General features: G+C 48.3%; 3 protein-coding genes across 21 annotated transcripts; 1 reads left to right on the top strand and 2 right to left on the bottom strand.

The window, feature by feature from the left end:
• Positions 1 to 20340: 20340 nt before the first annotated feature.
• NHP2 (NHP2 ribonucleoprotein) lies at positions 20341 to 24600 on the top strand. The gene is made up of 4 exons (XM_069589614.1): positions 20341 to 20876; positions 20955 to 21024; positions 23504 to 23609; positions 24224 to 24600. Exons 1-4 carry the CDS (start codon positions 20717 to 20719, stop codon positions 24347 to 24349), a joined length of 462 nt encoding a protein of 153 aa, XP_069445715.1. The 5' UTR covers positions 20341 to 20716; the 3' UTR covers positions 24350 to 24600.
• Positions 24601 to 25487: 887 nt separating this feature from the next.
• On the bottom strand, positions 25488 to 43681 carry RMND5B (required for meiotic nuclear division 5 homolog B). Of its 16 annotated transcripts, XM_069589605.1 has the most exons (14): positions 42765 to 43336; positions 42489 to 42609; positions 38291 to 38454; positions 37584 to 37673; positions 36503 to 36606; positions 34647 to 34698; positions 31387 to 31532; positions 31146 to 31286; positions 28861 to 28961; positions 28515 to 28681; positions 27903 to 28068; positions 26380 to 26482; positions 26130 to 26284; positions 25488 to 26042 (listed from the first exon to the last, which is right to left on the bottom strand). In XM_069589605.1, the coding sequence occupies exons 5-14, from the start codon at positions 36512 to 36514 to the stop codon at positions 25979 to 25981; spliced, it is 1107 nt and encodes a 368-aa protein (XP_069445706.1). In that variant the 5' UTR covers positions 36515 to 36606; positions 37584 to 37673; positions 38291 to 38454; positions 42489 to 42609; positions 42765 to 43336; the 3' UTR covers positions 25488 to 25978. The 16 variants fall into 16 exon arrangements, 15 of the variants coding, with proteins under 15 accessions (XP_069445706.1, XP_069445700.1, XP_069445711.1 ...); XR_011256990.1 differs by lacking the exon at positions 36503 to 36606 and having other exon boundaries at positions 26731 to 28068; XM_069589599.1 differs by lacking the exon at positions 36503 to 36606 and having other exon boundaries at positions 42765 to 43574.
• Positions 43682 to 46055: 2374 nt separating this feature from the next.
• Positions 46056 to 59166, bottom strand: N4BP3 (NEDD4 binding protein 3). 4 transcript variants are annotated; one of them, XM_069589593.1, is made up of 5 exons: positions 58338 to 59166; positions 52182 to 52532; positions 51440 to 51967; positions 50739 to 50993; positions 46056 to 50613 (listed from the first exon to the last, which is right to left on the bottom strand). In XM_069589593.1, the coding sequence occupies exons 2-5, from the start codon at positions 52500 to 52502 to the stop codon at positions 50086 to 50088; spliced, it is 1632 nt and encodes a 543-aa protein (XP_069445694.1). In that variant the 5' UTR covers positions 52503 to 52532; positions 58338 to 59166; the 3' UTR covers positions 46056 to 50085. The 4 variants fall into 4 exon arrangements, with proteins under 4 accessions (XP_069445694.1, XP_069445695.1, XP_069445697.1 ...); XM_069589594.1 differs by having other exon boundaries at positions 52182 to 52529; positions 58338 to 58599; XM_069589596.1 differs by lacking the exon at positions 58338 to 59166 and adding an exon at positions 57930 to 57947 and having other exon boundaries at positions 52182 to 52529.
• Positions 59167 to 62993: the final 3827 nt, after the last annotated feature.

Here is a 62993-nt window from a genome sequence, read left to right as displayed (position 1 = left end):
ATCCGGCTGGCTTACTGTCTGACTTTGTATGACCTTTGAACAAAAAGTGATTTTTGGAGGGTGGTGGGGGCACACCTTGAATCTTGTGGAATCTTAGTTCCCTGACCAGGGACAGAACCTAGGTCCCCTGCAATGGAAGCACGGAGTTCTAAGCACTGGGCCACCAGAGAATTCTCAGGAGTGATTTTTTAATATTTTTAAATGAATGAAAAAAATCAGAAGAATAATACTTCATGACACAAACTCTATGAAACCCAAAGTTAGTATTTATAAGTAATGTTTTAAATTATGTCAATAAAAATGTACAGAAATATGCTTCATCTCTTCTTATATTTTTACTTATCTACATAATACCCTCTAAATTTTCCTCTTGGCCCACACAGCAGAAAATATTTACTATCTGATCCTATACAGGGAAATGCTTCCCCAGTTCTATCCTAGGCCATTCCCCTACTCCCTAGACTCTAATACAGGAGCTACAGATCTGGCTTTGAAATCAAAAGGCCCAGCTCAAATCCCAGCTCCCCTGCATCCCAACTCTGGGATTTAGAACAATTCATTTCCCCTTTGGGGGCCTCCATTTTCTTCATTTGAAAATCAAGTCAGCACTCAAGTGGGTGTAAAGAGGGTGAAAACAAACCCATTGCCAGCCACAGAGCAGGTCGCTCATTCACTTGTTTCCGGCCCTCCAGTCTCTTCCAGTCCAGTCTTCACATCTCCAGGCACAACACCTGTGTACCAAACCCCTCCTCACCTCACTCAGTACATCACCCAGATGACAACTGCACCCGTCCCCTTCTCCCAGCATCCTCAGCAGTCTCTACCTCCACTGGCAAAAGCCCCATTTTGCTGGCTTTTGAATCACTCTGGTGGCACAAACCTCTGTCTACCTAGAAGAGCCTCCTTCTCCCTCACCAAATTCTGTTTCCTCCAAGATAACACCCCTGAAGCCCCAGCAGTGCCCTTTGGCTCACAGCTCTGCCCCTCTGCAGGCCTGACTTCCGCCATGCCTGAGAGGTGAGCTGGCTTGCGCACAGCTGTGGTTCTTCCAGGCGAGGACCAATTCCGGGCCCAATCCAAGCCAGCCCTCGGCACACACAAGGGTCTCAACAAATACTTTAGACTGGCCTAGTGAGACATGGGCCGGATTTCCAGGGCCATGTCCTTCCTTTCCCCTCTAGCTCCATGACAAAAATCTCATCAATTCTGACATGACAGTCCTGGCTGCTCCTTGTCTCAGCAGAGCCTCGTCCTCCCGGGGACACCCGTACCAATCTTGCCCAGTCCTAACGGCGTCTGCTCTTCTAGAACCAGCTCCAGTCATGCTGTCTCCCCAGCCAGTGCCAGTCTGGCCACCAGCTCATGTTAGGCCAGTCTAGGCTCTAGCTCAGGGCCCGCCAGTCTTCCTTTGTCACTTCCTGCCAGTAAATCTTTTCCTGCTAGGGAAGTGTTTCTTCTAAAATTCACCTTCCCTTTAACTGGTAGGTCAGAACTCCTTCTAGCAATGAAGAACGATGGCCTAGAATTGAACTTATTGCCAACAAGTGTCTTAGCCCCAATTAATGTTCCTCCATTTAGCCAAAAAGGTGAGAACTAGCCTCCCACTGGTGGGGCTTTGAGCCTTGACCCATGATGGGGTTGGCATCCTCATGCCAAACACCAGATTTTCCTTCTACCTGCTAGCCACCTCTCAGTTTCATTTTTTCCCCTACATTTTTTATTGAGATATAATTACATATCATAAAGTCCACCCACTTACGGTGGACAAGTCAATGGTTTTAGCATATTCACAGAGTGGGGCAATGGTCACTATACTCTCAGGTTAGCACGCTTTCATCACCTAGAAAAGAACCCTTTACGGTCCTCACCCTTTACCCTTTACCCTTACCCTTTAACCCTTTACCTTTACCATCCTCACTCTCCCCTAGCCCCCACAACCACTAACCTACTTTCTGTCTCTATAGATTCGCATATTCTGGACATTTTATATAAATGGAATCATATAACAAGTGGCTTTTTGCATCCGGCCTCTCTCATTTAGCATTATCTTTTCAGTGTTCATCCATAGGATAGTGTGTGTCAGTACCTCATTCCTCTTTATTGCCAAACAATTTTCCATTTCTTTTGCTGGTTCCCTGGCAGAGGCTGAATCTCAAAATGCTGAAGCACCCCAAGGCTCAATCCTCTTCCCCTCTTTGTCCCTCTCTACTCAGTTCCTGAATCTCAGAGATTCATTCGATCTCTTGACACAAAATAACACCTATATGCAAATGACTCACAAATCTCTCTATCCAGCCCTTTTCCATGAATTCCAGACACACAGGTCCCCCAGCCTCTTCCATGTCTCCGCTTGGTCATCTCAAGCATCAGGTTTGACACAACCAACTCAAGAGAACCACAGTATGAGGTCAGTTATGAGTAGTGATAGAAGAATGCTATTAAGGCTTAGACAATAAAGAATTCGCCTGCAGTGCAGAAGACTTGGGTTTGATCCCTGGGTCGGGAAAGTCCCCTGAAGAAGGGAATGTCTACCCACTCCAGTACTCTTGCCAGGAGAGTTCCATGGACAGGGGAGGCTGGAGGGCTACAGTCCATGGGATCGCAAAGAATCAGACATGACTGAAAGACTAACGCTTTTATTTCCACATTTCACTTCATAAGCAAACATGCTCTGACAGTACATTAACAATATACAAGGAATGCTTACTCCAAAAAGACAAGGATGATTTAATACTAGGAACTCTGTTAATACATAGTACCATGTTAATAGACAAAATAAGAAAGAAGTCTTATCAATACATGTTAACAAGGCAATTGATAAAGTTCAACGTATATTTTTAGTAAACACTCTTGATAAAAATATCAATAGAATAAGGTAAATATTTATAAAAAAACACCCCAAACAATCATCTTCCAGAAGCACTTTCATTAAAGTAAGAAGAAACACAAGTTGTCTTCTTCTGTTCATTATTTAACCTTTTTTGGAGGCACAACAAAAGCAGTTGGACAAGAGAAAGAAACTAGAGGTATAAAAACAGGAAAAGAGTAGATAAAACCATCATCATCTGCAGATAAAATGAAAACATAGAAAACCCAAAACCCAGGACACTATTCCAAACTATAAAAGAAGTCAATATGGTGGCTTTTGTATATGCCAACAACACTCAGATATAAAAGAAGGATCTAAAACACCTAGGAATACACTTAACAAGATAAAGATGAAGAAAATTTGAAATACTGAACACACAAAAGATCTGAGCAAATAGGATGATTCAACATTAGGAAGATGTCAACCTCTTGTAAACATTTGATGAAATAATCTGCTAATGCTATTTTGAAAAAAATACCAAAATGTAATAGAAAAAATCTCCTACTAAAAAAAGCAAGATGCAAAATGCTATGCATAGCATGCTATCATTTCTATAAAAAGGGGACAAGCATTTGTATATAGATAAGATATGGACTATCTATAGGAGGTGAAGTAGGAAATGGGCCTCATTGCTGTTGGTTAGTAAAACGGGTAACTGAAATAGGGCTGGAAGGGACACTTTTCACTGTATACCTTTTGGGTAAAATTTTGAACCATGTGAATACATTACTTACTCAAATTTTTTAAAAACTGAAAAAAACAATATTTCTATTTTTTAAAAAATATTTTAATGGCTTTGTGTTGCCAGCAAGTGATTTAGGTATCTAAAACCTTCCATTACTGGGCTCCAAGTCATGGAGTTATGGATGGTAACGAGGAGGTGAGGACACCAGCCACCACCATCGTCATCATCCAAATCAAGGAACTACAGTGAGCTACAGCCCATATACCAAATGTAGCCCACTGTCCTTTTTTCCATAAATAAAGTTTTATTCTAAACTCTACATCCATTTGTTTACATACTCTCTGTGCTGCTTTCATCCTCTAACAGCAGAGCTGAACACTTGCAACAGAGACTGTGTAGCCTGCAGAGCTTCTACAGAAACATTTGCTGACTCCTCATCTAAATCAAAAGGACTCTGACACCCAAAGTCTTCCTATCAAGCCCCAAACACTCTTAACCCAGTTTCTTCCCCAGTCTGCTCCACTTCAGCCTGTCTTCCCTCCTCTCGTGAAGAAAGAAAAAAAATAGATTTCTCCATCCACGCATAGAAAAGGAAAGCCTGGACAGAAACTGAGTATGGTTGGGTTTCTGCTCCTCCTCAGTGATACTGGGGGCTGAGGAAAAGGAGCACAGGGCTAGGAAGGGGACCACCTGCTGCTCCCTGAATCCCACCTCTCTCCAAGCCCAGCTAAAGACTGACCGAGGGAGGAAGGGAAGCCTGGCCCCTGGTTTGCTTTGTGGTCTGGGGAAAGTTCCTTCCTCCTCAAGCCTTATCAAGCCTCTGTTACTGAAGGAGAGGGAATAGATAAGTCCCAAAGATGCTTCCAGTTTTCACGTTCTAGCAATAAGACCATGACCTCCATGCCCCCCTCCAAAGGCAAAGTAAGAAACCAGCTGTCAGCAGAGCACTGCAATAAAAAGCTCATAAACCAGAGACAGCCATAGCCAATCTCAGTAATTCCTCACTGCTCTAGAGGGTGGGTGTGAACTCAAAGGAGAGGAGGTGTGAGCCCGGGCAGAGAGGACTGGGACCAGCCCACTCGACAGACCCCAAGCACAGGGGATACAGCAGAGCTTGGGCAGTGACCATGTCAGCTGCTCTCTCCATCCTGTCTCATGCAATCAACGGCTGAGAGAGGCTTGGTGTCTGGAGGCAGCAGCCCTTCTGCAGCTCCCAGATCTCCCCCTGCATCCAGGACCCAGGTCTCTCTGCAGTTCCAGCCACACCTCCCCTGGCCAACGTTTATCCACTTACTTTCTGTGCCTTCGATCCTTTCCACAATCTGATGAGGTAGGGGTGATTATCGTCGACTCCAAGTCCTCCTGGGCCTCTTTTCTCTGCTGGCCTGTCCCGACCTGCCCCTTCACACGTGTGAATGTATCCAGCAGTTGGTGTGTTCATTTTCTATTGTTGTTGTAACATATGACCACTTGGGCTTCCCTTGTGGCTCACCTGGTAAAGAATCCACCTACAATGCAGGAGACCTGGGTTTGATCCCTGGTTTGAGAAGACACTCTGAGGAAGGGAAAGGCTACCCACTCCAGTATTCTGGCCTGGAGAATTCCATGGACTGTATAGTCCACGCGGCCACAAAGAGTTGGACACGACTGAGTGACCTTCACTTCATGACCACTTAGTGCCTTATCCTTTTATTATCTCCCAGGCCTGCAGGTTTGAAGTCCAGGATGGCATGATCGGGTTCTTTGAGCAGTGCTTACAAGGGTGAAATCAGAGTTTCCAACTGTCGTGATCTGGTGTTTGGGATCCTCTTCCTAGTTCGTTACTGCTGTTGGCAGGTTTCAGTTCCTTGTGGTTGTAGGACTGGGATCCTCACTTGCTGTTGGCCAGGGATCCTTCTCAGCCCCTTGCAGCTGCTCTTTGTTCCTTCCAGGTGGCCTCCTCCATCTACAGGTACCAGGTTTTAATCTGATTCCCCTTCAGTCACGAGCAGCGGAAGCTCCTCAGACATACTGTCCGTTCTCCTGTTTTCCCACAGTTGCCTAAATGATCTTCCAAAATCATAAAACTAACCAGGTTAGCCCCCACTTAAACTCTAGTCCCCAGTAGCATCAAGATCTAAACATAATTCTGTAAAGTTCATTCATTCAAATGTTTTCTAAGCACTGACTCCCTGCCACATGCCAGATCCACAGACAGTCTCTGCCCTCCTGGAGCTTTAAGTGCTGTGAGACAGAGGGACCCCAAAAATGAACATAGCTGTGTTAAGAGTTAGTGGGCCCACCAGGCTGTCTTCATCCCTGCCCTCCCCTTTCCATACCCCCAGGCTTTGCCAGCACCACCCCCACCCATTCCACAAATCTCAGTAGGAAGGAGCTTTTTCCCAGATCCCTTCCTATGTTCCAGTTCAACACTCTTAGAGTTCCTGATGCTTCCCCATCATGGAACACAGTAGTGGAGTTCATATGGAACCTCTGGGAAGGTAAGGACTTTCTCCAGCTCTCTGGCGCTTCCTCCAATGCCTAGTACAGCATTTGACACATACCAAATGTTCAGTACATTTTTTGGAATGAATGGAGAGTCTGATAGGCAAATGGTGGAGATGCAAACCTCTTCAGCATCCTCTACTCCTGATGGTTTGTTAACTCCACAGAAAATGCTGGCAGCAAAAACTCCAGCCACTCAGCTCTAGCCCATGGGTGCCTAAGCTGGCCTCCTGAGTCCTACCTGTAAATTGCAGCTGGAATCCCAGTTGGGATCAGCTATTTAAGGACCAGAGCTCATTCCATGGCACGAAGTCTGGCAGGCATGCCAGTGTTGATTCCAAAGAGGCCAAGGGGAGAGGATGAGATTTTCTGGGCCCATCAAGCTTAAGGATCTTGTTAAGCAGTGGAAGGCAGGATGGCACTGTGAAGACAGGGCAGGTTTTACATGCAGGGACTTGCACACAGAAACACACACACACACATCAACACACCACCAGCTTCTATCAAAACTGCAAAGAAAACAGCAGAGTCTTCAACAGAGGAGAAATTTCTCTGATTTTTGAGAACATGCAAAGCCAATGGAAGAGGATAACAGATGAAGCAGGCGGTGAGAGCTGCAGCCTAGGGGAGTCTTTGTGGGGGTGGCAGGGACACTGCAGAGGAAACTTGCCTCAAGTGGCACCCACAGGCTTCAGGTTGGTGCGAATGGGAGTCAGACATTAATAGTGGCAGCAATGGCACCCACCGCCTCCTCCTCCTTCCCAGCAACCCCAGAAGAAATTTCATCTGGGAAAAGCATGGGCTTTCAGCAGGTGTTAGTAGTCCTTAGTAGCATTTGCCTCAGGCTGCAACTGGGGATCCAGGGCTGACAATGGACCCAGCGGCCACACTCTCCCTCTCTCCACCACCAGCTGGAGCCGCAGTCCATGGCCCATGGCAGCTGCATCAGCACAAAGAGCCCGACCAGAACACCAAGCATCTTGCTGGACTGTCTCAGCTCCCGTCTGTTGAATGTCCAGATGAGGTGGTCCCTAGGGCCCCTTGGATTTCTAAAAATATCATCCTCCCCACTGCTTTTATCTCTGTTAGAAATCAAAGCCACATGCTACTGCCCACCCCAGGTCACTGGCTGGAAAAGCAGAGAGAGAGGGAGAGAAGTGCTGATGCCTTCCATTAGCCCTAACCCTAACCCTACTAAAAGGCAGTGTTACCAGTGTTACGGGTTAAACTGTGTCCCCCAAAATGATATGTTCAAGTGCTAGCCCTGGTACCTGTGCACATAACCTTATTTGGAAAGAGGGTTTTACAGAGGTAATCAAGTAAAGATGAGCTCTTTAGGGTGGGCCCTAATACAATAGAGCTGGTGTTATTATGAAAGAGGAAAATGCCATGTGACGACAGAGGCAGAGATTAGAACAATGTGTCTCCAAGCCGAGGAACACCAGGGAAGGCAGCGACACCAAAAGCTAAGAGAAAGGCACAGACGGGGTTCTTCCCAGAACCTGAAGAAAAAGCACAGCCCTGTGGGTATCTTGATTTTGGATTTCTAGCCTCCAGGATTGTGAGACAATAAATTTTGTGTTGTTTTTAAGCCCCCCAGTTTGCAGTACTTGATTAGTGCACCCCTTGGAAACTAATACACCCAGCCAGTCCCCAGGATCTGCTTACTGAACATGTGAATAGAGCTCCTCCCCACCCCACCCCAGTCTATCATCATGAGGAAAAGGAGAGGAAGCAGGCCCAACCTTCATATGGGAAGGATTCAGGGCGAGAGTATAGATGGAGTTCCGGTCCCTCCTTTTCTATTTCCACCCATCCCACTCTGTTCTGTATAGTGAGGGACCCATATGCAGATACATGGACACCCCAAGGCAAACGCCCGTGCTCTGTCCACACGCCACCCACACACGTCTTGGCCACCCTCCAGGGACAGTTCTCTCTCTGAAGAACAGATCAAGGGAGAGAGCTGGGCAGTCTGTAGTAACGGACTCAGGGCCGACTGGGCAGGGAGTTACCGCACTCGGAGGACTTGGCCAGGGGTGGGGTGGGGTGGCACACACTCCCTTGACCTTGTACATCTCTCACCCCCGCTCAGGCCCTGGCAGTGCCTGGTGGCCCAGAAGGCGACAGCCTGATGTCCAGCACATGCCGAAGAGCACCAGGCAGTACTTTCCCGGCAGCATCTCATCTTCACCCTCATTCTATTTTAAAGGTGAACATAACTGAAGCATAGTAAAGTTGAAGAATTTGTTCAGGGCTAAACAGCTGACAAAGTACATTTCTGGGATCAAATCGTGATCTGTTTGACTCCCACTTATTTTTTTTCACATAACCTGCTTTTCCCTAGACCTGACTTAATTGGTAAACTGCCAAAACTGTATAAAATAGATGAATAACAAACAGATTTCTAAAAAGCAAGCAGTACAGCCATCAAAGTAACTTAATACTAGAGAAGAATAGAAAGGCTGGAAATAGACTCGAACACATATTAGAATCTGGTATATCACAAAGGCATTTCAAATGAATGGATAGAAAGAGAAAGAATTCAATAAATGGCATCAGGACAATGGCAAGTCAACTGGAAGAAAGCAAAGCTGGAGTTCCGCCTTGTTCCTCACACAGTAAAACCGATGATCAAAAATTTTCCTATAAACAGTAAAACCACAAAAGCACTAGAAAATTTCCTTAAAATACAAAAAGCTTTTCTAAAGCACTAAAAGACGATTCTATAGAAAAACTGGACCAGAAAAGAACAGAAAGTTCACAGAAAAGAAACAGAAATGACCTGTAAAAATATATCAGTCTCTTTCTGAACTAAAGAAATGTAAATGAAAATAGACACTATTTCTCCATATTAGATCAACACCAGTGCTCTTCCCTCTGAAAAAAAAAAAGTTTGCAAAAACCCAGTCTTCCAAAAGAGACACTATTAGGACAACTTTAAACCACACCTCTTTAGAAGACAATTGAACCACACTGCATCCATCAAAACATAAAAGTTATGGATTTATCCTTGAAGAGACTTACAAAAGTACCAAAGATAGAACACAAGATTCATTGCAAACTTATTCAAAATTGTAAAAACACTAACAACAAACTAAAGTCTTTCAGTAAAGGTTGGTTAAATATACAACATGAAATGGCAATGTGTTAAAAGAATGACTTATCTTTATCTATGATGAAAATAGAAAAATTTTCCAATATATATTGAGAAGTGGAAACAAATTGTCAAAACAATGTATTATATTATTTAATGTATGTAAACAAATACATGATATATATTTGCATATATACATACACAAATTTAATAGTGAATATCTCTGGAGAACATTTAAATGAGAGGATAGGTGTTAGGGGAGAAGGATGTTTAACTTTTGCTTTATACTCTTCTGTACGATCTGAAAATGTTTTTAACATAAATATCATCACAATGCTACATTTTAAATTCCAAAGCCAAAATCCCGACCTTAAAGAAACCTAGCGTTCTGAAGTGTCAACCTGATTTTTCTAAGCTCTCAGCTTTACACTGAGTCAGGTGTATCCTAAGCAGTTATGTATGAGGAAGGCTCCATCCTCTGGAATCCCACTTGATGGTCCCTCTCTCCTTAGCCTCTGTTCCAAAATCTCAGGCTTCACTTCTGGGGAGACACTAATTGCCATTAAGGCAACTGAACTTCTAATTGAACTTCAGCTCCTAGAGTAAGCATCTAGACTGACAAATAAAAAGTCAATTAAAAACTCATCCTTAATTTTAAATGTAAAAAGAGTTCATATTTCATGTTAAATGGAAAAGAGTTCATATTTCAGGCCAGAAGCTGTGCACCCCAAGTTTCGGGGCTGAAAGATGGAGGACAAGATGTGCTCATTTCCGGCGGGAAGCTCTATGCCCCACGTTTCCAGGCTGATATATGGACAAGTTCATATTTCGGGCCAGAAACACTGTGGGCTGAAAGCTGGAAAAAAATCCATTTGACATTACACTATTCCTGAAAGTTATACTCTTTTTAGGAAAATGTATTTACATATTCTCATAAGGCAAGGTTGTCAGAAACACAGAGAAAACTTCCATAGGAAATCACATTTAATTTCCATCTAAAATAAAACTCAAATGCACCTCTCTATCAGAGAAGGCAATGGCACCCCACTCCAGTACTCTTGCCTAGAAAATCCCACGGACGGAGGAGCCTGGTAGGCTGCCATCTGTGGCATCGCACAGAGTCAGACACGACTGAAGCGACTTAGCAGCAGCAGCACCTATCTATGAAGCAGAAAGAGACTCACAAATCCAGAAACTAATGGATGCCTGTGGGGATTTTGTTGCGGGTGTTGCCAGATTGAAGTAGAAATTAAGAGATAAAAGTCACTATGTATAACATAAGTAAAATAATAGGATGTATTAAAATAATAGGTTGTATAGTATGCAACAGAGAAATATAACCATGATTTTGAAATATCTTTAAATGGTATATATTCCATTAAAATATTGAATCATTATGTTGTTTCCCAAAGCAAATAGAGTAATGTGAATCAACTATACCTCAACTGAAAAAGAAAGAGTAGACGGATAGCTACAAACACAAGAAATAATCAATAATGAAGGTTAGCAAAATAAAAATGGGAAAAGTTTAGGAATAGAAACTCTCATCAAGAAACTAATTTGGATAGGATTACTAAAAAATCTCCATTGGTTCATCCACTAGAGAGAACAGTATAGAGGATCATTAGAAAACGAAACGTGGAAGTGACTGAGGAAACAGCAATCATGCGCCTGGGCATACAGTCAGGGAGAAGAAACATTTTCGAAGACAAGGGTACCCATGCCTTCCCTGCCAGACCATTTTCCAAAAGAAGGACACTGCTGCAACCTAAGTTTAAAAGGACACAGAAATGAATAAAGGAAATGGATTCTATGTACAAAACGGTATATGAATCAGCCATAAGGAACAGGGGAAAATGCCATGTTCAGGCACGGGCCAGAAGGTAGAGATGATCGTAGCAAGTGATAGAATACGATGTCACTTCTAGGTGGAATCTAAAAATGGATACATAGGAGCTCTTTGAGCCAAGATAAACAGTTCACAGACTTAAAAGAAACTCTTCTCACTTACTATTAGCAGAGAAGAAAGGTGTTGCGCACAGAAATGAGCTACTTGACTAACGTGTGCACACTATTTAGAAAATAAGCCGCAAGGACCCCCTGAGTAACACTAGGAATGATACTCCACTTTCTGTAATAATCTATACAGGGACAGTCCCTGAAATATAACATATACACATCTATGTGTGAGTAAATCAAGTGACTGAATTAAAAAAAAAAAAACCCACTGCCTTGTAATTCAAAGTTCAAACAAGTGAATAAACACAATAAATATAGAAACATAGAAACATAACCTGACTCTATTCCCCTCATCCCATGGTTGCCTTGGCTGGTATCAATAGCTGGAGAATGGGCAGGCTAGGGCCCAAGGCTGGGTTGTTCTGGGGCTCAGGGTCCTGGGAGGATGTGACAGGCAGCGTGACCCTATGATATTCCTGGAATGCCCCTTGCCCTCTGCAGGACCCCTCAATCTCTAGGTACAGGTGAAGTGAATTAAGAGATTTGAATCAATGTAGACACACATATATGTATCCAATAGATGATCCAAAACGACCTACTGAATAGCAGGTGGAAGTTTACTGATCCCACTGTAACCACCTAGATGAGAACAAGAACCTGAAAGGAAATAGGTAAGTGGTCATACATTAATGCATCAATCTCTGTACACCTGGAACACACATAAAATCAGAAATCACCTCTATTCCAATATGAAACCACACAGAAACGATGGGGAGGCTGGGGGTAGGGAATGTGTGGGGCTGAATAATGCTGCTGTCTTGTGGCCATTTTCTGTAACAACAGCTTGAAAAGCTGTGTTGATGGGCACTGAGCATTCTCAAGACCAAACGGTCTCTAAGTCAAAAACAGCTGATCTCAACAAACGTCCTAGGAGTGGTCATCAGAAAAGAATTTAAAGCAGGGCCAAGTTATAGGAAGCTGAATCGAGAGGTAACAGGAACTCACCTTTGAAAAGAAATCACATGGAAAGAGGTCAATTTCACTAAATATTGGAAATACAAATCAAAGCCACAGGAAGGAATCGTCTCAGCATTCAGAATGGCCATTGTCAGAAACGTGACAAACACTACCTGATGGAGATGTGGAGAAAAGGGGATATTCCTCCCCTGATGCTGGGCATATACGCCGGTAGAGACACTATGAAGGATCATGCGAGGCTTATTAAAACAAAGAAAATGAGAATGAGGTTAGAACACTTTCTAACCCCATACATGAACTTAACTCCAAATCATTAATATCTAAAGGTCAGGAGGGATTTTATGAAAGTCTTGAGGAAAACATAGGAAGGAGAGGTGATAATATAAACTACAATATGTTTTGGGATTTGGATGACATCATTGCAAGGTCTTTTGGAATCCATCTCCTAGAGCAATGGGAAATAAACCAAAACCAGGAAAATGTGATCTACTTCAATTTCAAAGCAGGTGCCCAAAAGAGGAAATCTTAAGGAATGAAGAAGGCAACCCAGAATGCAAAGAAATATTTGCAAACCAAGATACCCACAAGCAATTCATCTCCAAAACTAATGAACAGCTCACACTTTGGTAATATATAAATAAAGTCGATTCCATAAAAATATTGCATTACTATGTTGTATCGCAACACAAATATAGTTATGTTAATCAAATGTACTTCAATTGCAAAAAAATGGGATATATAGCTACAAACACAAAAGAAAACAAGAAAAAAGGAACAAAATGAAAATGGGAAATTTTATACAATAGAAAAACCAATTGAGAAATTACTTTGGATAGATTATTAAAAATCACACAAACTAGATTTACCATTTTAATCTTTGCTTCAAAAACAACTGATTAGTCAAATGAGGCCAATGAACCTATGAGCAAAATAAATACAAACAAGAAAGCCACGCAAAAGTCACATTTCACCAGGCCCATGTTCTGATAATAAGTACCATCAAATGATACATAAAAGTTCCAACGATTTTTTCAAAAACTATTCAAAAGGTGTTAACTCTGAAGATGTGTTTCCCATATTTTTATCTGTGCCCCAAGTTTCTGTGCTGAAATATGAAGTTCAGATTTTAGGCCAGAAGCTGTGCACCCCAAATTTCCAGGCTGAAATATGGAAAAGAGTCAACATTTTTCCAAAGGTATGCAAACAGCCATTAAGCACATGAAAAATTGTTCAGCATCATTATTCATCAGGAAAACACAAATCAAAACCACAATGAGATACTGCTTCATACACACTTGGATCACTGTAATGAAAAAGTCAGATAACAGCAAGTATTGATGAGAATGAGGAGAAATTGGAACACTTACACACTGCTGATAGAAATGTGAAATGGTATAGCCACTTTGGAAAACAGCCAGGCAGTTACCCCAAAAGTTAGAGTTATCACTGACGCAGCAATTCTATTTCCAGGTGCATACCCAAGAGAAGAATCAAAAACATATGCCCACATGAAAACTTGTACATATATGTCCACAGTAGCACAACAGCTAAAAGGTGGTAACAACCCTGTCCATCAACTTATAAATGGATAAAATGCAGTATATCCATACAATGGAATGTTGTATTTAATATTTAATAAAGGAACAGTGACACATGCTACAACATAGGCAAACCTTGAAAACATGCTAAGTGAAAGGAGCCAGACACAAGAGGCCACACATTTTATGATTCCATGTCTATGTAATGTCTGGAAGAGGGACATCTATAGAGACAAAGCGTGGATTAGTGGTTACTTAGGTCCAGGGAGGATAAGGGGGCGAGACGTGATAGCTAAAGTGTGCAGGGCTCTCTTTGAAGTTAATGAAAATGTCCTAATTAATTTTGATGACAGCTGCACAACTCAGTGAATACACTCAGTTCAGTCACTCAGTCGTGTCCGACTCTTTGCCACCCCATGAATTGCAGCATGCCAGGCCTCCCTGTCCATCTCCCAGAGTTCACCCAAACTCACGTCCATCGAGTCGGTGATGCCATCCAGCCATCTCATCCTCGGTCGTCCCCTTCTCCTCCTGCCCCCAATCCCTCCCAGCATCAGAGTCTTTTCCAATGAGTCAACTCTTCGCATGAGGTGGCCAAAGTACTGGAGTTTCAGCTTTAGCAAATCCTTCCAAAGAACACCCAGGACTGATCTCCTTTAGAATGGACTGGTTGGATCTCCTTGCAGTCCAAGGGACTCTCAAGAGTCTTCTCCAACACCACAGTTCAAAAGCATCAATTCTTCGGTGCTCAGCTTTCTTCACAGTCCAACTCTCACATCCATACATGACCACTGGAAAAACCATAGCCTTGACTAGACGGACCTTTGTTGGCAAAGTAATGTCTCTGCTTTTAAAAGCCACTGAATTGCACACTGTAAATGGGTGAATTATATGATATGGGAATTATGTCTCAATTTATTTATTTAAAAAAATACTTTATTTATCTGGCTGCACCGGGTTGTAGCTGCAGCACGCAGGATGTTTTTCATTTGTTTTAGCTGCAGCATGTGGGATCTTACTTCCCAAACCAGGAGTCGAACCCAGGCCCCAAATGCAGGCCCCCTGCATTGGGAACGCAGCATTTTAGCCACTGGACCACCAGGGAAGTCCCACGTCTCCAGTTGAAAAAAATCATCCTCCTGAGTTTTTTAAAAGAACAGACCTTTAGTCCATCAAGGTCTAACTCTCTCATTTTCTAGATGAGGCACTGAAGCCCAGAGAGGTTAAAATGACTTGCCCAAAGTCTTTTGCCATTTAGAATCCTGATGGCCTGACTACCCATTAGCAGGTATGTCCTCACCCATTTTACCCTACTTCAAGTGCACATGAGTGGCCATTCACAAAAAAATCAGTGAGGTCACACAAACCACCCTAGGTCTAGCACAGAGTTCCAGACTGGTGTTAGAAATATACAGAGTTGTTTACTGAGGACAGATTCGTTCTTGGCATTTCATTGTCTTAGAGCTCAAAAAGCTGACACTTGTGACCTAGTCAAGCCAAGATGCCCACACTTTCACTATCCAGCCATGTTTCATCACCTTTGAACTAAAGTTGAATACCAAGTCCACAGGAGATGAGCAGAGCATGAGTTTGGACACTAGTGGACAGGATTCAAACTCAGCTTTGTGTGAGCTGCAGGAAGCTATTACCTTTATGAACCTAAGGAAACCGTGAATAATAAAGGTATTCTTTGTGAGCTATTGCATGTAATGTGCTTGGCACATGCATTTTTAATTCCTTCCTCTTTCCACATAAGAACTGAGAGGTCTTCATACATGAGACCTTGGTGAGGTCAGTCAAGCACATTTGCTTGAATCAGGTTTCGTGGGGATGAAATTCTCTGCAGAGTTAATCATGCCCAGTGCACACATCTGGGAACACTTTCCCCTTTGCAACCCTGATACATTGTCACCCAACCAACAAGCTTGAAAGAGGAATAGAAAACCACCTGGGAAGCCCAGCCAGCTGTGTGCTCAGAGGAGCGCTGCTCTCATGATCTCATGTGCCACTTGGGGAGGGCTCCCCAAGGAGACAAACCCCTGGGTAGGGAAGATCCCCTGGAGAAGGAAATGGCAACCCACCCCAGTAATCTTGCCTGGAGAATCCCATGGACGGAGGAGCTTGGTGGGCTACAGTCCATGGGTCGCAAAGAGTCGGACGCGACTGAGCCTTCCCCAAAGAGGGCCAGAACTTCTACTGCAAGACCTAGGGGGAGGGAGGCAGGGGAGGGTTTGGGGTGAGAAATGCTGTAGCAAAGTGGTAGACAGTAGGGCAAATCTGACAGTAGCCCCCAGTCCTAAAGCTCAGGACAGGTTATCTTTACTCAAGAAATTACACAGTAAAAACATTTGAAAGATCAGTTTTTGGTTACATTGTGCATACAAACTTTATTTTCAAATTATATTTTGTTGCTTACATAACCATTCACATTGCTCAATTGATATGTTTTTCTATTTGTGAAATTATTTGGGGTCTAAGGTTAGAATGGATTACATCCTACTTTTCCTATTAAAATACTAAGTTTCAAAAAACTACTTGTTTTGGGATAGTAAGTATAGTCATTTTTTAAATATTGATTCTTTCAATCCACAAACATGGTACACCTTTCCACCTGTTTATGTCTTGATTTCTTTCTTCAGCAGCTTGTAGTGTACAGAGTACAGGTCTTTTGTCTCCTTAGGTAGGTTCATTCCTAGGTTCTTTTTTTATGTGATGGTAAATGGAGTTGCTTCTTGAATTTCTCTTTCTGATCTTTTGTTGTTAAGTGTATAGAAATGCAACAGATTTCCATGTATTAATTTTGTAACCTGTGACTTTGCCAAATTCTTTGCCGAGTCCTAGTATTTTTCTGGTAGTATCTTTAGGATCTTCTGTGTAGAGTATCATGTCATCTGCAAACAGTGACAGTTTAATTTCTTCTTTTCCAATTTGGATTCCCTTTCTTCTTTTTCTCTGACTGCTGTAGCTAGGACTTTCAAAACTATGTTGAATAAAGTGGTGAGAATGGACATCCTTGTCTTATCCCTGATCTTAGAGGGAATGCTTTCAGCTTTTCATCACTGAGTATGATGCTAGCTGTAGGTTTGTCATATATGGCCTTCATTAAGCTGAGATATGTACCCTCTATGCCCACTTTCTGAAGTTTTTCTTTTTAAATCATAAACAGGTGCTGAATTTTGAATTTTGTCAGAAGGTTTTTCTGCATCTATTGAGATGATCATATGCTCTTTATTCTTCAATATGTTGATGTGGTGTATCACATTAACCTGCAGATGTTGAAAAGTCCTTGCATCCCTGGGACGAATCCCTCTTGATCATCAGAGTGGTTTACTAATGACAGATTTGTTCTTGGCATTTCATTGTCTTATGACTCAAAAAGTTGACACTTTGTATGATTTTTTTAATGTATTGTTGGATATGGATTGCTAATATTTTGCTGAGGACTATTTGCATCTATATTCATCAGTGATATTAGCCTGTAATTTTCTCTTCGTGTGTGTGGTATCTTTGTCTGGTTTTGGTATTAGAGTGATGGTGACCTTATAAAATGAGTTTCAAAGCTTCCTTCCTCTGTAACTTTCTGGAATAGTTTCAGAAAGATAGGTAATCTACAGATTCAATGCAACACCTATCAAATTACCAATGGCATTTTTTTGCAGAACTAGAATTAAAAATCTCAATATTTAAAATGTATGGAGACTCAAGACTCCAAATAGCCAAATCAATCTTTAAAAAGAAAAACAGAGCTGGAGGAATCAGGCCCTCTGACTTCAGACTATATTACAAGGCTACAATCATCAAAACAGTATAGTACTGGCACAAAAATAGAAACATACATCAATGGGACAGTATAGAAAACCCAGAAATAAGCCCGAGCACCTATGGTCAAGTAATCTATGACAAAGGAGGTGAGACTACACAATGTTGGAAAGACAGTCTCTTCAACAAATGGTGCTGGGAAAACTGGACAGCCACCTGTAAAAAAAAGAAAAAAGAAAGAAATTAGATCATTCGTTAACTCTACTCACAAACATAAACTCAAAATGGATTAAAGACCTAAATGTGAGACTTGACACTATAAAACTTCTAGAGGAAAACATAGGCAGAACATGCTCTCATAAAAATCACAGCAACATCTTTTTTGATTCATCTCTCTGAATAATGGAAATAAAACCAAAAATAAATAAATGGAACCTACTTAAACTCAAAAGCTTTTGCACAGCAAAGGAAATAAAATGAAAAGACAATTCAAAGACTGGGGGAAAAATATTTGCAAATGACATGACTGATAAGGGATTAGTCTCCAAAATTTACAAATAGCTTATGACACTTAACAGCATAAACAAACAATCCATTCAAAAAATGGGCAGAAGACCTGAATAGACATTTCTCCAAAGGGGATATACAGATGGCCAATAGGCACATGAAAAGATGTTCAACACCGCTAGTTATTAGAGAAATGCAAATCAAAACTGCAATGAGACATCATCTCAGACTGGTCAGAATGGCTATCATCAACAAATCCACAAACAACAAATGCTGGAAAGGGTGTGGAGAGAAGGGAACCCTCCTACACTGTTGGTGGGAATGTAAATTGGTATAGCCACTATGGAGAACAGGATGGAGGTTCCTTAAAAAACTAAAAACAGAGCTATCCTATGACTCTGCAATCCCACTCGTGGGCATATATCTGGAAAAAAAAACATGATTTGGAAGGATACATGCACTCTAGTGTTCATTACAGCACTGTTTACAATAGCCAAGACAGGGAAGCAACCTAAATGCCCATCAACAGAGGAATGGATAAAGAAGATATGATAATATATATATATATGATGGAATATTACTCAGCCATTAAAAAGAATGACATAATGCCATTTGTAGCAACATGGATGGACCAAAAGAGTGTCATACTGAGTGACGGAGTGTCATACTAAGTCAGCCGGAGGAGAAATACCATATGACATCCCTTATATGTGGATTCAAAAAAGAAATTATACAAATGAACTTACAAAGCAGAAAGACAGTCACAAACTCAGAAAACGACTTACGGTTGCCAGAGGGAAGGCATAGTTAGGGATTTGGGGAAGGTTAGGTACACATTGCTATATTTACAACGGATAACCAACAAGGACCTATTGTATAGCACAAGGAACTCTGTTCAATGTTATGTGCCAGCCTGCATGGGAGGAGGGGTTTAGGGGAGAATGGATTCATGTATATGTATGGCTGAGTTCCTTCCCTGTTCACCTGAAACTACCACAACATTTTTAACCAGCTATATCCCAATACAAATAAAAAGTTTAAAGTCTGAAAACAAGAGTACTTGTTTTTTATGTAACGGCTGCACTTGATTTCAGGGTTAAAAGTTCAGGTTTTCAGTTGGCTTAACTGTCCCCTGCCGTCAAGGCCGCCTGCAGACTTTTAAAGTACCACTTTATGGCCTGTTCCACTGCCACGGAAATGGCCCGCCTACCACCACATAATCAAAGGCAACTGATGTATAACAATGATTCACTTCCCTGGTGGCTCAGTGGTAAAGAATCTGCCTGCCAATACAGGAGACGCCTGTTTGATCCCTGGGTTGGGAAGATTCCCTAGAGAAGGAAATGGCAATTCACTCCAGTATTCTTGCCTGGGAAATCCCATGGACAGAAAAGCCTGGTGGGCTATATCCATGGGGTCACAAAAGAGTCAGACACGACTTAGTGACTAAATAACAACAAATATTCATCCAACGTTCCAAGACAGAGTACAAGAAATAAGTCAGAGGTACAAGACCCACCCCGGTCTAGGCCTGCTGACCTCCCCAGCACTGTATGTGTGTGTTAGTCTCTCAGTCGTGTCCGCCTCTTTGCGATCTCCATGGACTGTAGCCCTCCAGGCTCCCCTGTCCATGGGAGTCTCCAGGCAAGAATATTGGAGTGGAATGGGTTGCTATTTCCTTCTTCACGGGATCTTCCCAACCCAGGGATCTAACCCGGGTCTCTCTCATTGCCTGCAGATTCTTTACCATCTGAGCCACCAGGGTAGCCCAATTAATCCTCTAGAGTTAACTGCAAAAGCGCCGCCTACTCTGCACACTTCCCCACCCTCAGCCCGTGTTCACACTTGTCTTCCCTCTCAGCGGTCTCCGTCATGCCTTCTGTGGGTGTGATGCCAGGCAGCGGCGGGAACTACGAAGAAAACAAGAGGGTTAGAGGATGCCGGCGGGAGGCAGGCAAAGAACTTTAATTTTGGGTACGTTGGTCAGGAGAATCTCTCCCGTGTTTAACAGCTGAGCAGATTTCTGCGGGAAGGGTGGTACCGAGTTCTCCGAAGAAAAGCGGTCTAGACGGAGGCGCTTAGTGAGTGAATGGTTCCATCCCTTGCCAGTAAAGAGAAAGCAGAATGTGAGAACCGTGCTAGAACGAAGAAATCGCAAGCAGTGCCAGGCTTTACCTTAACCTTGGCACCTAGGGTACAGCACCCAGGACCAACTCAGGACCTGGCACGAGATGGGGATCGGAACTGCCCAAGTGAGGGATCAGATTCTGAGGTTTGGAATCACACCGAAGACTCCCCATTCCACTACTCTGGTCGCAGACCCCGCCCTTTAGGCAGGGCTCCAGTCCGCTTAGATGCGGTCACGCCCCTACAGGTACAGCTTCCTCCTTGCTCCGCCTACACCTGTGACGCTAAACTCTCACACAAACCCAAGCCCGGATCCTAGTCCCTCTTCGCCTCCTCCAGGGCCCGCCTCCTTCCGGCCTTCGCCCCTCGCCTCAGAGGCCCTCCGTTGTTGTTGTTTAGTCGCGAAGTTGTGTGCTGTTCTTTGCGACTCAATGGACTGTAGCACGCCTTTCCTCTGCCTTTCACTCTCTTGCCGAGTTAGCCCAAATTCACAGCTTGCTTGCCGACTGGTGCCCTAAATCGCTTCCGCCCCGCCTGCATTGTGGGAGTGGCCCCGCCCCTACGGCCAAGACTCCACCTCTCGGCGCTCCCTGTTTCCTAATTGGCTATGTCGCACTGCCTCTTCACGCAGAGTAGCATGACCCGGAAGTGATTTCTGAAGTGCCGGCCACGAGGACTTGTGCCTTGAGTGCTAGGTTGCCACAGTCGCTGCCATGACCAAAATAAAGGCAGATCCGGACGGGCCGGAGGCTCAGGCGGACGCGTGCTGCGGGGAGCGCACTTACCATGAACTGCTGGTGAATCTGAACCCCATCGCGCAGCCTCTGGCTTCTCGCCGCCTCACGCGGAAGCTCTACAAATGCATTAAGAAAGGTGCGGTGGACGCCGAGCCGGGGCGGCACGCGGGTGGCAGGCCGAGGCCCCCTCCGACTGATTGTTCTGTCGTTGCAGCCGTGAAGCAGAAGCAGATTCGGCGCGGGGTGAAAGAGGTTCAGAAATTTATCAACAAAGGCGAGAAAGGGTAAGAATCCCCCCTACCCTCCGCCGGATTTCGAGGATGGTATCCTGCTGCTTAACAGGTAGTTGGTAAAAGTGCTCCGACTTGGGTCGTATGCAGAAGATACATTCCCTTCCGTACAGATGTCGATACCACTTACAAGAGCTCAAAGGGACACCTTGGGGAAGGTGAATTCCAGGGGAACCAAATCGTATAAGCCAACTTCCTTAGGATTGATCCCAGCTTCATTCACTTAGCGACGATTTACCGAGTGTCTACTGTTTTTCAGGCACTGTGCTATGGGGAGACAATGGCAGTAATCAAATACACACAAAAGTACAAGTTGTCATGGGTAAGCATGAAGGAGAAGTACAGGGTGCAGCAAGAATGACTTCATTATCCTACAGCTTTCCTTTTTGGCATTTTTCAGGATCTGAAAACTATTTGCATTTTTGTTCCCTGTCTCTCTCACTCAGGCCAGAAAGTAAGCTTTTTGAGAACAGAATAAAGCCTCTCACTGCTTTATTTTCAGAAGCGCCTGGTACGTTGTAGGTGCTCAGGAGCCAAATAATGCTGGGAGGATTTGGTGCTCTATGGAGTCTGACCTAGGTGGGGTAGCTGAGGTCTGAAGATATAGGATTCGTTTGTGGCTTCCAGGTTTGGGGGGCATTCTGCCAGAAGAAAGTAGATTCCAGGGCAGGAGAGGGTGGTAGTGGATAGAAGTGCTACCTTCTCATGGGACTCTAATAAGCCATTGTAAGTTTAGTTTTTGTACTCAGGAGTTTTGGAAGCCAATGAGTGTTAAAGTGAGGGATGACATAATTATGTTTACATCTTTAGAAGGTTTTTCTGGCAACTTTGGAAAAGATCAGAGGTGGAAAAATAGATGGAGAAATTGAGATAGGTGGCTACTCAGGTGCAGAAGAGATGAGAGCAATTTTGATTGGGTTATTGATGGCAGAGATGGATAGAATTAACGTGGATGGATGAGAGGACTTTTGCATACAGAGTGAGGAGGTGTGGGCTCCAGGCAGATGGACAGAGGGCCCGTTCACTGAGACAGTGAACAGTGAGGGAGCCAGATTTGTATGAGATCACGAGTCTGGTTTTAGACAAGTTTTCAAGATGCCTTTTAAACATGGAAACCCTCTCCCTAGCAGAACTATCAGATAGGCAGGTGGCTATATGGGTGTTCAGTTTGGGATAGGGTTGGGTTGGAGAGAATAGATTTGGGAGTTGTCAATATACAGTTGGCACTTGAAGCCTTGGTTACAGATGGGGTCAGCTGAGAGAACGTACTGACAGAGCAGAAAGACCAGGCTGTGGGAATACCAGAATTGAAAGGCTTCTCTGGAATTTCTGGGCAGTCCAGCGGTTAGGACTCCATGCTTCCACTGCAAGTGGGCCAGGGTTCCATCCTTGGTTGGGGAACTAACATCCCACAAGCTGCACAGCACGGCCAAAAACAACAAAGGCTACTCAAAGGAAGTGGAGCCTGCAGAGGAGGAGAGTCTATGAGCCAAAGGAAAGCTAGGGAGTGTGGACATACTGCTTTGAACCCAAGAGCTCTTTCCTTGCGGTTTCCTCTCCCCTAGAACAGACTCTTCTGCTGTCATCAGGGCTCCTGAGGCCCTTGTCGCAGAACCCCATCACCTGGCCAGCTAGAACAGTTACAGATTCTCTGGCAAGCTTTCCTTGGTTCCCTATCACTCTTAGGAATGAGCCTTGAAGCACTCAAGACCCTTACATGTGACTAGTTTTTCTAGCCTTCTTGTCAGCCTTATCTCCACATCCTGGATTCCAAAGCCATCCCTGGCTCCCAACAACAGCCATCCCCTGTGTATCTGGTATCTTTCTGATTCTCTCAACCTTAAATGCTTTCCCTGCCCCCAGCCCCTCTATGGGCTTCCCTGGTAGTTCAGTGGTAAAGAATCTGCCTGCCAAGGCAGGAGATGCAGGTTCAATCCCTGATCTGGGAAGATCCCCTGGAGAAGGAAATGGCACCCCACTCCAGTATTCTTGCCTGGAAAAACCCCATGGACAGAGGAGCCTGGCGGGCTATAGTCCATGGGGTCACAAAGAATAGGACATGACTTAGTGACTGGCAGCAACAAAGCCCCTCCATGGGCTGCCTGACAGATGTCCATCATTCAGCTTTCCTCTAAAGTGTTTTTCCTGATTCCTTTCTTGATTGTCCAAGGAAAGCTGAGCTCTTACTCCTTAGCATCTCTCATACTTCATCTGTCCCGGTACAGTACCTTTTGTCACACTTGGTGGCATTTACTTGTTGCCAGGCAACAGAGATCACCTCCCCAGAGGAATGCACTCACCAAACAAATCTGAATGCATTTCTTGAGTTTGGGAGACATATATGATGGGGCTCCTTGAGGGCAGGAGCCTGTTTACCCATCTCTGTAACCCCCAAGGCTCAGCTCAGAGGCTTCCCTTATGACTGAAAAGGGAACCAGCAAGCTGGGAGTGACAGTGATTTCTCTTATTTCAGGATTATGGTTTTGGCAGGAGACACATTACCCATTGAGGTATACTGCCATCTCCCAGTTATGTGTGAAGACCGGAATTTACCGTATGTCTATATCCCCTCTAAGACGGTAAGGAGCCCTGATCTTGGTCAGCACAGAAGAGGGCCTGGGATCAGGTTGGTGGCAGCAGGTCATAGTGGCAAACAGCATGAGCTCTGGAGCTAAAGACAGGCCTGGATGGATTCTTGGCTCTGCTGCTTCCCAGATAAGGGAATGCAGATAAGTCACCTCTCTGTACTTCTACTTCCCTGTAAAATGGGACTGTGGGAATGAAACAGAAGGTGAACTTGAACGTGTCAGTCCTGTTAGTGGGTGCAATGTTCAGAAGGGATGTTCTAGGGACCTGCAGCTGTCCTTATCCTTACATAGCAGAGGCCAGGTCTGGGCTCCAAGGGGTGGGGAATAGCAGGGCCCTGGAAAGCATAGGCCCTGCTTAAGGGGACAGCCCCTACTGAGCTGGAGCTCTTTCACAATTGCCCTATGGAACTGTAGGCCCAGTGTCGCTGGACCACAGCTTGAAAGTCTGATGAGTTTAGATGGTGGCAACCAATTCAAAATGTTAACATTGGATGACTAGCACATGTCTGTGGGCTGCATTAGGCTGGTGGACCATCAGTTTGTGACTCCTTGGTGCACAGGTTGTGTGGCCTTTGTTCCAAACAGCCTTTCTTCCTTCTCTGCAGGACCTGGGTGCAGCCGCTGGCTCTAAGCGCCCCACCTGCGTGATAATGGTCAAGCCCCACGAGGAATACCAGGAGGCCTATGATGAGTGCCTAGAGGAGGTGCAAGCCCTGCCCCCACCCATGTGAAGGAACTTAGGCACAACCTGGGCACCTGCTCCAAAAACAGTTGGCTTGGTGGCGGGCCAGTTGGCTGCCCTCCTGCCGCCCACATTCAGACATCTCCGTGGTCCCGAGGCACGTATTCTTCCTAAGCAGCTCCAACAGCTACTTCACAACAGCAAAGCCAGCATCTTCTCCGACAGCGCTGTTTCCTGTTGAGCTTCAGTGAAGATAGTTTCAAGAATGTGATGTGGGGGAAGTAAATCCTAAAACTAAAATGTGGTGAGTCTGCGGGTGTTTCTTTTTTAAGCAGCAACTACTGGTGGGGCCAAGTTGTTGGTGGGGAGGAAAGAGCAGAAGTAACCTTTCTCACCAGAAGACCCCAGGACTTCAATAATGCTCGGTGTGAATGCTTGGCCACCAGGGTCAGTGCTGGACTCAAGCTGAGAACAGACCCTGCTCCCACCCTGAGCTTTCCACTCTACTTCTAGAGTAGCTGGGAGCTGCAGGGCAAGCCAGCTGAGCCCAGAACCCACTTCATAGAGCCTGTAGTTCCTATGTTGGGGACACCCCCATTCCTCTTTTCTGCCCCCCCTCCACCCCCGAGAGCCTTAAATGCCTCTGGGAAGCTGACGGATGCAATTTACCTCCCCCCACAGTAAATTTTAAGTAGGTATTTGAAGCTAATGCACCATCCCAGGCCGTCTCTCCTGCTTTGCCATTATGGCCCCAGTAACCTCATCTCTTCACACATTTTAGACTTACAGTGCCTTCCTGCTCTCAGAGGCCCAGTGCAGACTCAGCACACACAGCAGCCAAGCTTCAGGCACCCTGCAGTAAACTGGAAGGACCTTGGGCTTGAGGGTTGGAGCTGGTTTAAACTCCAAGCTCTCTTCTTGATAAGCTGTGAGCCCTTCTGGGCAAGTCATGTCATCTTTCTATATCCCTTCACACTCGTTTCTAATGAGAAAGTAATACAATTATGTATATGTAAAAGCATCTTGCCCAGGGTTTGCCATCTCCTAGCGTTTTCTCCCAATCACACGCAGGTTGGGTTCTTTCCAACTGTACTCTGTGGCTGCCATGCTCCCAACCGGCACGCCCTGAACCTGTGCACGGTGGGCACATGGTAATTCTTTGCCAGTGAAGCTAAAGGCAGGCAAAGTAAGGAGAAGGCCTGTGAATATATTTGCTCAAAGTTATAAAACCACGGCATTTAGTTCTATCCTGGACTACAGTGGGCAGCTGACACATAGAGCTGTGAGGCTGTACAATGGGAGGAGTGGACACACGCCTTGGTGTAGCAGGAAGAGATCTGGCTGAGGGCGGGGATGGAAGACATCTGCTGTGCCCACCAAGTCCTTTGCTATTCTGTCAGTTGCCACTTAGTCAACAGCAAATATAAAGAGCAGGAAGCAGAGCAGGAGTACAAGACGCCAGTTTCCCTGCCGTTCATCAAGAAGCCAGCTGCCTGCTGTAGGCTGTCTCATCTCCCTCCTTGGCCTCTGCCAGAGGGCCGGCCCTGCTTGTGGTGGCACTCCTCAGCCAGTTGCTCTGAAATGAACCACAGTTCACGGAAGCCAACTACCCCCACCGAGACAGACCAAGGCTTGTGGGTGAAAGACCTCTTGCAACAAAGTTCCTCCCCAGCAGGAATCAGAATATGATGCGTTTCCCATCTGCTGGGTTCTGCTCCATGGGACAGTAGGGACACTTCAGCCTACAAAGGGAGAAGAACCAAGAATGTCTCAGGTGGCCAGCCAGCAGAAGAATCAACCTAAGATGGGAGAGAACCCCAGGAACTTACTTTCCTCCATTAATGAGCTTGTTGAGTGCATCTCGGGAGATGACATGGCCACAGATGAGCTTGATGGGAGGGTTGGAATCTGACGTCTGCTGGCGGAGGATGGGGCACGCGAACACAGAGTGGTACCAGCACTTCATGCCGAGTTCAATCTCAATCTGGGGAGGCCAACAGTGGGGTGAGTCCCCCTTCCTGTGGCGCTGTCCTCCCCAGTGCTTCAGGCTGTGCCTCCCCCCCCCACACTGGGCCTCACCGGTAGCTCGTCCTTGTGACTCCAGACCCCAGAGCACTGCCTCTGCTCCATCACAGCTTTGATATTCATCAGCACAGGCAGTGCCACACAGCCAGAGGCAAAGCTGCAGAACAGAGAGTAGGGGCTGGAGGGACCAGCCTGACCAAGAGCCCAGCAGACAGACAAAAGGCACTGCACGCTGTCAGTACATGACTCAGCACAGGGTTTCAAAGTGGCACTTGATCAAACCAGTCCTTAAAAATCTCTCAGGTCATGCAGAAAGCCACATACATGGTTCTGTGTCTCAACTCTAGAAAGTCATTCTAATGCACCCCAAAATTTGGACAAAAGGAATATCCAGGGGCCAGATACCTGTTCATCCACGGATACATCCTCGGTGTGACAGGGACACTAATGTTCGGAAGGGCCTCATCCTGCCTGTGGACCCCACTCTGTCATCACAGTGCACGTCTATAACTGGTTATCAACCAGGGCACTTAGAAATGGGAAAAAGTAGATTCAGTTTTCACTAGGATTGGGGTGGGGATGGGGAACCAACTGGCTGGAGCCTGGGGTGCCAAACCCCTACAATACGCAGAGCAAGTGTGCAAACAGAACCGGCCTAAGGTGCCCATGTTCGTGCTGGGGAAGAGTATTCTGTAACCAGAGTCCATGGGAAGAAACTGGAGGATGGAGCCTATCACGACTGGGCAGACAAATGCGCCCCATGCGGTTCCACGGCCAGCCTAAATAAAATACACCACTGTATGTACATACACCACACATGTATATGTGGTGGGGTCAGGTCCAGGTGACCTTCATTCCCTATGAGGCCTTAGGAGCCTCTGTTTCTTCCTGTAAAATGAGGGTAACAGCACCTGTAACTCTTGGGTTGGTTTGAAGCCATGAGAATATTACTGTAAAGGAGCCGTCAAAGCGACAGCTCTCAGCACCTGTGACTCAGCTACTCAGTCTCCCTGAGGGAAGTGGTGTTTGAGACACGAGGTGGCCAGAAGGCTGGGCCGTCAGAGGGTCCTGTGATTACCCAGAGGTGAGGTGCAGGAAGCACAGACTTCATTCAAGAGACCTTACAAAATGGGAACCCTGACTCTGCCACTGACCTTGTGGTGACCCCAGGCCACAACTCTAAATCTGTTCTCCAGCTGTAGTGTGTGTTGAGTCACTTCAGCCATGTCCGACTCTTTGTGACCCCATGGACTGTAGCCCACCAGTCTCCTTTCTCCATGAGAATCTCCAGGCAAGAATACTGGAGTGGGTTGCCATTTCCTCCTCCAAGGCATCTTGCCTACCCGGGGATTGAACCCACGTCCCTTATGTTTCCTGCATAGCAGGCAGGTTTTTACCACAAGCACCACCTGGGAGGGGTACTAGAAAGAAAGGTAATTCCTACCTGGAAGAGTGACTGAGCAGCCAGTTTAGGTCTGTGAAGGCACCAAACACCACCCCTGGACAGGGCAGGGCCTTGACAAGTTGGGTTTCCCTCAGCCCGCCCACTTGTACTGCCCCCTCAGGGCTGACTATACCTGACACTGAGGGGTGACTCCACAGAAAGGCCCAACAGGGAACAAGCATCACGTGTAAAGGTCTCACAGATCTCGGCCCAATGGCTGTTGTCCAGGAGATGGCAGTAGGGTGACTTCTCCAAACCCAGCTGCAGGTACACCAGACTGCCCATCATCACCTGGATCTCTACAAGGCAAAAGGGAATCAGGGTGCAAGGAGGCAGCTTTTCTCCGGGCTCTGCCTCCAGCCCTCGGGTGGCAGGGCTGCAGAGGCAGTATGGGGGGCAGGCTGTGCCCCATGGCTCCCAGGCCCATGACCTGGCCAATCGATTAAAATGCCCTCTGGCAAAGCCAGTTTTCCCTAAAACCCAGTGAGGAAGTAAGGTTTCAGGGCTGTTTCTGTGGCAAGCATGACCGCACAACGTGACGTAGGGAGGGGTTTCAGTTTCTTCCCCACCCTTCCAGCTGCGTCCAAGGAGCGGGTCTCAGGCTCTTGTCCCTCTGCTCCAGTACTAGCTAATCTTTTTTTTTGGGGGGGGGGGCAGTGGGGGGGGGCATGCAGTATAGCATGTGAGACAGAGCAGCATAAGGGAATGCATGTTGTAGGGGCCACCCCAGCACCTGGGCACGTACCACGCTGGTGCACGTGAGCAAAGGGCTGGAAGTGCCGGGCATAGCTGAGGGCCTCCAGCTGCTTCTCAGGGCCACCTGCCAGGAGACGGATGAACTGCAGTCGGTGCAGCTTGAACTCCAGGGAGCTATTGAGCTCCAGCAGGCGCTGCCTGTGGGAGACAGCCCACCTGGGGAGAAAGAGGCCAGCTGAGTGGGAGCTAGTAAGGCAAGAGAAGGGGGCTTGGCAGGGCCTCCAAAATCTTATGTGAGGCCCGTGAGACAGGACTGGAGGTGCGTCAAGTATGCTGGGTGACGCGAAGAGCAGACAAGCCCTGTCCCCTGTGGGACCACCCAAAGGCCAACGTACTCCAATGCTGGCCCCAGGTCTTGTTCATGCAGAGCTTCCAGGATACGATTCAACTCCAGGAAAGGCTGCTTGAAATCCAAGTCCACATTCAGTGTTGATTCCTAGAGGGAGAGAGAGCCATCTACCACTGGAGGACTGTGCTTCCAAACTTCTCTGCTCCACACCTAGTAAAACCTCATCCACCAAAGACAAGCCAGAGAGGGGCCATGGTCTCTTGCCAGTCCCTTGGACTCCTCTTTTTCCCAGTTCAAGTTCTGGGAGGCTGAGTGCTACATGCTGGCCTCCCAGAGGACAGACTGCAAACCCCACCCCATCTGCTGTGGTACTAGAGACCCACACTGAGTAGCACGGAGAGAAAATTACTCTTTTTCAATCCCCCTAATTACATTAAGGGAAAGCATCCTTTACTTTCACTGCCAGGGTGTCGTTTGACACCTAACAAGTACAACTTTGTCATTTTACTAGTCTTCCCTTTTAAGAAAAGGATTATCAGGCACTGAGAACTCAGGCGGACACCCAAATCCAGCTAGAAATTCATAATTTCACTTTGTACTGTATATATTTTGTAGCTATTTTCCATTTATGGCAGGAGCACTGATTTCTAAAATAAATTTAAGAAGTAACAAAAGCAAAACAAACAGGTAGGACTACATCAAACTAAATTTAAAGCTTCTGAAACAGTAAAGGAAACCATCAACAAAATGAAAAGGCAACCTACAGGATAGGAAAAAATATCTGCAGATCGTGTTACCTAAGGGACTAATATCCAAAATATATAAAAACTCAATAGCAAAAGAAAAAATTCTTATAAAAAATGGAGACAATATCTGAAGAGACATTTTTTCAAAGAAGACATCAAAATGGCCAGCAGGCACATGAAAAGATGCTCTACCTCATTAATAATCAGGGCAATGCAAATCAACACCACAGTGAGCCATCACCTCACTCCTGTCAGAATGGTTGTTATTGAAAAGACAAGAAATAAGTGCTGGCAAGCATGTGGAGAAAGGGGAACCCTCATGCATCTTTGGTGGGAACATAAACTGGTACAGCCACTATGGATAACAGTATGGAAGTTTCTCAGAAAATTAAAATATAGCTACCATATGATCTAGCAATCCCACTTCTGGGTATTTTCCCAAAGAAAATGAAAGCACTAACTTGAAAAGATATCTGCACCACCGCCCCATATTCACCGCAGGATTATTTACAATAGCCAAGATAAGGAAGCAACCTAAGTGTCCATTTATGGATGAATAGATAAAGAAAATGTGGTGTGTATATATATATATATATATATATATATATATATATATAAAATAAATACATAGTCGCTCAGTGATGTCTGACTCTGCAACCCAATCAACTGTATCCCACTGTCCTTGTGTCCATGGCTCCTTTGTCCATGGAATTCTCCAGAAGAGAATACTGGAGTGGGTAGCCATTCCCTTCACAGGCATCAAACCCGGGTCTCCTGCATTGCAGGCAGATTCTTTACCATCTAAGTATATATATGTATATATATAATGAAATATTGCTTCCCAGATGGTACTGGTGGTAAAGAACCCGCCTGCCAATGCAAGAGACATAAGACACTTGGGTTCAATCCCTGGGTCAGAAAATCCCCTAGAGTAAGAAATGGCAACCCACTCCAGTATTCTTGCCTGGAAAATCCCACGCACAGAGAAGCCTGGTGGGCTACAGTCCACGGGGCTGCAAAGAGTCAGACATGACTGGGTGACTGAGCATGCACGCATTCAGCCATTAAAAAAAGTGGGGAAATCCTGTCATTTGTGATAACGTGGATGGGAGCATTACGCTAAATGAAATGTGCCAGACAAAGACAGCTACTGTATGATCTCACTTACATGTGGAATCTAAAAAGTTTTTGAGAAAACCAAGCTCATAAATACAAAGAACAGATTGGTGCTTAAAAGAAGTGGAGGGTAGGGGGTGGGAGCAATGAAGTATTTTTGTTGTTTTTCGTTTTAATAAAATAGAGATGAACTCATTTAAGGAAACAAGGTAAAGGCACACAGTCTTGACGGAAACCTTGGACTCCCCATGTGCAGTCCAGAGGGGAGGATGCCCTGCCAGGCCAACTGTCCACTGGAGACAGGTCTCTGGGAACAGGTGTTCCCCTGACACACATGTCTGAGTCATGTACATAAACTGACCTGTCTGGATATAAAAATAATAATAATAATGGGGTCCTAATGTAAAGAACGCTACCAAGCAGAAAGCAGAACAGGCAGGTCCCAGCACCTCCCCGGTGAGCCCGTTACCTGACACAGCTCCTCAGCAACACTGAGCATGCCCTGCTGATACAAGTGCTCCAAGATGGCCATCTGCAGGGTCTGCTGCTGCTTCTCCCGTGAGTCCCACACTGCGTCGGAGACCACACCGCAAATCTCAGAGTCAAAGTTCTGACAAGGACGAGAGACAGCGCCCTGTGACTCAGGCCTGCACTTCTCACACCAGCCACAGGTATTCCTGCCTCCAGTCTGGAGCTGCCCACATGCTCACCCTGTCAATGGCTTTGCCCACTCGGGAAACACTGCTGTGAATGTCCTTGTGGTCCGAAGCCAGTTTCTGCACGGTGTCTTTTATCTTCCGGCAGCACTGTGACATAACCAGGGAGAGGGTAGCTGAGAGAGGGGTTCCCTGGATGGCTGCAGAGAAACAATGGTAATGAGTCAGGACTCGGACACAGAGGAGCAGGCCTTGTCCCGGCCTCCCTATTCTAAATGCCAGCATGGAGGCCTGGGAAGCAGCCCTAAACTCCAGAGTGAAAGACTCAGCCTCTCTTCTGGGTCCCGCCACTCTTTAACTGTATGACTTGGAATTAGCCAAGTGGGACAAGCCAGTTCATTGCCTGGAGTCTTCATTTCCTCATCTATAAAACAGGCGATAGCACTGGCCTTGGAGGCTGCTGTGAAATGAAGATGCTCTGGCCCTTAGTGTGGGCTAAGTACTTGGTTTTAGCTCATTTAACCCTCACTACCATTATGTGCGCCGGCACTGTTAGCAGCCTGTACTCCAGCCGAGGAAGCTGAGGCAGCAACTTGCCAGAGCTCACAGCAGCGACAGATCTGAAGCCCCGGCTCCTCACCACCACACCAAAGGTTCCTTAACATCTCGAGGGAGACACTGTGTGGGAAGGCTTTGAATCATAAAGTATCATCCCCATATTAATGCCTCTAACCCAGAGGACACCAGGCAGGCCAGGGTCCATCAGGGAAGCACAGGGACATTTCTGTCTCACAATACAGTGCTTTCCACCCCCATGGCTGGGTGAACCACATGCACTACCAAAAGCGTGTGGGGCTTGGAATAGAGAAGAGCAGACAACTCCCTTCTTCCAGCCAGCATCTCTGCCCCTTCTTTAGATGGTAGCATCTGGGTTCAGGGAGGAAAATATGACCCAGGGAAGATAACATGACCCATAAGGACCAGGGAGTGTCTCAGCTCTGAGATCAGAAGCCCTGAAAGAGAAATGCATTCTGCCAGTTTGCTAAACAAACAAAATGTATACTCCTGGAATTGCTGGAGCACCACGGCCACCTCCAGAGAGGAGGTGCTCTGAAAATGAAGTCAGTGTAGATCGAAGGCATCACATGAGCACCCAGATCCAACTGGGCTGGACCTTTCAGTTACCTGAGACTATAAATCCAGCAGCCCAACCCCCTACTTTGTGTTTGTTTAAGCTGGTCTGAGCTAGGTTTCTGTCACATTTAACTGAATGAGTCCTGACAAATACAAACAGAAGGTGGTGGCTGGGCCTCCTCCTACTAGGATGGCTATAACAACAACAACAACAAAAACATAAAAGCAAGCGAGGGTGAGGATGGGGGAAAATTGGAACTCTCATACATTGTTGGTGGGAATACAAAAAGTTGCAGTTACTTTGGAAAACAGTGTGCCAGCTCTTCAAAAAGTTGAACAGAGAGTTACCACATGACCCAGCACATAAAAAAGAACGAAGCAATGATTCATGGCACAATAGGGATGAGCCCTGAAAACACACGAAGTCAAAGAGTATAAAAGGCCATATATTACATGATTCCATTTACATGAAGTATCCAGAGCAGTCCACAGAAAGTAGGTTAGTGGTTGCCAGGGGCTGGAGGAGAAGCAGAAATGGAGTTATAAGGAAGTTAGACATGAGCAACCAGGGGAGGCCTGGCTGAATGGGATGCAAGCCGATCTCTAAACTCCATCCCAGATACACCCGGGAGAGCTCACAGATGTGCTACAAAAATAACCACAGAGACCTTTCCAACTCCTGCACATGCATCCCAGGCACACAGTGGATATAAACTAACCAGAGGGGCTTCTCCAAGTAACCTTAGGTAGCTAGGAGCCCATTAAGGGTTCATAAATAGTCTGTCCCTCTCTATATATATATCATTATATACATATATGATTATATATATGATTATTACATGGATATATATGTGTATGTATATAAGATTATTATCAGAGTGAATTATGGGAAGACATAAACAACAAAGCCTGCTTTTATATAACTTGCAACTGTCAATCAGCCTTGAGCATATGCTGAAGGAGCTTCCCAACCCAGGGATCCAACCCAGGTCTCCCTCATTGCAGGCAGATTCTTTACCAGCTGAGCCACAAGGGAAGCCCAAGAATACTGGAGTGGGTAGCCTATCCCTTCTCCAGTGGATCTTCCTGACCCAGGAATTGAACCAGGGTCTGCTGCATCACAGGCGGATTCTTTACCAACTGAGCTATCAGGGAAGCCCCATATATATATATATATATATATTATAACATGTATATATATATGTATATAAAACAGACTGAATTATGGGAAGTCGTAAATACCAGGGCCTGCTGTCACAGAACTTGCAGTTGTCAATCGGCCTTGAGCATACGCCCATTTGCATTCCCTTTCATTGATTATTGGTGGGTATAAGCCCTATTCTGCACAGGGCATAACCAATAGGAGGTGACAGGAAGTATAAAAAGGGGGAAGCCAAGAGGCAAGGGGAGGACAATTCCTTTGGGGTCGGCCTGCTCCCATGTCTTGTGAGTGTCTTATAAAAGATCTAGCTGCTTGAGCTGAACTGAACTCTTAACTTGTTTGTTGTTTTAAACCCTTTAGTTCATTGTTCCAAATTTTTATTGTGACAGGCAAGAACTGAGGAAGTGAGATAAACCAACCTGACAGAGTTATTATTAATGGGTGGGGGATTCTTTTGAGAGAGATGAAAATGTTCTATAATTAGTAGTAATGAATGTACAATTCTGGAAATATACTAAAATCCACTAAATTGTATACTTTAAAAGGGTAAATTTTAATGTGAGTTACAGCTCAATCCAAAAAAAATGACATAGGAAATAGGGGTTACCTCTGGTCAAATCTTAGACAACTTGATAGTAACAGTAATGGATTGTAACCCATTGAATAAAATAAGAATTTATGAGCATGGACTTAAGTAAGGAAGATAGGCAAGCTTCTTTCTTATGTTAAATTCCTACCAACAAGTGTATAGGAAATGATAGAGCAGGAAAAACCACCTGTGTTGAAACTAACTCTGTAGTGATTTGTTCAGGCAAGAATTGTCAAGGGATGAGAAAACCAATGAGGCAGAATGTGAAGACGCACAGCAAATGTATATAGTCTCAAAGTATCTCCCCACAAATTACTTATTAACTCTAAAGAAAGAAATATTAACATTATTAGGGTGTAGGAACCTGGCAGACACCATCTTAACCAAGTGATCAAAGTTAACATCACCCATAATGGAACAAGCTGATACCTTGTACCTCCTGATGTGATGCACTGAGAAACACATCAGTTCTGAAGTAATCCTGCCCAAAATGCAAAAAAAAAAAAAAGATGAGGAAAGAGCAAACAAATTCAAATCAAGAGACATTCTGCAAAATCACTGACCTTAATGTTCCCAAAATGTCAATGTCCTGAAAGACAAAAGCACGTGGTAGAAATGTCCCAGACTAAAAAAACTAAAGATCAGACACAAGAAACTATGTGCAGCGCTTGATCTTAGATCAGAGCCTGGACCGGGAAATAAAATGCTTTATGAAAATTACTGGGTAATGGCAAATTGAAATATGAGCTATATTCATTAGCTGCTGCTGCTGCTGCTGCTGCTGCTAAGTCACGTCAGTTGTGTCCGACTGTGTGTGACCCCATAGACAGAAGCCCACCAGGCCCCTCTGTCCCTGGGATTCTCCAGGCAAGAACACTGGAGTGGGTTCCATTTCCTTCTCCAATGCATGAAAGTGAAAAGTGAAAGTAAAGAAGCTCAGTCGTGTCCGACTCTTAGCGACCCCATGGACTCTAGCCTATGAGGCTCCTCCGTCCATGGGATTTTCCAGGCAAGAGTACTGGAGTGGGGTGCCATTGCCATTCATTAGCTATATTCACTTAATTTTTTACCTTAACATTTACTTCACTCATAAAGAAGTTACTTTTTAAAAAACTACAATTTAGAGGGGATGAAGGTGAAAAAAGGAGTGAAGTAACTGTGAATGTTCTACTTCAAAAACTGTCTGACATCTGCATCAGAAGACTGTCTGCATCTGCCTTTCTGCGTCTTCCTCTTCATGGGCCACAGAAAGAGTTCGATACACTTTACAAAATCCATTACCATTTCCCATATCTGCTACCGTAAACCAAGAAATCCATTTATTCCAGGCTACTTATGGAGAATTAATCACATGGAAAAATTTAACACTTCTTTTTCAAAAATTAAAGTACTTTACTGTACTTGGCATTCCTATATATAATGATATGAACTCAAAGAATGAAAGCATTGGGACTTCCCTAGTAGTCCAGTGGCTAAGACTCTGAGCTCCTAATGCAGGGGGTGTGGGTTTGATCCTCGCTCCAGGAACCAGATTCCACATGCCACAACTAAAAAGGTCCTACAAGCTGAAACTAAGACCCAGTGCAACCAAATAAATAAGCTAGGGAAAAAAAAGAAAAAAAACTGAAAGCATTAATGGTATATAATTAAAATTCATGGGCTTAGTTAGATATTAAAACAGTTTTAATATTTAGAATCCTCTGTAACAAATATTGCAGAACAATAAATCAGAATATAAACACAATGTACTCCCCTTTGGATTTCTCCTCTGCTTAAGTGGTGGCATTATATAACATACAGAGTTGTTCCAAAATAACTGTACATACTTGCTGTAGCCTCAGAAACAAATAAAAAGAAATCTGAAAAAGTGAGGCCAAAAGAATTATGGGCACTATGCATAAGCACCAAAAACTCATGAACTCCTCCATTTCTAAGGATTTCTAAAACCTACCTTTCTAATTTCAAGGGAAGATTTACTCAAAAGAGAAAAATAAAAAACACGTCCCACACATTTACAGCTTTACTGACAGGGTAGAGCCATTATGTCAAATTCAGCCATCAATGTACAACCTCATTTTCCATTTAAATTTAACAAGAATATATTTTGTTTTAAAAGGGACACAGTGGCAAAGTTGGAGAAGGAAATGGCAACCCACTCCAGTAACCTTGCCTGGAAAATTCCATGGACAGAGGAGCCTGGTGGGCCACAGTCCATGTTGTCGCAGAGAGCTGAGCACGACTGAGTGACTCAACAAGCGGCCAACTGCCCTGACCTGAAGACTAACCTTAAAGCTCATGCACACTCTGATTCTCTCCAATTCCTGCTCTTCATACTTCAAATATCACAAAGAGCATTAATTCCTCAAATCGTGAAAGCACAGTGAACTAACTGCACAGAAAAAAATGGACACTTAAGTCATTTCATTCTTTCTTAATACTATATAGTAGAAACAGATGTATTTATAATTTCAGCATCCTTCATAAAATCATTATTCATCAAAAATAGACAAATGTTTACAAAGAACATTTAACTTAAATTTCATAATTGCTTATAAAATGACACTTGAAAGAGTGACCTAATAAAGTAAGTCTGATCAAGAGACAGGAAACTATAAAAAGTATACCACAACGTTGTTTGGGGTACACATGTATACACCGCTATATTTAAAAAGCATAACCAACAAGGACCTATGGTATAGCACATGGAACTCTGCTCAGTCCTATGTGGCAGCCTGGATGGGAGGGGAGCCCTGGGGAGCATGGATACACGCACATGTATGGCTGAGTCTCTTCAGTGCTCACAGGAAACCATCGCAACACTGTTAATCGGCTATACCCCAATACGAAATAAGAAGTTCAAAAATATATATATACCACAATGTTCAAAACCTTGTAGTGTTCTATAAGAAAATCAATAAAGGTAACAATCTTACTGAGGAAAAAAGTATTCAGCATTACAAATTTAAAATGCAAATTTTTATACATGAATTCAATAAAGGATATATTTAAAACTTACAATACCACATAATCATCTATTTTGTGGAAAACAATAGGAATTATGTACTTTTTAATATGTGTACGTCAAAACCGAAAGGTTAATTCTTACTTTTGCCTTTATTGGCAACTTTGGATGCATTATTAGGTTTTGGATCCCAGGGGGTATTTTTTTACAAATCTTGAAGCTGCACCGCTGTCCAACTTGCTAGCCTTTTTCTTGCCTGTTATTTCTTTGACTCTGCTCACATATACTCTGATTCTCTCAATTCCTGCTTTACTGAATGTTCCTTAGGACTGACTCCATGAGTTGCCAAATAAACCCCAAACATTGAATTTAATGTGTAAGCCAGAAACTAAATCCACTTTTACCTGTTCGAGGGGGTCCAACTTCTGCAACATCTCATTTCTAGAAACAGACATCTTGGTCTTCAGCATCTCATCCACACCACCAATGGAATTCTCAAAGGTTGACAAATATTCATGAATTTCTACTGGATAGTCCTCATTAGTTTCCTCACCTGCCATTACCATCAACTGGCAGACCTACTCCTGCCTCCCAGAAACTAGTCAGTGGCTTGTTTAACTTCTTGATTTTAATAATTACACTGAACTTATGTAAAAGAATGCCCTTGACCTTAGGTCATACTTAGCTGTGTAATATCTGCAGCTTACTTTCTAGTGGTTTTTAAAGTAATAAGAATATGTGAGCAAACTGATAAAACAAATATGGCAACATATTAGCAGTTGGTGAATCTAAGTAAAGGGGTATATATGAGCTCTTTATACTGTTCTTAGAACTTTTCTATACATTTGAAAACATCTTAAAATGTCTTAAACATTCAAAATAGAAAAGTAAATCGAAAACTAAACGTAAATGATCTCAGATAAACTAACGATTTCTGTTGGGTTTTCTGAAATAGTTCAGAGACTTCCACTGTCCCCTGTTGAAGAGTCCTAAGGACCCATGTTATCAATGCCCTAACCACCATCCTTCCAGAACTCCGTCATCAAGTAGCCTTGGGGTCTCCTAGGCCCCTAAGGAGGCAGATGTGGGACTCTCATGAGGGGACACCCACCTGTGCTGGCCAGCTCAGCCCGCAGCTGGCCCACATAGTGCAGCAGCTCCTCCAGGCTCTGTTCACAGTGCTGCCCATAGGTCAGGAACTTCTGCAGGACCTTGTCCACCTCTCTCTCCACACTTGCGCACTGCTCCATAGCAGCCACTGTGTCAGGCCCCCACCTGGGTCAGAGGGGCAGTGAAGAGGGCTTCCAGATCCCACCCTACCATTCCCATATCATATTTCAATGTGAAATTCCCAGCCTAACATATACGTACATAACCCCCAGCCAGGGTGCCCATTGGAGGGTGAAGGGAGACATGAGGACAGGGGTTTTCTGAATCATGTTAAGAAAATTACTCCTATGTTCATTGTTTTCAACTCTTCATCAGAATCTTCATCTATCTCTCTTCCTTTTTTCGCCTGATCCCAGCATGCAGGGATCTTAGTTCCCCGATCAAACCCGTGACCCCTGTACTGGAATCATGACGTCTTAACCACTGTACCACCAGGGGATTCCCTTCATCTCTCTTTTAAATCAAAATGGAGAGCAGGCCTTGCAGAGCCCTCAGTAGGCAATACTATCTATACTCCATCACAGCTCCAGGCCTTGGTATACTCTCTATCACCCTTCACCTCCTCATCTACTGGAGAAAATGGCCCATCAGAGGTCATATTCTGCAGCTATCCCTAGCCTGCTCCCACCTGGCTCTCTCCACTCCCACTTGGCATCCTTCTATTTCAGTTTTGATCACTGGGTAATGATCTGTTTGAGGGCCTGCCTCCCCCACTAGACTAGAAAATCTCTTGTTGCAACACAACTTTCCTTCTCATTATACCACTGAAAGAGAGTTGACTTGTCTTGTCCTACCTTTCTTACCACTGAGGTCCCACTGCTAAACCCCTTCAACACTGGACCACCGCTCCCTTCCATTTCAGAGCAGCCTGTGACACTGAACACATAGACTATCCTTAAAATGTTAGTGATAGAGTTGATTTCACTCCTCATCCCTCCATCTACAGGATTTAAAGTGAAAGTCACTCAGTCGTGTCCAACTCTTTGCGACCCCATGGACTGCAGCCTGCCAGGCCCCTCTGTCCATGGAATTCTCCAGGCCAGAATACTGGAGTAGGTAGCCGTTCCCTTTTCCAGGGGATCTTCCCAACCCAGGGACTGAATCCAGGTCTCCCACATTGCAGGCAGATTCTTTACTGTCTGAGCCACCAGGGAAGCCCTCCCCCCCAAAAAAGTGAGAGGGTTCTGTCAAATGCACCTCTCAAATGATCAAATCTAGCCAGTTGTTCTCTCTCTCAAAGAAGGGTGCAGAGTAACACCACAAAGAGAGTTCTGTGTCCAAAGTGACCATTGGGATTCTCCCAGTTTTACCAGACTCTCTTCCCATTCCCAGCAGCACTGTTAGTTCTGGCCCCATCATCTCAGCCCAACCTGCAGCCAGTGTCTCCTTATCAAACAGGTGATGAGTGATGGAGAAATGGTACGCAGGGCCTTAAGATGTATTCATGTCCTCCCTCCTTATGGCTGACACTATCACACTAGAATTTGTTCATCACCGTGTCTAGAAAACAGGCCCCGCTTTTCATGCTCCCTGAAGAAATACCCTATAACTGGATATGAACCATTACAAGCAAAATATAACAGGGATACCTGTTGGAAATAATATACTATAATTATTACTATTAATAGTTAATATTTCATAGGGGCTTATTATGCGATAGGAACTACTCTAATGACTTGGCATTAATTAACTAATTTACTAAATTCTTACAACTGCACTATGAGGCACGTACACTGAGACCCCCTATACAGAACACAAAATGAAATTCATATTAAACTGCTCAAGGTCACATAGCTGCAAAGTAGAGGATCTCGAACTAAAGCTGGGCAGTCTGGCTCCAGAGCTCCTCTCTGAAGCAGTCTGCATCACAGTCCTCTCTGGACCAGCTTAACAGGCCACCATCTCACCAGGAAAGGAACACAGCCAATATTTGTGGTTGGAATGAGTACACAGCAATGATTCATGATGACAAGCAACAGGAAAGTAACCTCACAGCCTATGAGATGATCAACTAGGAAAGATGGCAGTACAAAAGAGTATTTGCCAAAAGGGTCTGGGAACCAGAATCACAATTTACCAAAAATAAACACATTTCAAGAAAGGTTAGGACCTCACCAACATCAAAGAGTATGACCCTGTCAGACATCAACTAATACCAGGATTATTAAAGGGAAGCCCATGTCAGCAACTTGAAACTGAATTTAAAAGCTGAGGAAGGAGATGAATTTTTATCCCAGTGCTGCTTGAGCTTGAGACAACTCAGGAGCCTAGAGGAAGTTGTAAGTCAAGGAAGTAAAATCTGGGAGATGCATCTGTGGAACCTGGGGTAGTATGAGAAACCACAGCAACATCAGTAAGATCCCAAAACATGGTACTGAAGGGAAAAACAAAACAAAACGAAATTAAATCCAGGTAGAATACCATTTATGCACTTTTAAAATATAGGTATACAACCAAGGACACACGCAAATAAAAGGATATGTACCAAACACATAAGAGAATGGCTTTCTGCAGTCAGGGCAGAGATGAAGGGAATGGAGGGAGGAATAGGGATAAAAGGGAAATACGTAAACAAATGCCAAGGAGAAAAATGGCCTGTGTGAACCAGTTAAATGTACCATGAACTGACAAGTGTGATTACCTCAATAAAAATTTTTTAAATGAATGAGATGGGAAAATATAACTGCCTGGAGGTATTCCATCTGAAAAGCCCAAGAGGCCAATTCAGTGTGTCCAGGGTAAGCCACTCTTAGTCACATTTGGTCATCTTCACCAGGCACAAGGATGGATGAGTGGGAGTCTGTCTTCAGGATTAATCCAGGGAATTTCACTTCCATTGTCCTAAGCCCTCCTCCCCAAGGTCTCACATGGACAGAAATTATCTACCAGGGTGATCACCCCAAAACAACACATCAGATCCTGTCACCCGTTTACTCCTCACTGCCATGGTTTGACACAGACACCCTCTGCAATTGTACATTCACTCACTTCCTTTGCATGAGCTTTTCCTACGTCTAGATGCCACTCTTCCTATGTCTAGAGTGTTCTCTGCAAGAACACAAGATGACATTTAATCATCAGCTCCCCCATGAAGCCCTCAGTGAAATCTCCCTACCTCCTCCCCTGCTTCCCAAACCAAACCTCTATCAAGGGTGCCCCATACCACAGACATCTGAGTTCTCAGCACTTCAGCACAGTAACTGCCCATTCACATGTCCGTCTCCCCACACTAGACTGTGAGCTGCTCAGGGCTGGAGTCCAGTCTCATCTTCTCTCCCCAGGCCTATGGCCTGGTCCACAGTGGGTACATGTACTTCCTAATTAGGGGACCGGAACTCACACTTGTCCTGGTTGGGCAGGAGGAGACATGAGTGAAATAATGAAATCCCCACCAAGGTGTGTGCACAGGGGTCTTGTCCTCAGTCTTCAGTATCCTAACACAAGAGGGGCACCTTCTGAGGTGAGCGGGTAAGGAGAGAAGTTTGTGCAAATCACAGAAAGTCCCCTTTGCTTGACACAGAACTGAACAGCCTCCGCTGGCCCAACACTTAACCTTTTACACTCCCCACCTCTATCCATTCTTCACCTTATACATCACTCCTCTGCTTAAAAACCAATAGGGTGGACTTTCCTGGGGGTACAGTGGATGAGAATCTGCCTGCCAATGCAGGGTTCGCTCCCTGGTCTGGGAAGATCCCACATGCTGTGGAGCAACTACAATCCAGGTGCCCCAACTGAGCCTGTGCGCCCCAATTGATGAATCCTGCGTGCCTAGAGCTCAGGCTCTACAAGAGAAGCCTTTGAATGAGAAACCTGTGCACCACAATGAAAAGTAGCCCCTGCTTGCTCCAACTAGAGGAAGCCCACGAGCAGCAACAAAGACCCAGCACAACAACAAAAAGATAAAGAATTAAAAAAAAAAAAATGACACGTACTTAAAAACCACCCTTGTTTTTATGGTCTACAAGGTTCTATGTGACTCCAAACCACCTCTCCAACCTCATCTCCTACCACTGTCCCTCTCAATGGCCATATTCCAATCACACTAGTTTTCTGTTTTTCGAACATCAGCTTATTTCCACCTCAGGGTTTTTCCCACTGCCTAGAAAACTTCTCCCAGATCCCCCGTGACGGGTTACCTCCAACTCGGCCGGGTCGCGATTGGATGGGACGTGCCGGTTCGAGCGACCTCCCCAGTAGGGGCGGCTCCTCAAATTTCTCTGAGAATGCAAGGGTCCAACTCCCTGCCCGGGCCAAAGTCTGCGGAGAAAACAAACCCGAGGGAGGACTGGAGATGGGCGCTTAGTCCCGAAGCTTGGAAGGAGATCCGGGGACTGGGAGCCTGGCGGAGCAGCCGCCCACCGCGCCACGCCCTTGAGCCGCACCTCCCAGCCGGGAGGCCAGCGGGCTCTCACCTGGTCCTGCAGCCGGGTCTCTGGTTTCCGGTGCAGCTGTCAACGGAACCGGAAGCCACGGCAGTTGCTCAGCCGCTCCGGACTCGCCCACTCACGGCTTCGCGGAGGGGTGGCCGAGTCTCCCCCTTCCGCGCACCAAGAGTGAAGTCGGCTACAGGATCCGGGCGGCGGCTAGGAAACTGCACCTTAGATGTTTGCTGAGGGGGCTCCCCTAGGGAGCCCGAGGGGAAGGGGCCCCAGCCGCCGACGCCTCCGGCTGGGCCCCGACTTTCCACGTGTGCGGGAAGGAATCGGAGCAACCCACTCGCTGGCCAGCAAGGGTACGCGGGGCGGCTCAGCAGTAAGCAGCTCTAGACCAGAAACGACTATGCCGCCCCAGCTCCCCGCCCTCCACTCTCATTCAAAGAAAAACAATAGCACACAATACAGTGCACGTAAGGTCCAACAGTTAGGCTTCCCGCGATGGCGCCTGACACTGGGCAATTAAATTCAGCTGTGAGGTACTCAGCCCTGATCTGCTGGCCTCCATTGGTCGCCCTCTTTGCAGAATGGAGAAGAGACGGGGGTTGCACAACCGCCCTGAGGCGGAAGGGTAAGACGTAGGAGGAGAGGGTAGGCGGTGACCCGAAGGACTGAATTCACAACCCTCCCAGGCACCCTTGCTTTGCAAGGAAGGGGTAGAGTAGCCCCTCCCGGCCTACCCCCTCCAAAGGCTTCGGGGACTTGGAGTAGAAACATCCCGAAAAGGTCTCTTTTTCCCTGACTTCTTGCTTCCTTTCAGGACCAGTCTCATTCTAAGGCCTTTTGCCTTCCAACCTTCCGTACCTCTTCCCCATCCCAACAGAACAGCCTTGCACAATCTTGGTTTGTTTTCTGTATAGCACTTGCACAATCCAGTCCTGTTTTCTTTATAATCTTTGACTTTTTAATTGTCTTGAGCGTTTATTTGTTTATTCTGGTTTCCTGCCCCTAACTCTCCCCACCCTTCCTTTCAAGATAAAAGCTCCATTGGGCCCAGCACTTGGTACTCATCGCTGTTGTATCCCCAACACCCTGTGCTTGGAACACTGGAGGTGCTCAGAAATAGTCTAAAGTAGCCAATATCCTCTGTTTATGAATGAGGAAACCTCGGCTTCAAACCTGATGAAACTTGCAGGGAAGAGGGCTATCAACAGCCCCTCCAGGAACCTACAGAGTTGTCAGAGCATCCCAGAGAAGCTTGTCTGCTCCGGGAGCTTGGGTGGTCCTGGCCCACGTGGGAGTTGTGGGGGTTGGAGGGTTGAGTGAACCTTGCCTGGGGCCACTGATCTGAAGCTGAGTTCACTCCAGCAGGACCTCACAGGCTTTCACAAACACATGCCCCAGGCTTCCCCACTTTGGAGGGGCCTGCCTCTCAGCCACACTGGGGTGTGAGCAAAACCTACCTTCTGCCAAAACTTAGAATGCCCAGCCCACATGTCAGGCTCCTTCACCTGTGTCATGATGGTTTTGTCACTTTTCAGGGCGCAACATGTCTTCTTACCTAGCTAATTTTGTCAACCTTTCCTCATTTAGTAATTTTTTATCCACTGACCTCCACCCTGCACCTTGGCCATGAAATATACTTTTCCTTGTATTTGGAATTGATTTTATTTCGTTTCGTTTTATTGGAGTGTGGCTGCTCCAAACCAGAAAAACTTAGCTGTTCTCCACTAACTCTTTCACAGTCTGTTTCACCTTTTGCTAGTTTCCTAGGATTTTATTTTTAAAATGTAATTCCATTTTATTTTGCAGGGGATGGTGCAAAGTATGACTTATTTTCCCCCACAGTTCTGTCTAGTTATCCCAGAACTGCTTATAAAATAATCCTGCCTACCCTTCTCATTTTGGAAGCCCATTACCATAATACCAAGATTTTTCTTCAAAATGAAGTTTATTTCTAGTTCTTCATTCTTTCCACTGAGGTATAGTTTTATTTTTACACCAATGTCATATTGTTTTGGGCTTCCCAGGTGGCTCGGTGGGTAAAGAATCCGCCTGCAATGCAAGAGACACAGGAAATGCGGGTTTGATCCCTGGTCAGGAAGATCCCCTGGAGGACATGGCAACCCACTCCAGTATTCTTGCCTGGAGAATCCCATGGACAGAGGAGCCTGGCAGGGTCATAAAGAGCTTGAAGAGACTGAGCGTGCACTCACCCTTGCATATTGTTTTACTCACTACTTTGAAATCGGGATTAAACAATGCTCACAAAAAGAAAAACACAAGGTTATTGAGAAAGCGGATCACTGGTTGCCTGAGGGTGGGGCAGAAGGGTAGAGGGACGGGGAGGGGGCCCAGGGGGTGGGATTTGGGAGGATGATGAAACCGTATTGTATCTTGGTTTAGGGCTGGTTGTACAATTCTCTGTGTTGTCAAAACATTGAATTTTTCTCTCTGTACTTTTAAAACGGCAGTGGGCAGGGAGACCACTACACAAAAAGCACACCAGATAAATCTTTAGGAAGAAAGAAAGGTTGGTCCTTGACAGAACAAGCCTTGGAATTCTGTCCTGAAAACACAGTCTTCCATGCCTCCCAGAGTGTGTCCAGGAAGGCCAGGCTAGAAAAAGATGAACCCTCCCCTGATAGCTGATGGGATAGGGGTCAACAGCAGGTGGGACCGCCACTGCCTGCTCTCTGCAGAACCTGGGAGCATCAGGGCTCAGCCTCTGGAGCTCAAGTTGCCTGCTCAGGCCCTGCTCTTCCTTCCACCCTTCAGGTGGCTCCCAGTCTCCTGTTTCTCCCTGTCCCTCCCTTCCTTGCAAAGCTGTGGTTCAGGCCAGAAGCAGCTGTGTCATTTGCAGGCCCCAGAACAAAATGAAAATGTGACACCCCTTGTTCAAACATCATTAAGTTCCAGATAGTGACAGTAGAGCACTGCGCCAAGCCTAGGGCCCTTCTGAGTGTGAGGCCTTGGTGACTGCACAGGTCACATGCACACAAAGTTGGTCCCAATTCTGGCCCTTTCCCTTGGCTCCCTGAGGGATCCACCCACAGTCACAGGACGCAAAGTTCTGTGCCAGCTTGCCAGGCTGCCCAGTATCTGTCTTGCCTCCTCTCATCCCTTTCCAGACAAGACCCCCTGCAGACCTGCCCCGCACTTCCCTATGCAGAAATCCAGGCCCATCCTGGAATGCCCTCATCCCACCCTACTCCACAGGAAATATCCCACCCTACACGCCCCCCCCCCCCCACCCGCAGCAACGTCTCCTTCTCGGGGAAGCTTGCCTCTGTTAAAGAAAAAAGAAAAAAAAAATCGCCATGACATGTGTTGAGTGGTAAGGAAGACTTTATTCAGTGGGGGCTACTGGAATGGGATTTTATGTAAGGGTCAGAGAGTGGCCTCAATTCCAAATACAAGGAAAAGTATATTTCACAGCCAAGGTGCAGGGTGGAGGTCAGTGGATGTACTAAGAGGAAACCTCAGGGGGCAGGGGGAACTGGCTAAATGACTGCAGAGAATTCTCAGTGAAGGCAGGCCAGAGTGACCAGACATAATGTGGGAGATGGTACAGGTAGAGGAAACAGGTTAGAATACGGAGGGTGTTCAGACATAGAAGATGGGAGACTCTGGCTAACCTAACTTACCAGGATTCTTGCTAGAACTGGGCTGCACAAGGAAGCACACAGGAAGGCCCAGTCAGAAAGCTTGGAAGTGCCTGCCCAAAGTTTGGTCAGCCTTTGTCCCCTCACCCCACCCCACCACCTGGAGGGATGAGTGAGCCAGCTCTCCTCTGAACTCCCATGGCATTCAAACTTCACCTCTCATATTTCACTTTTTGTTTTTGCTGCGTTATTTCATATTTCTTGTTTTTTCTACATTATTTTTTTCTGAATCCAATATAGAGGGCTAAGCCCCCACCCACTAGAATGGTGGATTATTACAATCTGAATTGTCACTGTGGGGCTTATACCCTCTTTGGGAAAAGTTTCCCTAATACCCACAGCCAACCAGTCTCAAAGAAATCTACTCTCAATCCCCCAGATGGACCCCCTCTGCCTCTGCGTGCTCTGCTGGCTTGCTCACCACTGTGCAGGCCCTTTGCTGTCCCCACCTCTGTAATGTTGGCCCCTTTCTGGCCAGTCACTACTGGGGACCCGTACGTGTTGTCTCCTTCCCTCACCCTCTGGAAAGGACCATAGGGGCAAAGGCCTTGACCACCTCAGCTTCCTCCCCAAAGGAGGCACTCAATACATCACTGTGCAGTGAATGGTGGTGCTTGGCACAGACCTGGTTGGACCAGGTGGCACAAAAGGTGAATGAACGCTTCGCATTTGAGCCTTTGCCACCTCCCCCTACCACCTCTAGCTTGAACCCATGCCAGTCAGGGGAGGGGTCTGGTCTCTCTTGACTCCACAGCCCCCCCAGTGCTTTCTGGGCTGGAACCACAGCAGGCTCTGGGGATGAAAACAGATGTGGCCCTCCCCCCGCCATGTCCACAGCCCAGTGGAAAACAGAGGCAAACTGACCATTCCAAAGGAACAGACAGAGCTGGTGGAGGGAAACAGGGGCTGTGGGCATAGGGAGCAAGGAATTGCCCGGACAGGGTGTGAGTTCAGGGAAGGCTCCCCTAAGGAGGGAAAATCTGAGCATTATGGTCGGCGGGGGGAGTCTGCCTGGAGAACGAGGGCCCAGAGGGCTGTTGGGATTAGGAGGGGTACCACCATCAGTGACCCTGGAGGCAAGACTGTCAGAAGCCTCAAGTGATAGGCTAAGGGACCCAAGGAGCCACTGGAGGACACACACTATCGAGTTGAGAACAAGAGGGACCAAAGGCAGGGAGACCAGTGCAGGGAGCTAGTCTCAGTTCTGGAAAGAATCAGCTCTTGGGCCTAGTCTGCTTGGGGAGGGGGTCAGAGGACAGCTGGGACGCTGAGGGACCCACTAAGGGCAGGATGGAGGGGCTGCCCCAAGGTGTAGCCACTACAGTGGCACCTGTGATCAGCTGGCCCCAGAGCTGCCCAGCCGGCTTGGGGACAGGGAACTGGTTTTCCTGGCAGCGATGAGCTAACAGGATCTGGTTCCCTCTGAGACGCCCCAGCTTCAGCTCTCTTGGGCCCTCCCCCTACATTTGGGCCTGGCCTTAGTTTCTGGCATACTTGCCAAGTTTTGGTACCGCCCACCCACTCCCTGCTGGCTGTACTGGCCAGCCCAGCTCCCTAATTGCTGGGTGGGGAGCTCTTCTGCAGAGCTGGGACACCAAAAAGTAGACCCCAGCCACTGTGGACCATGTGGGTATCCAGCCTGACCAACTCACACCCTGTCCAGGCAATTCCTTGCTCCCTATGCTCCAGCCCTGAAGCCAGGCTTCAGGCTAGCACTGAGCTCTGGAGGGCCCTTTGGAGGAACCACTGACCCAGAAAGCTTGATTGGGTGGGGTGTGTACAATGGGTATCAAGGCCTGTGAATAATAGGCCTGCCTAAGCCAGGTGTCCCTACTTTCCCTTCCCAGGCAGAGGACCTGGCTCAGGGCTGAGTCCAGATAGCTCTCAGCAAGGCCCAGGGACCTATCTAGAGCCACAAAGCTCTAGTCAAGCCTGGCCAGGACTAGAAGGGGCTGAGAAGGGTGGGAAAGAATGGAACAGAGGGAGGAGCCCCAACCTAGCCTCCAACCCAGAAGGCCCAAACACACCCCCTTAGACACACCCACCACCCACAGCACATCTCTACTGTACACAACAGCCACTCACACAGACATAAACACATTATCCCCACAGCAGACAACACACACCCCCCACTCTCCGCCCTAAAAGGGCGGGGCCCACTGGCTTACCCTCCACAGCTCTGTCCATCCCCTGCACACCACTCCACCATCAGGCCCCACCTGAGGGGCTGCCAGGTGTGGCCAGGGAAGGATCAGAACACAGCCATAGGGAGCAAACTGGGGGTGTCTGCGGAGATCTGAGGTGGGCCTGCCCCACCAGGCAGCCTGGGAGGGAGACATCTGTGTATTGATTCCCCTGCAGCAGGAAACACATCTCATTCAGCCCTGAGCCCCCAGACCCTTACAGCCTAGTGCAGCAGCAGGCAGACAGGAAGTGCTCCATGTGTGGCAGCAGACACACTAACGCATCTGTAAGAACACCAAGCTTCCCAGCAAGGGCTAGGGGGATGCCACTTGCACAGCCCGACTTGTTCTGTGCTTTCCTCCCACCAGGAGGGAGCAAGGGTCCAGAGAGGACGGGAGTGGGTTTTAGGGGGTCAAGGACCAGCAAGCCTTGGCTAAGAGCAAGGATCAGGCAATGCAGGGCCAGGCACAGGGGTGCTTCCTCCCAGGACAGAACTTTCCAGAATACAAATCAGATCACACCTTACACTCCTGCTCAAGAATACCCCATGGCCCCCCATGCCTATGGGGAAATGTCCACATTCCCTGCTGCAGTTCTAGTCCTTTATCGAACTTTCTCTGCCTCATTTCCTGCATCATTCCAGGCCCTCATCCCAATGGAGGGGTACACAAGCCAGAGAGAAAGGTGGGAGGCAAGTTCTGGGAGGGGCAGACTACTGGAGGCTTAAGGCTCTCCAGCAGAAGCTGTTTTAGGCTGGCCCCACATCCAGCTGGGCCTGGGACCCGGGAGCCCAGACTTTTTACCAAGAGGACATCTCATATTCTAGCAATGCCTTGGTTGACTTGCCCCTTTGTTTTCTTGGGTTCCTTGGCATTGTTCCCTATTAAAATTCTCACTGATGCTAAAGAAAGGAATTTCAGCTCACATGGCAGCTAAGAAACTTTGTGGTGCCAGGGCAAGGATTCCTCCACTCCCCAACATGCCTGTCCAGCAGCTGCACACAGAGGTGCAGGGTACACCCTGCCCGCCGATCATGGACATGGTAGAGCTGCAGTCCAGGCCAACAGCCCCAACCCAGACCCTCCAAAGTCCTCTGCACTCAGGCCAGAGACAGGCCTGACATTATCACCTGGCAATTCCTCGTAGAAAATGTGATTTTATTCTGGGGAGGCCAAAGTTCCCATCCCAGCCTCCCCTCCTCACACTGGCCCTTTTCACTTCACAGGGCTCTTCACTTCAAACCTCCTTTCCTGGGCCACATCTACTCTAGGGCTGGGCTCTACCTGGAGACTCCTCAGCCAGGGGGACCTTGCCCTGGCTCCTCCTGCTACTGGCACCCCATCCAGCCCACAGCCCCACTGGACCCCTCCTCTCGGCCAGCCTCTCCATCCCTGGCTGGTCTCAGCAGCTTCCACCCCAGACCAATGTAAGGAAGGAGCTGGCCATCTCAGAGTGGGCTTGTCCAAGCCATCTTCTGACAGTGCTTCTGCTGTCAGCTTGCTCCGAGGGCCTCAGATCTTGGAGGACTCAAGCCGAGGGCTCCAGGGTGCAGGGGGCTCCCGCAGCGCCCGCAGCTCCTGTTCCAGCACCTGGTTGCGGCGATACATGTCCATGTAGCCACCCTGGATCTCCCGCTGGTAGCGCAGCACCCGTTCCTTTTCCTCCTGCCACGTCCGCCGCTCCTGCTCAAAGCGCAGCGCCTGCTCCTGGCCTCGGAGCCGCTCCTGCAGGAGCTGGGCCCGCAGCTGCTCAGCCTCATCTCTGGCCTCACCACCTCCCACCTCCCCCAGCAGCCCCCTGCTCTTGCAGTCATCGGTCTCACAGCCGCCTGGGGCCTCCTCCCGAGGGGCCTGCTCCTGCAGGCTCCGCACGGCCTCTCGCAGCCGGGCCAGCTCTGCATCCTGGGCCTGGGCCTGTGCCCGGCTGCCCCGAAGTTGTGTCTTCAGGCTGAAGATCTCAGCTAGCTTCTGAGCCAGTTCTGCCTGGGCTTCCCGCAGCTGCTGCTTCAGGAGGCTGATCTCCGCTGTTTTCTGGCACACCTGAAGGGGGACAGGGATAGGCAAGAGCCAAGCAAAGCAGGGTAAGGGGGGGGCCGGTCAGAGGGCAAGCAGAGGATGGCACGACAGTAGTGGGGGCAGGAGTCTCTGAACGCCTGGTCTCTCACCTCCCAGCGGGCTTCCTCCTCTGCTCGCGCACTAGGATCGGCCTCTGGGAGGCTGCCTGGTGGCCGGGGTTCTGGGCCCAGGCCCTGCTGTGCTCGCAGCTCCTTGCGTAGGCGCCGCTGCTCCTGCTGGGCCATGAACAGCTGCAGCTGGAGGTTGCGCTCACTACGCTCGGCCTTCTGGGTCACCTCGTGCAGTCGCTCCAGGTAGAGGCGCTTCAGCTCAGCCAGCCACAGCCGCTGGCGCTCTTCCAACACCTGCCCAGGGGAAAGGGCACTTGCCATGGCCCAAGATCCACATACCGCCCTGCCCCCCTGGATACCAACTGCCTGCACGCCATGGCTGGCCCACTGCTCCAACGCTCCAGCTGCTTCTGATATCCTCTGTCTCAACACCACAGGGTCCAGGGTGCAATGCTTTGGGCACACATGTGCCCCAACCCAGGATGTGGCCTCTGGAGGTGAAGTGTCCCCAGCACGCGGCCCTCCCAGGGAGTCTCCCTCTCACAACTTCCTGCAAGGACCACCAATGACATGACATCCCCATGTCATGTGGGGCCTGGGGAAAGAAGCAAACTCATCTCTCTCTTCCTTACCCACCTATACCCGGAGCCCTGCAGGAGAGCTGGCAGGTGACCCTCTGTCTGCCCTGTACGCTAATGCCAGGGGATAGAACAGGTGGCCAAGACAACAGCTGCTCTCACCTGTGTGAAGGGGCTGGCACCATCCTCCTCACCCAGGCCCCTCTTGAGCTCTTCACAGGTGTCCGGCACCACAGCCCCCATGTCCTCGGTGACGGGGCAGGAGAATTCGTAGGGGGGCGGTGGTTCAGGCAAGCAGTTCAGCAGAGCCAGTGGCCCAACCTCCTTGGAACCCCGTGAGGCCCGGTCCAGGGAGCCTCCAAGATGGTTAATGTGGCCCAGGGAGGAGCTGAAGGGGCCGGGGCCAGTGCTGGGACTGCGGCCAAAGCTGCCCCCGCTGGAGGAATCAGACAGACTGGGCTCGGGCTCGGGGCCGCCCTCATCCAGGCTGAGGGCGTGCAGCAGCTGGGCACGGGCCTGGGCCTGGCTGGCCCGGGGCCCAGGGCTCAGGGGTGGGTGGCAGGCCAGCGTGTGCAGGCTGCCATTGCTGCGCCACAGCTTCTGCCCCTTGTGGGCCGCCAGGCTCTGCATGGACAGGAAGCCTTTCCCGGTGCCCGAGGCGGGCTTGAAAACTGATGGGCGAATGCGACACTGCCAGAAAGAGAGGGCAGGCATGAGGCTCTGGGCTGACTGCTCTCTGGTGCTCCCTCCCGAAGCCCCTGGGAATCCCCTTTGAGAACGAGGGGTACATGTCACCAGGCCAGCCCACAGAAAGACTTCCATGTCCTATCCCAGCCTCGGGGTCTTCAGAGAGGACCCCCCTCCCCGCCCTGCCACAGTAGGGAAGGGAGGAGCCGAGGCACACCTTGTCAAAACGCCCCCGTTCAGGCAGCGAGGTCTTGCTGAAGTCACCAGCCCGAGGGTGTTCCCGGTAGTAGAGGGTGGCGTAGTCGGCAGGCTCATTCCGAGGGGCCCGCTTGGTGGTCTTGCCATCCTTCTTGGGAAGGTGCAGGTAGCTGAGGAGCTCGCGCTGGCCCAAGCCTTTCCGGAGGAGCCCATCAGGCTGGCGGGAGCCCCGAGACCCTGCGAGTGCCGCCCGTAGCTCTTCAGGGGAAAAGTCTTGCCGTTCCAACAGGCTGCTCACGCTGCCCATGGCAATGCCGGCAGGGCCTGGGGCTGTGGCCATGAAGTTTCACCAGGGCACAGGCGGCTGCTTCTGGGGGTTGGGAGGCTCCATCAGGGGCAGGTACGCACTTGCTGCCCAACTCCCCAGATGCCCTAGAAGCAGGTGCTTGATCTCTGTGTCAGCTCCCCCACCCCAGCCCACCCAGGAGTGGCAGATGTGAGTTCCAGAGAGAATCCGGAACAGGACTCCTAGAGAAAGTAGCAGAAGTCCCAAGGCTACCTGTCTAGCGCCCTAGTTCCGACGAGGGGCCAGTGTGTGACTGGGGTCACAGGGGGACCAGGACCTGAAGCAGTAGGATAGGGGCCCCTCCCAGGACTGAGCTGGCAGAATCCATCTCTGACTCTAACTTTGTTCATTCTCCTGCCAGGCACCCAACGTGGTAGGTGGGCAGAGGGCACAGGGAACCAAGACCGGTGGCCTCAGAAGCTCCAATCCTTCTTCTTCCCTTGGCAGGGGGAAAAGAACTTCATTCAACCCCTCTTCCTGCAGAGGTTCAGAGTTTTCCCAAGGGAAGCACCTGGCATGGGTGGGGCTAGGGGCTCCAGCGGGACGGATACAAACAGGAAGGGCCCAGGGGAAGGAAGGATGGCAGGAACAATGGCCACAGTTTCCGGAACAGGTGTTCATGTTGGAGCAGTGATAGGAGGCAGGGAGACGGGGCAGCCAGAGCCCCTGCCAGCCCCTCTAATATGCTACCACTTCAAAGCCCACTGCCAGGCATCAGGGCCCCAATCCTGACCCAATGTGTGGAACGAATCAGTGTGTGGGCCCTGGCTTCCTCATCTGGACAATGACTATGTCAACTGTTATCACTCATGGATGCTGGGAGGACTGGCTAAGATCAGAGGATAAAATGTCCAGTCCAGGGCCTGGCCCACAGCCAGGGTCAACACGGGCAAGCTGAAGCTGAACTTAGTTGGTAGACACACTAACACCACCAGCGAGTGCCCGAGTGACGGGGTTACGGATTGCCTCCCACCTGTGCTGGGACCACACTGTGGAAGGCAGGACCTGTCCCCAGTGCCCCGCTGGATCCCGTGTCCATCCCAGCCTTTGGCACACAGTAAGTGCTCAGAAAGGACTTGCCAAATGAATGAATGCCACCTTCTCTGCCCGTGTGCTATGCTTAGTCACTCAGTCGTGCCCGACTCTTTGTGACCCCATGGACTGTAGCCTCCAGGCTCCTTTGCCCAAGGAGATTCTGCAGGCAACAACACTGGAGTGGGTTGCCATGCCCTCCTCCAGGGAATCTTCCCAACCCAGGGATCGTACCAGGGTCTCCTGCATTGCAGACGGATTCTTTACCATCTGAGCCAACAGGGAAGCCCAAGAATACTGGAGTGGGTATCCTCTCCAGAGGATCTTCCCGACCCAGGAATCGAACCAGGGTCTCCTGCATTGCAGGTGGATTCTTTACCAGCTGAGCTACCAGAGAAGCCCCCTTCTCTGCCTCCTACCCAGCTATTCCCATTCCTGAACAGACACCCAGCAGGCAAAATGCAGCTACCAGTCCGATGTGCCCCGCCCCAACTGCCCCAATCCAATACACTTCTGGGACACAGACTCCTACCCCAAACAATGGTTAGGAGGTTCCATCTTCCTCAACCATTTCCAGGTTTTGTGTTTGTAGAAGACAAAGCTCTCCATGAGGAGGGAGGGAGAGGGGTGGAAGGCACGGCCCTGCCCCTACATCCTGCAGTCCTCAACCTTACCTTGGGCAAAAGAAACCTTCCCAAGTTTCCCTTTCTTGTTCCCAGACAGCTCAACCTCTTTGGGGGTGCCACAAGCCACACAAGGTTAGGGGAGTCATCTAGATAAGGGATGACAGGTGCTGGGCACCTACAGTGATGCGGCCCTGTGTAGGGGTTTCACAGAGTCCTGGCACATGGTTAACTGTGTTTTTTAGGGAAGGGCAATGGGGCTTCAAAAGGTGAAGTGGCCTGCCCAAGGTCACAGAGCTGGTTAGAGTGAGGTGCTGGTCTGTGATTACAGTACAATGATTCGAAATGTCTAGTGGGAACCGACAATGTCACCCACAACCCAAGAGTTGGAATTGAAGCATCTTGCCTCCCACTCCTCCCACCCCTTCACCATGATAAGCCCACCGAGCAACAGACAAGCCCATTGAACTCCTGTCACTGCTTCTTGGGGACGTAGACAGCAGACAATCTGGTCTCCAGCCCACCCTTTATATTATCTCTCCATGGGACACCTCCCTTGACCATGCCTCTGCTGCTGCTGCTAAGTCACTTCAGTCGTGTCCAACTCTGTGTGACCCCATAGACGGCAGCCCACCAGGCTCCCCCGTCCCTGGGATTCTCCAGGCAAGAACACTGGAGTGGGTTGCCATTTCCTTCTCCAATGCATGAAAGTGAAAAGGAAGTCGCTCAGTCATGTCCGACTCTTCGCGACCCCATGGACCACAGCCTACCAGGCTCCTCTGTCCATGGGAATTTCCAGGCAAGAGTACTGGAGTGGGGTGCCATCGCCTTCTCCATGACCATGCCTCAGTTTCCCCCAAATGGGAAAGACTCTACTTTCTCTGCCTTTCTATTGGGTTGCTGGTGACAGCCAGCACAGGGACAGGTAGGTGAAAGGGCTCTTGAGCTGCAAGCCTGATGAGAGCCTGAGAGCAGGGATGGTGGCAGGGGGAGCTAAACATGCCCACTTCATCCCAAACACACACTGCTTCACGTTCCCCTGGCCACAGCCTCATTTCCTGTTAGTAAATTAAGTACGCCTGCAATAATCAACACCCCATAACCCCCACAAAGGGTCCCAGGTCAAGGGGAGAAGCAGTCATGGGCCGAAACACGCACACCACACACATACTGCAGTCCAGTCGGTGCCACCAGTGGCCCAGAAGCTTCTCCGTGAGAGGACACAGCGAGGCTCACACACACTCAAGGTCATTCACACTGCACTGAGCACCTTCCACACACAAATACCCAGCTGTCCTTCCTAGCCCGGAGGCTGCTAGATGTAGGCAAGTGTGTGTGTGTGTGTGTGTGTGTGTGTGTGTGGCAAAGGAGGGCATGGGATAGGCTTTTCTTCACACTTGAGTTGAGCACTTTGAAATAATTCCTGAGCTACATGGAGGGGCACCAACAGCCCTTCCCTTTGTCTTTATCTATGGCCCCCACCCTTCCCCCTCCTCTCTCCACCCCTCCTAGATAACTTCTCAGGCTGTATTATTAGCTCCTCTGCCTTGGGCCAAGGGCCCTGGCTTTCAGGAGGCTCTACCCTGCCCAGGTCTCTATCTGGGGACAGTCCTTTTTCCTAAAAGACTCCATCCACCTCCCCTGCCTTCCCCACATCCCCCAATACACACATTCCTTCCCGTTGCTTGGAAGCCCAGGGACTGGCCCAGGGCAGCTGTGCAGGAGAGGATGTGGAGGGGGAGGAGGGAGGGAGAAACAGCAAGTGCCTTGCAGCCCCACTGGGGAAAACAGGGCCTCCTCCTCCAAGTGCCTGGGCTTCTCTACCCAGAACTCACGACATGCCTGGGGCCCAGAGCTCTGCACAGAGCAGAACCTCGCCTCCGCCACCCCACTGCTCTGCCAGCAAGCTTTCAGCCGGTCACGTAGGCCCTATTCTGCACAGGTCCTAGTTGGTCCCAACAAAGTCCCTTTAATCCTGCTTCCATCTTCCCCTCCACCCACTCCAAGATCAGACAGCCTGGACACTGGGAGCATCTCTCTGGACCAACTCTTGGAGGAGATTGGAGAATGGGGCTGGGATACAGCCCTGGCCATGAAGCAGAAAAAGACAGGACACTCAGGGAGGCATCCTGGTGTCCCTTAGTGGGTGCCTCGTTGGGTCAGCCTGATGCTGGGCCTGGCACATGCTCACAACACACATGGGAGAGGAAGAGTGTCATCCCCCACTTCCGAGGAGAAAACTGAGGCCCAGGAGGTAAAATAAAGTGCCTAAGGTCATGCTCAGCTGCACAGGAAAAAGTCCACAGGCTCTCTACATTTAGAAGCCTGCCCTGACCCCACTGTGCATCTCCGCTGGAGTGTACCCAAAGCACTTGGGTAGGAAGCTCCCAGTCCGGCCTCGACTGCCTTTAGCCCCTCGTGAGCCTTGGCCCCAGGGAGGGTCCCACCACCTGCTGGAGGATCAGCTTTGCTGAAGGGAGTGACTGCAGCTGCCCCTGAGGAATGAGACTGGAATGTCCCAGCTCCAAAAGAGGGGGCAGTGGGTAAGAGGGGCCCAGGGAGAAGACGGGAGAGGCTGGCATTCCGTAGCCCCATTTCAACTCATAAAGAGGCAGAGTCCTGCTGGAGTGATTCTTAGTATCACCAAGTCACTTCTGCTCTACAGTTTTTATCAGCCCTTTCATTTCATCATCTGATCTCCGCATCAGCTTCGTGGAGGCAGGCAAGACAGTAGTTACCCTTTCCCCATCCTATAGCTAGATAAACTGAGGCCCAAAAAGAAGTGAGCTGCCCATGATTCCACATGACCAGCAATCCCAACTCCCCAGGCAAGGCCCTCTCTTCTGCCCCAGGCTGGGGTTACTAGCCAGGGGTTACCAGCTGCCCTCCCTGGGCTCACACACTGCTGTGGATTATGTCTGTTCAGCTCCCCACACCTGCTTCTCCCAAGGGTACCTGCAGCCAGGTTGGCTTGTATCCCAGTCCCCTCAGCCTGGAATACCCACTGCCTGCCCCTGGGTCAGGTAGAAATAGTGGAAACACCGCTGCATGGGCACTGTGAGCCCTGGAAGCTGCTAGTTCCATAGGCGGTGGCGTGAGCAGACTGGCCGCTCTCATTCAGTCTGGCACATACACACCCACACACAGCCAGTCGGCAGGAGAGGGGCCCTGCCCAGGAGGGCTCTGGGAGGAGGGAGATCACCGGTTCCAGGATGGCCGCCTGCCTCTCTTCTTCCCTGGGCCGGCCAGGGACAGAGCACCACGGCCGCGGGACAGGCTGAGCCCCCGGTGCAAGCCAGGAGAGACCGGTCTGCTCGTGGAGGCGGGAGGCGGGGCGGGGCGGGGTGGGGGGGCAGCGGTAGGGTTTGCCGCGTCGGAGATGACAGGTCCCGGTCCTTTTTTCCGGACGCAGTCACGGCCCCGATTTCCGCCCGGCTCCAGACGGGCCCTCACTTTGGCCGAAGGTTGTGGCCAGACTGGGATGGTGCTCAGAATCTGGGAGCGTCCGCTCTTCACGGGACCCCTGACAGCGAGCTGGCAGCTGCCGCTCGTACAGGGCTCATATAGCGGAGGAAAGGGGTATCCCGGAGGGGGCAGGAGAGGGCAGGAAGCCGTCTCTTGGGGAAAGTGGAGGTTGGCATCTCCACGGAATTTCCTCGGGGAAGGATGTGACAGAGGCGGGGGCTCCCCCAGAACTGGGGGAGCTCCTCAAGCTACCTGAGCGTTGGGAGGGGATGTTTCTCCCAGGCTTCTCTCTAAGACTTACCCCGAACGGATGGGCTGTGGGCGCGGAAGCCGAGGTCAGACTCCCGCGCCAAGGGCACCTGCCCCACCCCAGTGCTGGTTCAGGGGTCCCAGGAACTCCTCCAAGGAAAGCGCGTTTTGCGTGGGTTACGGAGAGCGTAACCTGTCGCCTGCCCTTTCAGCACAGCTTCCCTGCCCGCGGACGGTCCCCGATCCCGCACCTCGGTGCTTCGGTGTCTGGAAGTAAGGGGTACCTGGACGTACACCTCACCTTGCCACCCCTGCCCACTTCTCCGACGGGAACCTCGCCTGCGTAGGGCTGCGGGCTTGGCCAAGGTCGCCGGGAAAGCTAGACCTTGGCGGCTGCCAGCCCCACCCCCCGAGTCCAGCCCCGGGCCGCGGCTCCAGCCCCACGGTGTGCCCTACTCACCATCCTGGCCCCCATCCGCACCCCTCGCGCACTGCAGCTCCCTTGCGCGCGGATTTGAACCCTTCCTCCAGGGCGCCAGCTCCGGCCGAGACTGCGAACCAGGCTGGAGCGGCCAGGCGACAGGCGCCGGGAAAACGCGGGCGGGCGGGCTCCGGAGCCGGATTGGCGAGGGAGGGACGCGATCTGCCGCGCTCGCTATCCTGCCCCAGAGGCGGAGGGAAAACCCGGCCTGACTCACCGGCGCGCGGCCGACCCACAGCCCGGCCCGGGCCCCCGGATGTGGGGGGCGGGGACGGGGGCCACCCCCGCCCACCGCGTGCCAACCTGAGCCCCGCCCGGGCTCGCGACTCCAGCCTAGCCCAGCCCGCCGAGACGTCGCGAGGCGGTGGCGCCCGAGCCCCCTGCCGGTTGCGCTCTGTGCCGCGGATGCCCGGGCGCGCCGGCTCGGACCCGGGCCGGTCTACAACCCGAAGTGCGGCCTATGCTCCCAGAGGGCGTCCAGCCCGCCTCGCTCCTCCGCCGCCTCCTCCTCTTCTAGCTTAGCCTGTCTTTCTCGGTTTCCAGAACCCGACAGCTTCCGAAGAGGCGCATTCCGTCCATCATCTCCCTGATTCTTGCCGCCTCCCCTTAGATAAGCAGCATTATTCCCTGGCGAGCCTGAGCAAAATAGTACTCCGAGACGTATGGAGAGATTTGCCCAAGATCTCGGGCTCCTTAGCAGTTGAATTGGGCGCTATGTTTTTGTGGGGGTTCTTGGTGCCAAAGACTTGTAAGGGGAGCAAATTCAGATGTCTTCAGTTCAGTTCAGTGGCTCAGTCGTGTCGGACTCTTTGTGACCCCATGGACTGCAGCACTCCAGGCTTCCCTGTCCATCACCAACTCCCAGAGCTTACTCAAACTCATGTCCATCGAGTTGGTGATGCCATCCAACCATCTCATCCTCCGTCGTCCCCTTCTCCTCCCACCTTCGATCTTTCCCAGCATCAGGGTCTTTTCTAGTGGTCAGTTCTTCTCATCGGGTGGCCAAAGTATTGGGAGTTTCAGCTGCAGCATCCGTCCTTCCAGTGAATATTCAGGACTAATTTCCTTTACGATAGACTGGTTGGATCTCCTTGCAGTCCAGGGGACTGTCAAGAGTCTTCTCCAATAACACAGTTCAGAAGCATCAATGCTTCCCCACTGAGCTTTCTTTATAGCCCAACTCTCACACCCATACATGAAGAAACTATAGCTTTGACTAGACGGATCTTTGTTGGCAAAGTAATGTCTCTGCTTTTTAATATGCTGTCTAGATTGATCATAGCTTTCCTTCCAAGGAGCAAGCGTCTTTTAATTTCATGGCTACAGTCACCGAACTTCAGGGGCCAGGCAAATAATGTGAGTCAGACTGGCAGGTGTAAGACAGTAGAAGAGATGGAAACCGAGACAGAGGTGGACACCTATAGGCATTCAGATTCAAGTATGAAAACACCACATCTTCCAAAAAAGGTTATAAATATATAGTGAGGTATGATCCAGCAATTCCGCTCCTAGATATATACTCTGAAGAATTGAAAACAGGAATTCAAACAGACACTAGTGCACAGATGTTTGTAGCAAGACTAGCCATAATCGCCCAAAGGTGGAAACAACCCAATCGCCTATCGACAGATAAATGAACACACAAAATGTGGTATGTTCATAGATGGAATATTATTTAACCGTAAAAGGACAATTTGGATGATCCGCCAGTTTTGCTGAACCAGACACTAAAGACTGCATGCAGTATGATTCCACTTATATGAAGCAGATAAATCCAGCAGAAGGAAGATTAGGTCTAGATGCTGTGGGGAGGGAAGAATGAAGAGTGATTGCTTGATGGTGTAAAATGGACTGATTCCTGCCATATCAGTAAATAAGGATGTCAGCGATTTCAAGGCCTCCAAAAGTGAATATCTGAGCTCGGAGGGGCCCGAAAGGGAGAACAATGCCTGCAATCCAGCAGCTATCAGCTGTCATCATTCCTTATGTCTCTCCCAGCAGTGAACAAGGAACTAAGGATGTAACCAAAAAAAACAAGAAGCAAGATGCTGACCTCGGATAGCTGAGATGTGTATGAAAGGAAAGATTTCAGTGAGCCCAGAGCTTGCATCTTCATATACATAGAAAAGGGCTAGATTCTTTAACTTGAGATATCTAATTTTCCTTTTGGAAGGAAAGTTATGACCAACCTAGATAGCATATTCAAAAGCAGAGACATTACTTTGCCAACAAAGGTCCGTCTAGTCAAGGCTATGGTTTTTCCAGTGGTCATGTATGGATGTGAGAGTTGGACTGTGAAGAAAGCTGAGCGCTGAAGAATTGATGCTTTTGAACTGTGGTGTTGGAGAAGACTCTTGAGGGTCCCTTGGACTGCAAGGAGATCCAACCAGTCCACCCTAAAGGGGATCAGTCCTGGGTGTTCTTTGGAAGGACTGATGCTAAAGATGAAACTCCAGTACTTTGGCCACCTCATGCGAAGAGTTGACTCATTGGAAAAGACCCTGATGCTGGGAGGGATTGGGGGCAGGAGGAAAAGGGGACGACAGAGGATGAGATGGCTGGATGGCATCACCGACTCGATGGATGTGAGTTTGAGTGAACTTCAGGAGTTGATGATGGACAGGGAAGCCTGGCATGCTGCGATTCATGGGGTCGCAAAGAGTCGGACACGAACTGAACTGAACTGAACAATAATCTTTGATGTTAAGGCTACTTGCTCCCTTTATTGCAAACTTCTGTATAACCTGACTCCTTCCCCTGCCTCCTTGGAACAGTTCTTTCAAGGTTACTTGAGATGCAGTCTTCTGGGCTTGAAGTCCTAAATATTCCCACCAAATAAAATAACTTTCCACTTTCAGGTTATGACAATATTTTTTAAGTCGACAATGGATGTGGGGTTTCCTTTTGCGATGAGGAAAATGTTTCGGAACCACGTAGAAATGGTGGTTGCACAATTTAAAATGGTTTGTTTTATATGATGTGAATTTTACCTCAATTAAAAAAAAGAGAGACATCAGGACTTCCCTGGTGGCACAGTGGATAAGAATCTGCCTGCCAATGCAGGGGCCATGAATTCGATCTCTTGTTTGGAAAGATTCCACATGCCACGGAGCAGCTAACCCCCCATACCGCAACTACTGAGTTTGTGCTCTAGAGCCCACAGGTTAAAACTCCTGAGCCCACGTGCTTCAAGAGCCTGTATTCCACAACAAGAGAAGCCACCGTAATGAGAAGCCAGCCCATCTCAGCTAGAGAGTAGCCCTCGCTCCCCACAATTAAAGAAAGCCCGCGCAAAGCAACGAAGACCCAGTGCAGCCAAAAATAAATAAACAAAGAAACAAAAAGACATCATGTTACCCTTGAATCAGGTTTGGCCCACAGGCCACCAGTTTGCAACCCCTGTCTTCTATGCTGTCCTTACCAGTGTTCTAACAATGGAAGTGCTAGAATTCAGAGGACTTGTCTGAATGAGTTTAATAAGAAAACTCATTAATAAGTATTTGGGGTATCGGCTCTTGGGGAGCCCCTAGTCTGATAGCGTTACATATGAAGCTTTAGAACAAGCACGCACTTTACCTTTGGGGGGACCTGAAAGAAGACCTCATTGGGAAGTGGCTTTTGAGATGGTACTTGAAGGGTGGAAGGCATTTCCATGCAGGAGGGTGCTTATGATGGAACAAGAGCCTGTGGCTGGAGAAAGCAGCTCATGGTCGGTGAAGGCAGAGCCTTCACCTTACTAGCGAACCCAGACCCCTGGGGTAGGTAAGGTCAGTGGGAGGGTCGGAGCTCAGGTGGCACATTTGAGCAGACTCAGAAAGGCCAGATGATGGGAGCCTTGGAGGTGTTGAGAGAGGGGAGTGGCAGGACCAAGCTGGGCTTTGGGGAAAGTACACAGGCCCTATGAGGTGACTGAGGAAGGCAGGATGGATTAGGGGAGTGTTAGGGAATAGAAACAGGGCTACGGAGGGAAAGGGCAGTGAGGAGGGGAAGAGAAGAAGGATGTTCATGAGATGGTCTGAGAGAATTGACTTGTCTTGGCGAGAAATTCCGTGAGGAGGAGAGGGAAGAGATCAATGGTAAGTGACTTATCCAAAGTTGTGGGGGGAATAAGTGACCAACCCCCAGTCTGTTTTTTCCCAGCCAGAGGGAGGTAGGAGGGGAAGGGTGTTCAATATCTTAGAACATTCAAGGAGGAGGGAAAGAAATCAGATGATATTCTGGAGCCCAGAGATATAAAAACAGGGCAGGGAGGAGAGAGGGGCCAGAGAGTGGCCCCTCTGAATGGAATACCAAGAAAGTGGCTGCAACCAGAGGCAGCAGCTGGTGGTGGGAGGCTGGCAGACCCTTGGCTGCTGGGCATCACGATGCAGAGTGCAGTGGGCTGGGGCAGGAGTAGAGAGCAGCCTGACTCCGTCTCTCTAGCAGAGTTGTCATGAAGAGAAACAGAGCTCAGGTCTGTGGCCCCCTCTAGCCTGGACCGGGCTACTGGTCCCAATCTCCTGCACAGGCTCTGGTCTCTGTACTGCTAAGAGCGCCCCATCACTTCCCCTCAGAAGTTGAGGAGCTGGCCTGGCAGATGTTCCTTCCTGCCTGGCTTCTTGGAGCCCTTTGATGATGTCCATGTCACTGGATGGG

The sequence above is a fragment of the Ovis canadensis genome, chromosome 5 (genome assembly GCF_042477335.2).
Source record: "Ovis canadensis isolate MfBH-ARS-UI-01 breed Bighorn chromosome 5, ARS-UI_OviCan_v2, whole genome shotgun sequence".
In the NCBI taxonomy this organism is placed as follows: domain Eukaryota; kingdom Metazoa; phylum Chordata; class Mammalia; order Artiodactyla; family Bovidae; genus Ovis; species Ovis canadensis.
The sequence above is the reverse complement of the archived record's forward strand: the minus strand, read 5'-3'. Positions and strand labels throughout refer to the sequence as shown.

Coding starts and splice junctions, on each gene's coding strand:
- RMND5B (XM_069589599.1), bottom strand. CDS start 38,368: ATGGGCAGCACTGTGAACAGAGCCTGGAGGAGCTGCTGCACTATGTGG. Junction 34,699..37,583: donor AGTTGGACCCCCTCGAACAG/GTAAAAGTGGAT, acceptor CATTTTGGGCAG/GATTACTTCAGAACTGATGT. Junction 26,285..26,379: donor GTCACAAGGACGAGCTACCG/GTGAGGCCCAGT, acceptor TGGCCTCCCCAG/ATTGAGATTGAACTCGGCAT.
- NHP2 (XM_069589614.1), top strand. CDS start 20,717: ATGACCAAAATAAAGGCAGATCCGGACGGGCCGGAGGCTCAGGCGGAC. Junction 20,877..20,954: donor CTACAAATGCATTAAGAAAG/GTGCGGTGGACG, acceptor CTGTCGTTGCAG/CCGTGAAGCAGAAGCAGATT. Junction 21,025..23,503: donor ATCAACAAAGGCGAGAAAGG/GTAAGAATCCCC, acceptor CTCTTATTTCAG/GATTATGGTTTTGGCAGGAG.
- N4BP3 (XM_069589593.1), bottom strand. CDS start 52,502: ATGGCCACAGCCCCAGGCCCTGCCGGCATTGCCATGGGCAGCGTGAGC. Junction 50,994..51,439: donor GTGCCAGCCCCTTCACACAG/GTGAGAGCAGCT, acceptor TCCCCTGGGCAG/GTGTTGGAAGAGCGCCAGCG. Junction 50,614..50,738: donor AGGAGGAAGCCCGCTGGGAG/GTGAGAGACCAG, acceptor GTCCCCCTTCAG/GTGTGCCAGAAAACAGCGGA.